Consider the following 72089-nt stretch of genomic DNA (forward strand, 5'->3'; position numbering starts at 1 on the left):
ATAGAAATAGGGCGAGTGTCAGGATCCAAGTCAACACAGAAATCAATATCGTGATCGGGTGGCATACCCGACAGATCTGACGGGAATACCTTTGTGAACTCGCTCAAAATAGGGATGGACTTGAAGGGTGGAGATGAAATAGTCATATCGCGAACAAGAGCCAAATAGGCAAAACACCCCTTGCTTACTAACTTCTTCGCTTGAAGAAAGGAAATGATCTTCTTTGAAGCGGGACTATGCGTACCCCTCTACTCGAGCCTAGGAATTCCCGGCATGGCTAAGGTAATTGTCTTGGCATGACAGTCCAAGCTCGCATGATAAGGAGAAAGCCAGGACATCCGCAATATAATATCAAAGTCCACCATATCGAGAATCATTAAATCTACCCAAGTGTCATACCCCATAAAAGTAACCAAAAAACACCGGTAAACCCGATAAACAATCACAGAATCTCCAACCTGAGTAGACACATGCATAGGTATATCTATGCTATAACATGGAAAATCCCAACCAACGGCATGATATGCAGATACATACGAATAGGTGGATCCTGAATCAAATAACACAGATGCTACTCTATGACGGACAAAAATGGTACCTGAAATCACAGCATCTGAGACCTCTACCTTGGGCTTACCCGGAAATGAGTAACAGTAGGACCTACCACATACATTCTGATATCCCCTTCTAGCACTCTGTGACCCACCTCTAACTGCCTGGGATCCACCTCTGGAACCTTGAAAACCACTGCGGCCTGACTTAGCACCTCCTCCACTAGATGGTGTCGGGGTCCTCTGTGGCTGATAATCCCATCCGGGTCGAGAGCACCTTCTGGCTATTTGACCAACCTCTCCACAAGAAAAATAAATCAGAAGGTATGAAGGCTAATAACTGAAGCTGAAGACCCGGGGGAAAGAACTATGTCTACTGGTCTGGAAAGGGAACTCTCAGAAGCTCTCTACCTGGGTGACTCACTGGGGGAAGCCTGTAAAGCTGAATGCACAGGACGATCGGAATATGGCTGGTGGAGCCTAGAAAACTAACTACCGCCCCTCGAAGTAGAACCACCATAACTTCCCGACTGACGAGGTCTCTTGTCAGCACCATCAAATGCACGAGCCTTAGCGCCCTCAACCATAGAAGTATGCTCGATAATAGACTGGAAGGAAGCCCCCATAGACTCCATCTGAAGCCAAGGAATCTGTAGAGAGTTCACTAGTCCCCCAACAAAACGCCTAATCCTGTCAACCTCAGTAGAGATCAAAGGAGTGGAATAACGGGCCAGATATAGAAAGAAGGTCATATAGGTCTCCAAAGACATGCCCCCCTGCTTAAGATATAGAAACTACTCTCTACGCGTCTTTCTCATGGATCGGGGCACATACTTTTCAAGAAAGACTCGATAGAACTGAGTCCAAGTCAGGGGAGGGGAACCCTCTAGTCTACAAGCCAGCAAAATACCTCCACTAAGTCTTCGCGTCACCGCGAAACTAGTAAGACACATAGTTAACCCCATGGTCTCTACGATCCCCATTCAGTGCAGCAACTCATGCATATCCCGAATAAACTCAAAAGAGTCCTCAGAAGAATTACCCGAAAACCTCGGCGGCTCTAACTTCCTGAACCCCCTAACAAGATCCTGATCCGATGCAGTTATAACAGCGGCCTCCATTGGCCTAAGATCCTCACCAGGAGCAGGTACCGCATCAATATGGGGAGCCATAGCTGCAGCTGGGTGCTACCCGAGTAGGTACCTGCTCAGGGTTCTGTGCCCCAACACTGGTATGTGAACCTCCACCAGGAATAGTAATGCCAGCGTCCATCTACTGGTCATAAAGATAAAGTAAAACCCTGGCCATAGTGTCATGTATAGCCTGCTCAAATGTAACCTCGCATAGTGTCCGTGCTGGGGCCACGCTATTCTGTGCGGCCTGGCCTCTACCCGGCTGATACTCAGGCTCGGGAGACGGAGATATCTCGTATCGCTATCCTATAGTTGGAGCCCTGCCCCTAGCTAGGGCATCCCCACAGCCTCCTGAGTAGCTCGAGTCCTCACCATCTCTGAGAGAAGAGATAAGAGTCATATACCAATTTGATCTTTCCAGAAACAAATTAGAATAAAGTAGCACGAAAGAACGAAAGAAGGTGAGATTTCCTAAATGTACTATATCCTCTCGCAGATAAATACGAAGCTCATTGTACCGATCTACGTGACTCTACTAGACACGTTCTTGCATTGTAAATTCGAAAACCTAGGGCTCTGATACCAACTTGCCACGAGCCATTTGGACTAAGCCGTGTGGGCACTTACCTTTCCCCTTCGGTAAGCGAACCCTCAACCCAACAATAAGTAAAGACACAATAATTAAATGATGCAAGCGGAAAAGAATAAATACATAAGTCTCATAATAATATATATAATAGAAAACGTGTGGAATAAGAAACACCCTAGGGTCTGATCTAAGTAATACAAGAGCATCTATGAAAATATACAAATCTGGAATAATAATACATAAATCTGTCTATGTCTCAGAATAGGAATAATAAGACATAAAGTAGGAAAAGTCTTCAAGGCAGCGAATGGATCGTGCTCACCCTGTAAACTGGTGCTAATGCTAAAGCGACTGTTAGCCACCGGAGACGGAGGATAACCGAACCTGATACTCTGCATTCATAAAGAATGCAGCAAGTGCTGATCAATACAAATCCACAGTACTGGTAGGTATCATAGGCCGACTAAATATAGCTAATATAATTCAGGAAATAAAGCAAGATAGGAAAATAATGCAACAAGTATAAGTCAAACATAATCAATCAAGTACACGTCATAGCCTAAGTAGAGCATCGAATCCCAAATTCGCTAAGTCTCAGTATAACCAATCTGAAACCAATGTCACTGGTAACAACATCAATCATATCATCCAATGCAATGCAATAATGTATGAATGCAATGTAATGCTATGTAAATGCTCTGTACACATGTACTCCGGATAGAAATATCAACATCTCGGTAGGATAACCCAAGGTGACTCGCTATGTCTAAGCGTCAGTTATCTCGGATCTTTGCCCAACAAACAGATGAGACATGAATCTTTGTGCACTGGGGTTCTCATCGACACCACCGTGGGGGACCCGCGAAGTCCATGCACTCACTCAATCCACGATTTCAGAATTAACATCGGACATCGGACTCTCACATCACTCTAATTTAAAAACCGAGCCAAGCTCATCATAATGTTTCTACAAGTGCTAATAGTGTCTCAACATTATATCATAAATAATGAGAATGAGTGAAATGCATGTACCAATATCAAGAATCAGCTCAATATTAGAAGTGCCAACGTGGGTACGCCAACAATATAATCAATGTCACAAGTACCAACACGGGTATCACAAGTACAAACATGGGTACGCTACAATATAATCAATATAACAAGTACCAGTCATGGGTACGCCACAATATCACGAAAAACTACACAAGTCATATAAATCTTTATCTTCGAATCCACGTCACCCGTAAGATACTACAACATCACAATCAAGAAGGAACAACAATTTCCAATATCTACTAACAACACGTGGCATCAAGCTAACACAATAGAACAATCAAGTCACAACACAACTGGGTGGCTAGCCCCAATCACGCAATCGGGCCTAACCTAAGACAGTATCTAACCCAACTTCATACCGCTGGTTTAAATGCTTTCTCCGGCAGTATAATCTAAATATATGTTTCACTGTGCGAAGTCTCACCAAGGGTTAGTCATAACCTACCTGGATGACCGAACAATAAACAACAACAAATCACTATTTTTGCCTCGCCCTTCCGCTGAGCCTCAGAACCAAAGTAGTCTTGGCATATTAAAAATCTAGATTAGAAATCATGAAGAAAGATACTAATATTTCTACAATTCAATTTAGGTCAAATCCAACCCTAGAATTTGGGGAAATGGGGCCCATAAGGTCAAAACGGGAAATTTGGGAGAAAAATATCAAATTAAGAGCTAGGTGATCATAACCCAACAACTAATTGCTGATTTAACTCACGAATTCACCTAATTTTGAAATTCAAGTAAAACCCCCAATTTTGGGTATAAACTCTAACTCTTTGATTCAAGAATTCAACTCTAATAATGGGAGATATACGATTCGCAACCTTAGATTCATCAAAATCTAGCATAAACTCCATCAATTTCATCATTAATAAGCTTAGATAGAACATTCATTAACTCCACTTTCATCATCCATTAATTTCTAAGGAAAAAGGAATCTATGATGATTAGGAACAAGGAATTAGTAAAGAGATTAGCAAGACTTACCACTAAGAGCTTTCTCGAATAATCTTCTAAAACAGTCCCCAAGAGCTCAATTTTTGAAATGGTATTAAATGATTGACTAAGGGCTTATTTAATGCACACTTAATAAAATAATAGGCCCGTTACCGCGGGGGGTTGCAACAGCGATGTCCCCAAGTGCCTCCACAGACGGCTAGGACGGTCTGGGCCAAATATCACTTGGCTGCCTCAACGGTCACCCCGCCACAATAGCGATGCCGCTGGGACAACATTGGTTCTTCCAATGTGGACACCAGGTGCCAGAACCCCACTTGATTTTATAAGTCTCATCCGAGATCCCGAACTACTCCCGAGGCCATCTACTAATAAACCACATACACAGACCAACAAAAGAATATGCTACGAACGGGCGCGTGGCCTCGAATTTTCCAACTGCGGTCTCGCAGGTCGAGTCAACCCCGAATATCTCATTTCCAATTTCCCAACCCAAGTCCCAAAATGCATCCGAGTGCATTGGGAACCGAACCGGCTATACACAAAAGTTCTAAATGACCATCCAGACCTCTCCAAATTGACGAATTTTCGAAAAAAGGTCCGTTTACCCAAAAGTCAACTTTAAGTAAACTCTTTTTACTTAAAGATCGTATTTCACAAAGAGTGGTCCGAATCAAGTGTAGACACCTCGGGAAGCGTGTCAACGGTCCGCTCTGATCAAAGTGAGCTAATCAATGCTCGGGAAGGAGTGGGCATTCCAAAAAGACTATGACAAACAAGAGGATCGTTACACTTACCTTTAACTGGTTCAAACCTTGGTTTTAAGTCACCCCTTAATTATCAGATCATGCTAGCAGATTTCATAATCCTTTAGGACCTAGATTTTGATAGTACTATGTTCATACTCTAGAAACAAGCCTCAACCAACCTTCATTCTTTGACTATTATGATCATAGAGGGTCCCATGATCTCATCATTGACTATAGAGGAACCCAACAACTTAAAGAAATCAGTAATAGGCTGAATGGGTACTCAAAGCCTTTCCTATGCCTTTAGCCCTAGGACATCCCTCACTATTTTTCACAGGCCAACCCCTTCGATACTTACGATGACTGGTTCATCTAACCTCTATTGTCTCACACTAGTTAACTATTGTCAAAGGACTAGCAGCATAATCTTTAAGTTTCTAACTTCTCCAAACATGAACTTCAATTAATCAGCTAAGTAGGAATGTAATAAACCATATCATTCAGATAACCCCCGACAAAGCTAAAGGTCACAATCATATAGGGTGAAAAAAAAATAGTCATTTGTCTGTGCTAAACACAAGTAAAGCATAAGCATATTTCCTTGAACATAGTTAAGCTAGTCACAGCCCTAACAGGTTGTCCCAACTAGTAACCAATCCTAACAGCATGTCCTCTTTGTGTTAACCATTACATAACAAAATACTAATCACTTTAGCTTATCTAATAATATAACCTTATTACTACATGCTAAAGCTATATTATATGCAAAGGAGTTTCCGTTACATAGAGCAACTAAACTAGATTTGATCAAGCAATTAGCTAAATATGTGACTGATTATACATAACTAGACATGCTTACATTAATTGAACTAAATTAGCACTAACATACAAACACACCCACTGTAATTAACTAATCTTCCTAACAGATAGCATAGATGAATCCATATGAACTAAATTAAACTAACCTAACTAGACACAAATACATGTAACACATACTAACTATGATTAAACAAACTTAAAAAGGAAATTAACTAATGGAAGAACACAAACATTAACACATAAATACCGAAAATTACTAAAATAAAAGAGAAGGAAAAGAAAATGGAATTACCATTTTCGAGTGTAGCCCTTAGTCACGATTGGAATTGGAGATCCTTTGCTCCTATAACTCCACTTAGCCACAAACAAAGAAAAATTAAAGAAAAACTTTTAGACGGATCCCAAAATTAAGTAAACTAAGCAAGGTTTACAATTCTAGTCGGATCCCTTCTTTTAAAATTGAAATTTTAAGGGTTTTGCTCGGTTGAGACTTGTTCAAAATGAGAAGGGTGGGGATCTATATATTGAACCCCAAAACCCCAAATTTCTAATTGTAAATCGTTGTGGAACTTTTGGTTTTGAAGGTATTTCTTTTGTATCCTTGTAATTTGCTGAAAACCAATGAAAATCCAGAGCAAATGGAAAAAAAAAAACAATAAGCTTTTGTCCTTCCAGAATGAAAAAAGTAAAACAGGAGTGAGGGGTGGGTTATCTTAACTTTTCGTGGTTGTTCAATGACGGAGAGAACGACATAAATTATTGTGTCACCCAAAATGACCAGACAGGGCATGTGTAAAGCGAAAAAGTGTGAAGGACTTGACATTTTTGGTGTTGATGACCGGTGAGAGAAAGAGAGAGGAATGAGGGGAGGCTAGGGTTTCTCTTTGAAACCCTTTCACTAAACAAATGAGAGATGTGTTTTGTATATTTGTGTTGATATAAGGGGTGTGGGGGGGGGGGGGGGGGTCGAGTTAATATGAAAACGAATTGGGCTTGTGGCCTAAGTTCTTATTTCAACGATTTTTAAAGAAAATGGGGTCAATTGTGCAAACATGGTTATATTGGAAACCCAAATTTAAACCAAGAACTTCAATTATGGCCATATTTAAACTGTACAAATTAATTGATCATTTCGACTGTGACCATAATCAACACATAAAGTAATTTGATAATTTTAATTTCAGTAGATTTTGAAAGTAATTGCCGTTAAAGTCAAACAAACTATAAATTTTAGATGTAATTGAACAATTATTTATTTAAACAAATTTCTTGGTTTTCACAAAGTAAAATACTTATCACTTATAGTTTAAAAGATTGATTATATAATTGTTTTCACTATTTTGAAAACTTAAATTTGAAAAATATGTTTGCAAATATTTAAAAATAAGAAAATATACAAGATGATATACAATAATATACCAGTGATATTTTGCTAAATTCAATGGCAAAATACCATTGAAACAAGTTTGTAAAATCATTTTCGGCTTGCAAAATGTGTATTTCACTCCGTTTATGACTCATGAACTTTGAATAATTAAATAAAATTAGTGGAGGGCAAAATTTAGGTGTCAACAGGGGACTCGTGAGGTCCAGATACCCTGTTGCAGGGTGAAACCTGATCCCATATTTCGGTGTGCAACCCGATACCATATATCATATGTATGTTGCGACATGCAACCGGTCCCATAGATGATCATATTTTGTAAGGACCCGATTGGTCATTATAGTGCTAATGACCCTTTTATCCCTGTTCCCTGTTGAACCTTCCTAGGTAATCGGGCTGGTTTTAGAGTGAGTTTTGGAGGTTTGAGCCTTAAAGCGAAATCCGTTTGACCCAAATTTGACTTTTGAGTAAACAAACTTTTTTTGAAATTTCGTCATTCCGAGAGGTCCGGACAGTCATTTATGACTTAGTAGTGTGTTCAGCTTAATTCCTGATGCAATTGGGAGCGTTTTGGGACTTAGATTGGGAACTTGACTTTTGTCCATTGGGGGTTGACTTGGTCAACTATACATTCGTTGGAAATTTGAGGCCACGAGTGAGTTCGTAGCACGTTTTTATGTGTGTTTGCATGTTTGCTTGGTATCTGTGGGGCCTTGGGTTATAGTCAATTTTCGGGATGAAATTGATCAAAACTAGAATCTTCTGGTTCTAGTGTAGGCACTGCAGCGGTACTATAACCGTCGTAGCTGACACACTATAGCGCGTGGGAGATGGCTATAGTGGACTGAGGAGTTTTGGTGACTAGCCACCGTAGCGCTTTTCTTGCTGCTATAGCGGCATGCTAATTTTGGTAAAGGCCGCCACAACAAGCCATCTATGTGCCATAGCGAGTGCGCTGCAGTGGCTCCATGACCACTACAATCATAATCGTGCAGAATTATTTCTCCTTTCTCTAGTTAATACGCTTAAACCCTACGCTTAAACCCTACGCTTAAACCCTATCACTTATTCTAATCACTTTTCTAAGCATTCTTTGGGGGAATAGAACAACTTGTGGACTGATTCTTCTTGGAGGTAGGATCTATGACCCTAGCCTTTATCATTTGCCTTCCTATATTACTATTTCATGCCTAGAATCACTAGAATCTCGATAAATAAGATGAGTCTTGTGTTAAAATTCTTGAAATTGGTTAGAATGCTAAAATAGAAATTGGTGGTGAAATTGACTAGAATAACCACAGAGTTTAATGGATTTCTTGTTGTGAAGCTTAATTCTTACCATATTAATGGTCAATTTGAGGATTGAAGAATTAGGGTTCATACCTAAATTTGGGGGTTTTTCTTTAAATCCAAATTAGGCTTCATCTTGAGTTGTTTTAGCAAATGATTAATGGGTTTGATCACCTAGATCTTGAATTGCATGGTCTATCTTTTGATTTTTCGTTTTACCCTTGTAGGCCTGCTTCCCCAATTTCCATGGGTTTGAATTTGACCTAGCTAGAAGTATAGCAATATAGGCATCTTTATTCATGGTTTTTAATATAGAATTCGATTATCAATAGCCTTTGAGTACTTGGATGCATTACAGAAAGGCAAGGCCAAGGTGTGATAATTCGAGGCTCCTATTCGGCTCTCCATGTACGTTATAACTTACCTTTCAGTTAGACTTCGATTAGCGGATTATATATATAGTTAGTGATTATTGGAAAAAGCATGTAAACCTTCGGGTATAAAGTTGGGATGGAAGACTTAGGTTGGTATTCTTGTGATTTATGGCTTGTCGCCTTTTCATGTTCCACTGGGTTGTTACTTATTGTGAGTTGTTGGTTCGCCGGCACGTGATCAATTTTATAGACTTGATGCTTAGTGATTACTTGTGTGTCAGGAAGCATATTTATTCGTGAATGAGGTTTTTGGAAAGGAAGTAAGGCTTATGATATTGTTATTGTGGGTGAGATTTGTGTCCATGTGTGGAATGGTTGATTATATATTCTTTCTAGCATTATTACCATGCATTCACTTATTCATATATATATATATATTAGGATTGGGTTGCGCGCCACAAAACTGACTGGGATCGGGTGGCACGTACCGCAACACTGACTATTGGATTGGGCAGTGCGTTCCGCAGTAGGTACATGGACTTAGCGGTCCCCCATGGGTCATTTCACATGCATTGTATTCGTCTAATATTTATTATTGGCATTGTTTAGGACTTGTTGTTGATTGATTCTTAGTGATACATGTACTTGATAGGAGTTCTTGAGATGTGGATCGGATTTATAATAGACTTGAGGTGATTTACTAGACTTGGTGGCTTGGTACTAGATTCGGCAACTTGTTTGACTTGAGTTTTATCTGATTGTGAGCATGCCTACTTTTTCAGTATCTTCCTTACATATATATAATTTTCTAACTGTTGTCGGCCTATGATGCCTACTCAATAAGTGTTTTTGTTCTGATTCTAGTTTGCTGCATTCTTTCTGAGTGCAGAATTTGTGACTAGATCGACTTTTGTGCCCTGTGACTGCATCCCGAGGCCTTCTGATGAATATTCTAGGGTGGGCATTAGATGGATTTGCTGCCCGGATGCCTCTTCTTAGTTACTTGTCTTGTTTTGATATTCTAAGACAGTATTCCATTACCAGACATGTATTCATATTCAGACTTATAGTATTTGTAGTAGTGACTCTTGTATGGCCTTAGACTAGATTCCTTGGGACTGTCGTATTATTTCTGCACTTATTCACTATCTTTATTATTATCTATGTTTGAGACTTATACTCAATTACCTTGATTAATTTATTATGGTTCAATGAATGATTTGGGAAAATGTTCGCCTACCGAGCTGGGAAATGGTAGGTGGCAGCACGATTTCCCTAGTTGCGGCTTGACAAGTTAGTATCAGAGCCCTAGGTTATCCGTCGATGAGTACAAGAGCATGTCTAGTAGTGTCTTAAGGACCGGTACGTGTAATGACCCGTTTCATTGTTACATCAAAATTTGAGAAAACTCGCAACTTCGACTCTTTAAAATGTCTTCGATTTTGTCATGCTTTTGGAAAATGCTAACTTGATTAAACCAGTTGTTATGTTCCGTGATATTCCCTATTTAAGAGTTCATTTCTGGATTTGACCCCATTTTCTCAAAACCCTAAAGTCCAGCCGCCCCTCAAGCCTTCTTGGGAGTTCAAATTCAGATTCTCTTTGGAATGGTAATCTTTGTAACCTCTTCGAATATCTTCTTTGACATAGCTAATTGTTCCTAAGGTCTTCACCGAGAAGCAATGAAAATGGTGATCACTAATTCCTAGACTTAGAAGGTCAAGTGGTTAGCATGTTCTAAGTATAAATTATATTGGCTCAATCTCTCATGTTCATCACCCTAGAATGGTTAGTAACTTAGATTTTAATCTTCTTCCTAAATTGTAAAAAGGGTTTCTTCCACGAATCTTGAAAATGGCTTTCTAAAGAATAGAGATAAAAATGGTGACTTTACCTAGCTAGTAGCTTAAGTGGCTGACTTTAATCATGAATGGAGGTTAATGAATCACCTAGCTTTGTTATGATGGGAAAAAAGTTCTTTAGTAAAGGAAGCCTAAAGAATCTAGAAATATCCAACTCCCTATTTTTGTTATCAATTTGAATCTCTTATAAATGCTCTAATGGCGATTCCTATTTTTGGGGTCTCGTGATTGTCTCAAGTTCCTTCATGCGGATCACGACGTGATGAACACATTGAAGATCTACAGATGTTCGTGGCACCCGCTCAACCTCGAGGTAGGTTGCGGCTTTCTTTTCGGTAGACTCCGGTTAGATTTACATATTCATATATTAGATGGAACGGAGAATGCATGTGTAGGATTTTGGAATTGGGATAGATTCTTAGGATTGTACTGTTGTGCAATTTGTGTGTTCAGACTTGTGGCTTGTACACTTCTTTGGTTCATGTGTTGATTTTCCTTAGGTATTGGTGGACCTTATTTGACTTGGAAGATTAGTTGTGCGGTACTTAATTTACTATGTCCCTTTGATTAGGAGTCCCCGTATGATATGCATAATTTGTTCTATGCTATAAATAGTGAATCCTAATAGGTATTGAAATGGATAAAATGTACCAAAGATCATGAATTGATTCTAGACTTGGTATTAGTGATATCTTATGAGTAGAAGGTAAAATTATCATGTATTAATGTTGATAGGCAGTAAAAGAAGTGAGGTAATATTGTTACGTGACTTGTTCGTGTTGATTATCGGAGACTATTGATAGATCTTATTCATGATATTGTGGTAACTTACTTGTTGGTACTTGATAAGTGAATAGTATTCCATATGGCTTATGTAGCCTTTCCAAGGTACTGTTGGCGTACCCAAGCGTGGTACTTGTGGTATCGATCCAATTATTGACATTGAACTCATACATTGCAAGCATTCTCATCCTTCATGATATACTATTAATATATTGATGATATTTGAGGAAACACTGTGATGAGCTGGGCTCAGTTTGGATGAGAGTGACGTGATGTCCGATATTCAATGGTTGTCTTGGAATAATGGTTGTGAGGTAGCGATTACTTAGGTTTTTGTCGCAGCCGTGAGGTACATAGACTCCACGGGTCCCCTATGGGTTGTGCTGCTGAAAATCCTCCGTTAGGAAGATCCAAAGTCTCGTTCGCCTGTTGGGAAAAGATCCGGAACAAGTGGTACATGGACTTCGCGAGTCCCCATGGGTTGTGCTACTGAGACGTCGATACTTCCATCCAGAGTACATGTGTATACAACATTGTGTTGCATTTCATATACAATTCATACATATTATTGCATTGCGTGGCACTTGGCTTCTAATGTGATATTCATGTGATGTACTTGTGTTATATGGATTTGGATTTAGTATACCGAGACTTGGCACAATTAGGCTTAGTTGCTATAACCATAGGCCAAGATGTTGGGTTACCTTGTTGACTGTTCGTTGGTCCATTTGTATTTGTTGGTTTACTAAAATTAGGGGAATAATGAATATCAGAATAACGAGTTGACTTCAATGCTAAGCCTGAATAGCGTAATGATACTTGATTTGTGATACTTGTGTGAATTCGCTTAGTGTATAGTAGGTGATGTGTGTTGTTGACCTAGTTTTATTTGCCATGCTTATTTGTGAATTCATTTACTAATATATTCTTCTAACTATTGTCGGCCTATGATGCTTACTCAGTACGTGTTGTTTGTACTGATACTACTCTTGCTACATCCCTTTTGGGGTGTAGAGTTTTTCAGGTTATTGATTGTCGAAAACATTCAAAAGATGCACGATGCTTATCTCGAAGTCCTCCATCCATTTCATTCCGGGATGGAGGTTGGGTCTTAGAGTTGTTAGTGTATTCCGGTTCCACATTAGCTGCTTTTGTACTAGTCTAGTCCAAGTCATGGGAATGAGTCATTATACTTATTTAATGGTTGTAAATACTTCTGCTATTTTGTTTAAATGTATGGGTTGACTTCTGTTATTCGATTATCATAATTCTTGAAGATTATTAAATCTCGTTCTTTTCTTGTTAATGATTTGTGTAGGGTTGAGCGTTCTCCTACCGAGGTGAAAATGGTTAGTGCCCGTGCGATCCTAAATTGGGTCGTTAAAAGTTGGTATCAGAGCCTATGTTACCGGTCTCACAAGTACAAGAGCAATTTCTAGTAGAGTCTCATGGAATGGTACGTACCATCCATGAGTGACTATGAGTCATTTTAGGAAAACTTTCTTCTTTCCTTATATTCGTACGACTTCAGTCAAATTGGTATCTCAGTGGATTCAATTGGTATCTGGACGATTCTAATTGGTATCTACGCGGGTACGTATGTTACGTCACTGTTTCGATTCGGTTCGTGTGAAAACTTTGTTCAGATGTTCCGTGAGTACAAGGTTGTTGGAATGTGTTTTAAGTGCTACTGTTTAGTGGTCAGTCAGTCGCTGTGATGGTACCGCTATAACGGGCCCTCCACCACTACAGCGGTACATTCAATTTCCTTATGACTGTTGTTGCGGTCCCTTTTCCGCCGAAAAGAGATCACTATAGAGGTCTGAGAGACCGCAGAAGCGGCGTGCCTGAATCAGAGACCTGCAATTTCCCCTATTTTTCAATACCCTCTCCTATTCTAAATTCAGTCAAAAACAGAATAAATAGCAAAAGTCTACAAATGGCAGTCACTTAAAACAAATCATGACAAGGGCGGAAAATCATCCAAAAACTTATTACAACCCAAATAATCCAAAAACCCAAATAAATTGTCTAGGATAGAAGACCAAACAACAAATCCAAGCACAAGAAAACCAACAGAAAAAATGTTTAAACATCCAAGCCAAACGAGGCAAACCCCACAAGAATTGTTTGAAAATAGAAAGCCCTACAAGGGCAACCAAAGCATAAATATGAAGGGAAAAGGTTTGTCTACGCCTCCAGCCTGCTGGTCGTGCCATCGACATCAGAGCTGCCACCACCAGCATCACCAAATCCACGCTGGCCACCATCACCCCGGGCCACACTCTCGAAGGAAAACGACTTCGAGTTGTCACCGTCCTCCACCGGAATCGGATCATTGGGGTGCATGCTACCCCAATATCCCTTGATACCTCTCCAGCCTCTAATGTGAAGCTTGTCACATGACTTATTCTTATTTTTCTCTCTATCAAAGTCATTGCGAAGCACACTATGATTTTTGGCCAGTGTAGTATATGCATCCTGTAGGTGGGGACTGACTCACCCATCTTTTTCTGAGTCTCGAAATACCCCTTCATCTCCTCCTGAGTGGGGTAACTTCCTCCCACACCAGCATTTCCCACCTTCCTCTTCTTTCGACTAGTGACCGCGGTTCCGTGACCCTTCACTTGTAGCGAAAGAAATAGAGCATCAGAACTGACCCAGTCATCATCACTCTCCTTGGGAACCTTAGCCCTCTGGCATAAGGAAGTAATCAGATATAGGAACATCAATCTCCCTCCACCAACCCTCAGAAAATCCTTCCACTCCACAATAATCTGCGACCCCACATTTAGCGGTATGTCAGGAAGGACACAAGATATAACAAGAGCATGAGCAAAGGTCACATCATGGGTGTTTGAAGAAGGACGGATCCTACGAGAAACAATGTTTAACCATCTCTTCGCATCAACAGTAAAATGGTCACAGTATATTGCCTTGCCTCCTACCATAAGCCTAAAGGGTCTTCCCTACGTCATCCTCGTGCACCAGTTTGGAAGCAAACCACATGAAATCCTTCTCAGCTACTTTCTCCTCTAAGGGCTCCTCCGGGTGATCATCTAGCCTATAGTTCCGATTAATAGCCCTCAACCCCACTTTCATTGGAGTACCTCTTATTATGATTTTTGGATCGGGAGAATCCCAAACAGCTCTAGGCAGCAGAGCGTAAAACTCTCTCACCCATGATTCATTGCAGTCACTCGGATCCATAACCAAACGGGTCCGGTGTGTCCTTATCATCCCATTATAGAAATTCGAAGCACGCGTTTCTATGTTGGACATGTCTAATCGAAACTCCAGCAGCAAAGGAATAGATCTCTGGCCCAGGTGTAAGCGTTTGCTATGACGCATAGGAAGTCTTTCATACGTGAGCACCTTCTCGTCTTGTGGTACCTCTTCTTTATTTTGAGTCGTCTTGCCTGTAGAATAATTAGAAATGTGTTAAATTCATGTCTTATCGGTTTCATATAATTCTAGTAAGAACTTCTTGAAAACTCGATCGAAATCTATCTTATCGCTTAATTGTTCAGTTGCAGAATTTGCAGGTGTCACTGTACCAGTCTGCAGACCGCTATAGCGGCACTGCTGTGACGGGCCACAGACTGCCACAACAGTCATGTACAAAATTCCTGAGGACCACCACAACGGTCGACCAAGTGCCACAGCGACACCGTTGCAGCAGTCAGCTAACCGTTGAAGCGGTATCATCGTCCCCAGAAAAACCCACGAATTTTCCAAATTTTCAACACCAATTTTCGATTCAAAAACTTTTTTTAATCACGGATTGAGCAGAAAACTAGTATGCATGAAGTTCTAACCCTATTGAAGGGCTATTCTAACAACAAACCAACCCGGATTTAGTGAAAATCCAAAAATCTTCTTCAAGGATTGTTTTTTGCTATGTTCAAGTTTTGTTGCCTAAATCAGTGCTATAGCCACTATGTTCGATGAGAAGGTTATTCTAACGATTAACTAGTTCTAATTCGTCTTAAATTTGCGTCCTAGTGGTTCATCAACCAAGACCCAAAAACCTCAACTTTGAACTACTAAACCCGGTCTTTCTAAGCTTGTTTACTTGTAAATTCGATTCTATTGTTTAACTATGGGATAAGGGGGAACAAATTCTTACCTTTGTCCTGAAGATTTGAGAGAGTGGATGGAAGTTGAGAATTTTTGCCTTAAACCTTTGTTTTCGTCTTGTGGCTGAGAGTAAATTTGTGAATGGCGAGTTTTGCTTGGTGTTGAGTAGGAAGGTTAAGGGTATGGGAGAATTTTAATTGCGGTAGATTAGGAGTGGGGGGTTGGAGTGTTTAAGGATGTGGAGAGAGTTTTCCGTTTATGTGAGTAGTGGGAAGTGAAGGGGAAGAGGTTACTGCCTCTTTATATTCTGCCCCAGCGATTGCCGCTGTAGCGACAACCTTACCACTATTGTGGCTCCTTTACAATTTGTTACTATCGCTGCAACGATTCCCCTTATCGCTATAACGGTGTCGTCCCGACGGTCTGATAGCCGTTGTAGCGGCCTGACCAAAGTTCTATCCATTAAATTCTTGATATGTTTTTGTATACTTTGAGCCTTACAACATATAGTGGACCTCTAGCTATTTACTCAATGTCCTTGAGTTATTCTTGTCATGTTATTTTGGAAAGCTTATGTAATCTAGCGACTCCTAACTATTCGTGGTTAGAGTTCGGTTTGCGAGAGTCGGATTGTAATTGTTACATCCCGTACTTTTGTACATTGGATTTGTCATAAGTTAATCAACGTAAGTTCAAGGACAAGGTTAAATTTTTGAAATTATAAGTATTTATGCGATGCTTAACAAGCAATAAGTAAGTGTCGTGAAGGTTAGAGGTTAAACAAATCGAATAGTATAAGTTTCATCAATATTATACCCGTACGTTCGGGCTATGGTTCGAACTACTCGCACAGGTGAATTTTGATCATATTCAAGTATGCAAATAAAGAGGTCGGTGTATAAAAGGAGAAGTCTTGAATGATTTAAGACGGAAAAAATGTGACGACAATGCTTGGAAATAATGTTTTATGTGTGGCAAAAGAGGCAATGGACTAGTGGTATATCACATGAGTATATTAATTATGTGTGCAATTGAGTAAGTGGGGAATTGTAGCGGAAGTAAATAAATTAAGTGGGGTTAGTGGATAACTTTTGGGGGACACTTCCACATGAATAGTGGAAGTGTGGTAGCAAGATGATATTTAGTATTATTTTTAGTGAGCAATACTAAGATATGTCAAAAGGGCCACTCGTGTACAGGGCCAAAGATTCCTTTTCATATATATTCATTTGTCACTACTCCCTTGAGAATGAAAAGGTTGCTGCAAATATTTCATGGAGGCAGCAACGAGAACTATTCACCATAGGTAGCGTGGGTTATAGTTTAATAGAACAAGGTAAAATTCTTCACAAGCACAATTTACGGGTTTTGCTCGCCGCTTTGGTTTCGTTGTTCTGTTTTCATCAAGTTGTGGAATCGGGCTTTATTCGAAGTGAACACTACTAGAAAATAGGCCTATAGCAACGGTTTTTTAGCAACAGTTACTAAACCGTCGCAGTTGAGTATATGTTGCATCGGTTTTAACCGTTGCAAATACACTTTGACCTAACAACACATTTTTAAAATTAAACCGTCGCGTTAGTCAGATAACCGATGCTATAGACGTACATTTAGTAACGGGTATTAGAATCGTTGCAATATAGTATTCTATTGCAACAGTCATATAAGAAAATTTAGCTATTGGGACAGTTTTCTTTCCCCCAATATTTTTCCCTCCACTTATTTTATTGGACCCGCCAAAACCCCCATTTTTTACTAAAAAATAATGACCCGAAAATAGACCGTATCTGAATAAACATATCAGTGTAAACATTTCATCAAATATTTCTTCTCAGTTGAAGCTTTTAACAATGGGTTTTCTTTAGCAATGTGACTAATTTATTCTGATTTGAAGTTTGTCAAGCAAAATTCATCGTTGTCTTCAGCTAATTTCGGCCTCGATTTTTGCATCAACAGGTTTGCATCATCGTTGTCTCTCTTAACATGTATTATTGTTGTAGTATTTTTAAAAATCAGAAATTCTATGAGTTTGTTTGTGGATTTTTAGTTTCTTGGTGTGATAAGAATGTTAACTTTATGTAGTCTAGCTATGGAATTGTTGATTTTCGTACAACATCTTGAATCTGTATGAACTGCGTTTTTTTTTTCTTTGTTTTTTTTTTTTGTGGAAACAAAATATCTACTACATTTGGTTGTGAATTAATTTCTGGGTGTGAAAAAAAATGGGATATCTAAGTAGTGTAGCTGTAGAATTTACCTTTTTCTTTCATTTTCTTGGATCATTGTTGAAATTTGTGAACTGGGTTTTTGTGGAAACAAAAAATCTTCTGCATTTGTTTGTGGATTTTAGTTTATGGGTGTGATAAAATGTGATCTTTATGTAGTCTAGTTGTGGAGTTGTTTTTACTTCCATTTTCTTGGGATCATCCTTCAAAGTTGAGAACTGGATTTTTAAGGAAAGAAAGGTTCTTCTGCATTTGCATGTTTTTGTTTGTGGATTTGATAAAAATGGGAACTTTATGTAGTCTAGCCATGGAATTGTTGTTTTTCTTCCATTTTATTGAATCATTCTTGAAAGTCTAGGTTTTTGTAGAAAGAAAATATCTTCACCATTTGTTTGTGGATTTTAGTTTCTGGATATGATAAATATCTGATAGGGAAATCTATTCGCCCGTGAAGTCTGAGTAACCGAGCAATATTAGGAGACATGTCGAAGTAAATGTGGGGTAATTCAAAGTGGATTTAAATTGTTTTGTTCAAATTGTTTGAGTTGTACATTGCAACAACTGAAGTACTAAATTTTTGTGCTCATGATATATCTGTTAATCAGTTTGATGTTTGAAACACTTTAGTTGTGTCACTTATATTGGACAGTATGTTTTTCTTGACTAGGTAGCTTCAGTTGTAAATAAAAGTGGCCCAATTTCCTTATTTTTAAGGCAAAAGTCATAAACTGCCCCCTAAACTTGTCCACAAATTCCTCATGGCCACCTAAACCTAAGCTTGTTTCAATTTGACACTCGAACTCTTCAAAACCTGTACCTATTGAATACTTTTTGCTGAGTTGGTATAATGTGTGTGTTGCACTTAGTTGAAGCGCGTGAGGAGGGCAACCTTTTTTTTTTTTTTGTGAGGAGGGTAATCTAATTAAGCATTTCCTTTTTAATTTTTATTTTATCTTCTTCTTCATCTTACTTTGCCATCATCGACCACCAAAAAATCACATATTTATCATATGGGAAAAAAATCATTTGCATTTGTTTGTGGATTTGATAAAAATGTGATCTCTATGTAGTCTAACCATGGAATTATTCTTTTTTCTTGGATCATTCTTCAAAGCAAAACATTGGGTTGATGGGGAAAAGTGATACTTTTCTCTTTTTGTATGCATTTCTGTTGAAATTTGCTATTTGAATTTTTATTTTGATGTTATGCTCGTGTCACGTAGGATATTCAATGGATACTATAGATAAAAGTTGGATGGATCTCCGAAGATCCACCAATGAGTATGATCGTGGAGTGAAGTATTTTCTTGATAAGGCATTTGAACGAGCTTCTCAAGGAAATTAAATACTATGCCCTTGTAAAAGGTGTTTTAATCGGTATTGGCATACTCGAACGGTGGTGGAGAATCACTTGTTTGGTTATGGATTTGTTAATGGATACACCAAATGGGTTTTCCATGGAGAAGGATTTTCTTCAACAAATATGCCGCATCCAACCAATGATGATGAAACTTCCGACATGCATGATGATATCGATGGACTACTTTATGATACTTTTAGGAATGTAGAAGGTGATCTGCTTCATGAAGGAGTGAGAGAGGGACCATCTGAAGATGCAAAGAGATTTTTCAAATTAGTTGACGAAGGGAAACAAGAGTTGTACCCAGGGTGTAAGAATTTTTCTAAGTTGAGTTTCACCATTCGGTTGTACTTGTTTAAATGCATTCATGGGTTGAGTAATGTAGCCTTTTCAGACTTATTAGACTTGATAAAAGAGGCATTTCCATTTGCTCAGCTACCCGAGTCTTTCAACAAGGCAAAAAAGGTGATAAAAGATTTGGGTCTTGGTTATGAGAAAATTCATGCATGCCCTAACGACTGTATGCTATTTTGGAATGACAATGCGAAGATAGATAATTGCTCTGTGTGTGGTTCTTCTAGATGGAAGAATGTTCGTGATGATGTGACTAATAAGAACACTAAAATCCCAGCAAAGGTTTTAAGGTACTTCCCTTTAAAGCCTAGGCTTCAGAGGATATTTATGTGTTCTGAAACATCAGTAGCCATGAGATGGCATGCTACTGAACGACCCAAAGATGGGAATTTAAGACATCCTGCTGATGGGGATGCTTGGAAGAATTTTGATTCATTGCACCCGGATTTCTCTAAAGATCCTCGTAATGTTCGATTGGGTCTTTCAAGTGATGGTTTCAATCCATTCCGAACCATGAGCATTTCCCATAGTACATGGCCAGTTATGTTAATGAACTATAATTTTCCACCATGGATTTGCATGAAGCCGGAGTATATAATGTTGTCAATGATCATTCCAGGTCCATCGTCTCCTGGAAACGATATAGATGTGTTCCTACAACCGCTAATTGCAGAGTTGAAGGAACTATGGGAAATGGGAGTGGAAACATATGATGCTGAAACTAACCAAACATTTCTAATGCGTGCAGCTTTATTGTGGACAGTTAGTGATTTTCCAGCACTAGCAATGCTTTCCGGATGGAGCACCAAGGGGAAATGGGCATGCCCCACCTGTAATTATGATACTTGCTCTCAATATCTCAAACATAGTTGTAAGATGTTTACTTGGGTCATCGAGCATTTTTTCCTCCTGATCATCCATTCCGAAGAGATAAGAAATCATTTGATGGTAAAGAGGAGCATAAAGCTGTACCTACTCCCTTATCACGCATAGAAGTGCTTGAAGAGCTACGTGAATTCAATAATGTCTTTGGGAAGGGCCGAAAGAAAAGGGCTCGGAAGAGTGATGGTCCATGGAAGAAAAGATCCATATTTTTTTAATTGCCATATTGGGCATATAACAAATTGAGGCACAATCTTGTCGTGATGCACATAGAGAAGAATATATGTGATAGTTTGCTTGGGACTTTGTTAGATGTACCTGGAAAGTCCAAAGATCATGTAAATTCTCGCTATGACTTGCACGAGATGGGGATACGCAAGGAGCTTCAACCATTTAAAGATGATAAGAATGGTAAAATTCATCTGGCTAAAGCTTGTTTCTCTATGAAACCAGAGGAGAAAAGGTTGTTTTGCACTGTTTTAAAAAATGTCAAATTACCAAAAGGGTGTGCCTCTAATATATCACGTCGTGTGCAAATGGAGGAGCTGAAAGTATCGGGATATAAGAGCCATGATGCTTATTTCATAATGCAGTACTTGCTTCAGGTTGCGGTTAGAAAAGTGTTACCCAAGAATGTGTCTTTGGCCTTGATTAGGTTGGGGAATTATTTTAGAACCATATGTAGTAAGGTTATAAGAAGAAGAGATCTTGATAAAATGAAGGCTGAAATCATAGATATAGTATGTGACCTTGAAAAGATTTTTCCTCCAACCTTTTTTGATATAATGACACATTTGCCTATCCATTTAGTAGATGAAATTAAGATTGGGGGTCCGGTTCATTTGCGTTGGATGTATCCTAATGAGAGAAACATGTGTAAGTACAAGGGGTTCGTTCGGAATCGATCCAATCCAGAAGGATCAATAGCGGAGAGTTTTCTGGCCGAAGAGTGTTTGACCTTTTGTTCAAGATACCTACATGATGGGGTGAAGACAAGATTTAGTAGGTATCAGACTGAGGATGAAGATGTTCAAACAAAGGGAAATGATTTTTCACATATATTTCCTAAGACAGGCCATCCAATTGGAAGTAAGAAGAAAAGGAAAGGCAAGACATTTGACATGGATAGTCATCAGTGGGTTGAAACACATCGGTATGCTTTGTTCAATACTGGAGATGAACAAGTAGAGACGTGTATCAAGTAAGAAAAAATAGTCATATGAATTTTGAACTTTATTTATTATGATAATGTGTTATAAATTTCATTTTTATATACCTAATGATTAATATAACATACATGCTTGCAGGGAACATAAGAGTATAATTGATAAACGTGGTAGACGAAATGCATCGGCAAAAGCACGAATTCATAGTCGAGAATTTGGTGATTGGTTAAAAGAGAAAGTTAAAACAGTTAAAGTGCCCAATCATATAATATGGCTATCTTATGGGCCTAATGTAGTGGCCAGAAGATATACTGGATATTTCATCAATGGATACCGATTTCATACGATGAAACGGGATGCCTCATGCAAGAGTCAAAATAGTGGAGTGAGTTTGTCAGCAACAACTGATAGCTTTGCTAGTGCCAGAGACCAAAATCCCGTTGATGGAATGGTTGCCTATTATGGAGTTATTCAAGATATCATTGAGATTGATTATTGGGGTTTTTTTAGTGTTGTACTATTTAGATGTGATTGGTTTCATAATGAAGTCGATGGCTATGGGTTGACTCGGGTATACTTCAATAAAAAATGCAGCACTGACGACCCTTTTGTACTAGCATCTCAAGTGCATCAAGTTTTTTATGTGGAGGATCCAATTGAGAAAGGGGTTTATTATGCAAGAAATAAAGTCCCGGTTGATTTGTATGAATTGGAGGAAGAGAATTGTCCTAATATTGAAGAAACATTTTGGTGGGAGCCTAATGATGACATTGGCTCATCAGAAAGATTACTCGATGTCGATGTCAGATGGTCGAGAGAAGATCTCCCTGTTGATATCATTGATATGTCTTCCCTTGCACAACATTCACAAGATGTATCTATGGAAACATCGGAAGAGGAGGCTGACTTCGATGATACCGATTGGGATTGGATGGAGCCTGATGATTGACAAAGGATCTTTTGAACTTGTACAAATATATACCCTTCATCAATTTTGGTAGTGAATAATAAATTCCCTTTTATAATGATGTGAATTGAAAAGTGGACTCCGTTTACTATCTGTTATTCTCTTTCTGTTAATGTGCTTACCTTCATGTTTGTCTCTAAATTAGTGCACACACTGTATGATACATTATGTTATCTTTCTTTCGTATATTCATTTTGAGATTTTTATTGATGAGAAACTTATTAAGTCTTTTTTTCTTATATTCATATGCAGTATCCATATTTCTGCAATATCTCTGAGGAATCTTTAACTTCACAGGAGACCAACAAAAATTCAGGTTCTGGTCTTTCACTCTATCTCTTAGGTATTTTCCTTCAAATCTAAGAACAAGAAGCAAAACTTTGTTATCATGTTATTGATAAACGATATCTCTTTTCTTCTGCGTAAATAGATGCGCAGAGATTTTTTCCTTTAATTTTCCTTTGTTATAATTATGTTGGACTTCAAAATATTTGGTCTATCTTTAATTTGACCTTTGAACTTTTTCATGTTTTTATCTTCTGTTGACTGAAACTTCATGCCAAGCTACTCTCGATTTATGTATTGAGCATATTCCTCATTCATAGAATCATCACAAAATCTTGGCATTTCTAGTTACAAGTTCTGTCCAACAAAACCAGTACATTGCCTTGCTATTTTCTGACTAATATACTTACTTATTCTTGGAAACTTGCATTGAAATCAACTATCAAGACAAAACTGTGTTCACCTAGGTGTTGTTTGAGGACTATTTTGATCCATTTTAGGTGATAATGGCCTCTTAATGTTATTATTTGCTTCAATTTATAATTTGACACTCCATAGAACTTGTTTTGTGTAGATTGAGACTGTAACTAGCCAATGCATGGCCTTGAGGATTAAAAGTTGCAAAATGAACCTGTTTTGACCCTAGGATACTCAATTGTGGCCATAAGACACTTTGGAACTTGTAGCTCTAATTGTTTCACCCTAAGTCTTAAAATCAGAGACAAAATAGAGCCTACTGATGCTAAGAATTTCTAAAATGTGCTTTAACTTCTTACCTTTGTCATTTGATTTCAAGGTTGTAAGGGAAGGGCTTATGTTCTTGACCAAAGGATTAGTGTTGTTGGTGATTTTATCCTGTTCCTTCCCTGCGTCCTGTTTGCAACCTGATTATAGTGTCCATATTAGCTGCCATTGTGTCTTACACTGATATTGCTTATAGTTTATAACTGGCACCATGCTTAGGTGATCATATTTTTACTTGATTTACTAATAATGTTTAGTTACCTAGTCTTATCTATTTGTCTAAATCAAGTCTTGTCCGCTGAACCATCTCCTGCACACAAAATAGTGCCATGAACCATTTTGTCTCAGTTTTCCCTTTTCGAATTCTTGAAACTTGTCATTCTTCCTACTTGAAGTTCATTTGCACCTCTGATTTGTTTGTGACTTACAGACCATCTGTCCTGTCTCATGTTGGTTATTTATTTGCAATATTCATGTTGTTTGGTCACCTGTATCTTGTATTTTGCACTTGTATTGTTTATGGACTACTTGGTTCTCTTTACCTAATATAATCACCTATTGAACTAGGTATAGGGAATCTAAACTAGGAACTAAGGCTTCTTAAAAGGTTAAGAGTGATACTTGCTTTTGTGATGCACCCCTCCCCCCCCCCCCCCCTTCTTTTGCTTAGGAAATTTGAATTGTCTCACATACATTTTTCCTCCTTGCAAACTGTTGAACCATGTTACACTTGGCATTTCATTCCTAGCTTAGGGTAGCATTCATGCACTCATTATGATCCCATAGGTTCCTACTTGTATATGTGTTTTTTTTTTTTTGTGCAAGTTCTGGAAATAGAACAAGTTTATGGTGTCCTAGAGACTCTACTGTTAGTCTGTCAAACTTGCTATATGCTGAGGTGATTTTGAAAAACTAAAAATGACTAAAGCTAATTACAGCAAACCTTGATTGAAACCTGGAATGCTTGTTAATCCTACTGACCTGTCTTTAAGTTGTGTTTGAAAAGTTTAGAACTTGTTTGAAATGGCTTAAAACTCTGTGGTTAAGTCTGTCTTGATTATTCTATATGTCTTCTTAGAACCATGCTTGATCCCACATCCGTGTTTGGGCTTCTTAGAACAGTGTAGGAGCAGACTTGAGGTAGATTCCAATATCCTGCAAAAATATAAGTTATCCATGTGAGTTCAGCTGCTGTAGCAGCTAAGGCTCTATATTCAGCCTCTGCACTTGTACATATCTTAGTATCCTCTTGACAGCCTAAAAGTGCACAGAGTTGGGATTCTGCATGAACTGCCAAACATCACTAGGGATATAGCATGGCATCTAGATGTTGGTGTTGTGATCACCTTAGACTGGAAACATTGGCTTATGTTTTTCATTTGATAATTAGATAGGACTAGGGGATCTATATTTTGTAACACCACCTGACTTTTGGTGTAATGAGGATATCAATAGCAGAATGTGGCATGGCAAATGGAAAAAACAGAAACTAAAGGGATGTTTATATGAAGATTTAGCTCAATACATATTGGATAATATCAAGCCTCATAAGCAGCAAATAGAGATAGATAAACAAATATGAAGACACGATACCAAGGGATAGATAAACAAATATGAATACTAAATTATGTTATTTGGAGAATGGGATATAGCATGGTATCTAGATGTTGGTGTTGTGATCACCTTAGACTGGAAACATTGGCTCATGGTTTCTTCTGATAGAGTACCAGAAATCCAACTTCTCAGCAACACATCAGGTAATGAGATGGTGCAAAGAAGAGGCTGAAAGAGTGTTAGGAGTTGATGCCATTTTTTTTGGGGACTGAGTTTTAATAACCAGAGATTTTCAGTAGCGGAAGAAGATGTTAAAGCTCTGATTCCATGAGAAATCTGAGGCTATGCAGAAATGCTTTGTATTCACTGATAATACTTACAGATGCAGTGGTAGTGTATTTATACACATGCACCACTCGTATAGCACACTTCTAATGCATGAAGGAAACTAGTCTATGATAAAGTTATACACTTAACTAAACTCTAATACTTAAGCTTATCACAACTACTTAACAATAATAATAATAATAAGATTCTACTTATCCTAAGTAACCTTATCATGATCAGTGATCTTATCATGATCTTCAACATCTTCATCATGTGTTATATCATATTTTTAATAATATGTATCATGCTTATTATTTTTGTCCACCAGATTTTCTCACTTGTTCAGTCTTAGATTTACACAGATCTGGATAGTCATGAATCAACAAGGGCCTTCAACAAGAAGCAAAAGAGCTCAAACCAGAGCATATGCTAAACCTGGTTCATTGTCATCCTAGGCAAATAAAAAACGGCAATTATTAACCACAAACGAAACTGTTCAAGCTATAAGGTCAGAGAGAGATCATCTGCTAGAATTAATTGGAGAACAGCAGCCAGTAGCACCACAAGCTAACCAAAATGAGCAACTTGTAGAAGAGCAACATGTAGAGGAGCAACAGCCCGTCGCGGAGCAACAACCCGTCGAGGAGCAACAGCCCGTCGAGAACGAAATGCAAATGGATTCTACAATTCCTCCCACAAATGAACAATGTGAAGAAGGTAACACATAGCTTATGAACTTATTAAATTCATACATGACTTCTAATTTCTTACATTTTCTTTTAACTTTAGGCCCTTCGACTCAGAAAAGAAAAAGAGGCAAAACGCAAATGCATAGTGTGCATAGCCGACATGAGCGTAAATTGATCCTACTGAATAGGCTCAATCAACCTATTGGTCCTACTGAAGATGTTGTAATAGAGTTTGGTATCTTCCTCGGTACATTAGCGAGGACTGTGACCCTTTGCCCATTTGATATACTTGATTGGAGGAAAATGGACACAAAAGATGATTTATTGATATATACCAAGGTTTGAAGTTTCCAATATTTAAGTATCTGTTAAAAGTATTGTTTATGCTAACAAAATGACACAAAATTGTAGGAGAAATATGATATTCCTGAAGCTGGCAAAAAGTGGACTTTGAATGCAATTCATGCTGCTTGGAGAAGGCATAAAAGTGACTTGAAGAAACTTTGCTACAAACCAAAAGTTACTGATGAAATAATAATGGAAAAAAGGCCAGGTCATATTCCAGAATGTCAATTTAAAGAGCTCCTAGAATATTGGAAGTCTGAGAAATTCCAGGTAAAATATATTTTTAGAATACATTTGTCTTCTCTGGTGCAAGTGTCCTCCTGTCTCTCTGTCTTCTCTTTCGTTGCTGCGATATGGCTGTCATTGTAGGTTTTTTTTTTCCTTTCTCTTCTCTGCTGCAGTATCGATACTGCTACCGCTTTCTTTTTTCTTGTAATTCCTCTTCTTATCTTCTTGTCTTTGTTGCAGAAAATGTCTAAAACAAATGCTGAAAATCGGAAGAAGTTGTTGAATCCGCACACAGTCGGCAAAAAAAGTTTTGCTTTAGTCCGCAATAATTGGTGTGTTCTCTTATTTTTTTAATTAAGTCTTAACCTGTCATTTTAAGCGATTTTTTATATCCATTTTGATGTGACTAGGAAAATACCAAGGGAAATGTATCACTTAAGGAGATCTTTGTGGAAACAAGAGCAAGGAAACCCGGGCGCTTGTACAAGGAGTCAAATGAAGACACAACTAGTAAAATTGTATGTATATTATGTATTGCAAGTTTTTATTGAAATCTATTATTTATTGTTAGTTTTGTTTGCTTGAGTGCGGTTGTTGGATTTTCTTTGTTAGGCTGAAATGGAGGAAATTGAAACACAACTAAGCGCAGATGGTAGTCAGCCTGTTGATGCATACTCAGCCGTTATGGGTCCAGAACATCCGGGACGTCTAAGACTATATGGACGGGGGGTTACAAAGACTTCTTTGAAAGGAAAAGCTGGAACTTTTGAACCAACTTCAAATGCCACAAATGATGTAGTGCAAGAAATGCAAGAAAGGATCCAAAAAATGGAGGAACAAAAGAGAACTATGCGAGCAGAAGTTACTGCAGACATTACTGCAAAAGTTATTGAAAAACTCCAACGTGAAGGATTAATTAGTCCAGACATGCTAGCAGCATTGTGTGCTCCTTCACCGGGAGAAGCTACGTCTGCCCCACAAGTAGATAGCAACAATTAAGGTTAGTCTCACTTCTTCTCTGTTGCGATATAGCTAACTTAAATTGGTTCTACAAATGGCTATACAATGAACATGGTAAAATTAAACTAAAACTTTGAAAAAAAAGTTGTTGATAAGTTGCATGCACATCTGTGTGTTGCTGTATATATATCCTGCAAACTAAAAAGGATAAATTATAGCATTTTCTTTATAATTCCAAAACTGTAGAAAAGGAAATATGAAGTGTATTTTATTAGAGATCCCTAGCCAATCGAATTAGGTTAGCAATTAATGGCCTGCTTAATTTGAATATAGAGTGAAGGATTAGAGCTGCAAGTTGCAAGTAGTAAAATTGAAGTAAAAACTTGTATTAACTAGGGGCATTTCGAGAATCGAACTCGGGACCTCTCGCACCCAAAGCGAGAATCATACCACTAGACCAAATGCCCTGCTTTCGTTGGTACCCCAATCTAAATAATAGTTGGAAGTTTCATCTCAGTTTTCTGGAGTTTGTACCATTTTATGAATTAATTTTCTAGGAGGAATGACTGATGAGCATTCTCTGGTGTCTTGGGGGTCCCCTTTTCTTTTCATTTTTTAAGGCTGAAAGGTTGAGATGAAGGTATTGACAAAAGGAAAGTGAAGGAAAGAAAAAGTTATGCCTTGCACTTAAATTCTGAGATACTGTTATCCAACTCGCCTCTCATTCGAATCATGTTTCAGTGTATATGTATGTTACGTGCCCTGTTTATAACTATGTGCATACCTATTTGTATATTCGAGTAAAATAGTACATGTTTAAAGGGGACCTCATATAAGATCTGCTATAAATGAATTTAACTGATTTTCTTGATAGTTCAGTGTTTTTAAGTATCTGAATAGTCATCATGTTTTTAATATTATGTTTAAGAAGAATGGCATGTATTATTTGGTCTAACCTGAATAGTGTAGTACTATTTGCGCATCTTAAAGTTTTCGATTCTATGTGTTGTTGTTAGAATAACTACTAACTATGATAATATGCCTATCACTCCCTCCTTTATTAGCTGGTGTTGCTGCTGCTGGCCACAAACAGCTTGTTTGGCTGGTGTTGCTGCTGCTGGCCAGCTGCTGATGGCTACAGCTGTTGCGGCTGCTGGCTGCTGCTGCTGCTGTGGCTGCTGGCTGCGGCTGCTGCGGCTGCTGGCTGAGCGGAGAAATATTCATATATCATCCATTCTGTAATTTTGCAATCTTTGATTATACCAGAGATATGGCTGTCCAGTACATTAGGGTGTGTGTTTGAATAAGGTTGTCGATCAAGTGAACACTAATACCTTTGAATATGACTAAGAGTATATTCATTTCTAGTCTTGTCATCATTAGTATGTATGCATTGTAGAGATTAAATTCTTTTATGAAAGCTTTTCTAAATCATTTTTCCTTATCATTTTTTTATAGGTGGTGAAATTGATGAACAAGGGCATGAAAGAAGTGAAGATACATGATTGACTAAGGAGGATTGGGTTAATTTTTGGGAAAATTGAAGACTTGTGTGTTCCACCTCTTGAATGGTCAAACATTATCTTGATATTTTGCTTTTATGTATATTACTTGACCTCTTGGATTATTATTTTGGTATGATCGATGTTGGATCTTCTATTAGTATTTTGGTATGATCGATGTTGGATCTTGTATTAGTATTTTGGTATGACGTCGGATCTTGAATTATTATTTTGGTATATATGATGTCGGATCTTAGATTATTATTTTGGTATGATGTTGGATCTTGAATTATTATTTCGTTGTGATGTCGGATCTTGAATTATTATTTTAGTGATATCGGATATATGTGTGGTCTATATTGTGTTAACCCTCTATAGTCTGTTGCAGTAGCACCATAATATCTGTTGCAGTAGCATCATAATACTCATTGCAGTAGCACCACAATAACTGTCACGGTAGCCCCATAATATGTGTTGCGGTAGACCTACAATAACCGTTGCAGTAGAATTATAATAATTGTTTCAATAATCCTAAAAATAATCGTTGCAATATTAAATAGCTGTTGCATTAGCTCTATAACGAACGTTGCAATAGGAAGAAGCAGTAGTTGAATAGTCAGAAATGAGCGTTGCAATAGCGTTGAATAACCGATGCAAAAATCTATATTGCAACAGTTCATATCTGTTCCCGTAGAGACATAACCGTTGCAATGATCGTGAAGAGCAAACCGTTGCAATAGGATAATCTATTGCAACAGTTTTGAAAACCGTCACAATTAACCGTCATAATAGACCAATTGTAACGCAAGTTGTTGTAACAGTACCTAAAACCGTTGCAGTATCAATATACCAACGGAAAAACAAGCTACTGCAACGGTAACGGCACCGTTACCATAGACCAAATTTCTAGTAGTGGAAGTAAGGTTGAAGAAGAGTAGTTCTTGGTATATAAGGTAATAAATCTCCTCTACTAAATATATTTATGTTCGTCCAGTTCATAGCTAATTTGTGGGAATTGATGAAACAAACACGAACTTGTGAATAGAATCGTCATTTGGAAAGAGTTGAGTTTGTGAGCTGTTTTCTTATTATAATCATATGATATAAGGTTAGAATTGGTAGTAAATGACTTCCTTATCATGTTGAGAATATTATTAAGTTAAGAAAGGAACATACAAAAGGTGATATGGGTTGTACAGTTCCTAATTCCAGCTTGTCGCTCGTTATAAAGTATTATGAAGTCATTATGGATATATATGCTGTGTTGTTGAGATTTATTTTGCTGTTTGGGCTATTGTTGTGATATATAGAATTGAGAGATGGAGATACTACATATATAGGGGAGATGCTGCCCGTTTCATTTTAGGATCAAGTTATCAATTGATATACACGATATACGAAAGCCATCTAAAGTCATATATGTATTCCATTGATTATAAGTTTGGCATATTAATTGTGGAAAGTTTGTGGTTGAGTTTCTTGGAAGACGTAAGGTATGTAAGGCAAACCTTTCTTTCTTTGGCATGATTCTTGTTGTTATTCATTCTATATGTACTCCATATGATTCCATTCTTAGATGAGTAAGGTCTAAATGTTTCTTGTGATGGCTTATTAATATTGTGCTCCTATTCTGTTCCAAAAGGAACACCCATAAGGTGCCAAGTTGAATTGTGTATATGGTTTTACTAATGATTTCGAGGAAATGCGTTTTATACCAAAGGAAACATAAAGTTTGATTTTCAAAACCACTCTGCAGGGGGAGCGAGATTTCACTACATCATTTCATTTACGATTTATGTTTACATTCCATAGTATCATACCTTTGTATTGATATGATCATTTATTCTTTGGGTAGGGCAATAAGATGAAATTGAGTAGCATACAAGTTGTAAGAATTTCATTACAATTCTACCCTCAAACGTGGAAGTATGTCCTCCTAAGTCTAGTGAGATATAAATTTGATAACTTCTTATGAAAGACTAAGGCTAATAACTGGATTGTGATGAATTGATTAATGACTTATGATTTGAATTGAAATTGATATTTATTGATTGAGTTTGCATTAATATGATGGTGATATTAAGCCGGAAACGGCTGCCCGAAGGGGCCACCCTAGCTAGTCGGAAGCGGCTGCCCGAAGGGGCCATTATTGTTATGCCGGAAGCGACCGTCCGAAGGGACTATTGTGATACTAGCCGGAAGCGGCTGTCCGAAGGGACCAGTCTGTTAACATGTCGGAAGCGGCATGTGTGTTGGATTGCATTATTTACTTAGAGATTGTTTTGAGACTTCGTGTGCATATTTATGTTACTTCCAGCGAAGGCTGCATGTATTGAGTTAGATTGTGATTTCATCTCTCCTAAGTCAAATTATGATTATGATTTGTTACCACCTTACATACTCAGTATATTGTCCGTACTGACGTCCTTTTTCCTGGGGACGCTGCGTTCATGCCCGTAGCCCCAGATTGTTTGGCAGGTTAAGTGCATAGCTAGGATGTTCGGACGTCAACTGGGATTGGCAAGTTCCACCTTATTCTGGAGCTGTGATGAGTCATGTATAGACATGTATGATTATGGGTATGTCAGGGCCCTTTCCTGACTCATAATGTTCAGTTTACTTCTTAGAGACTTCTGCAGACAGTGTCCTGTGGTATATTTGTCGAGATGTCGACAAAGTGACATCAGTTGACTCAATTGTGGATTTTAAAAGAGTATGTATTTTAGATGATTTCAATTGGTTTAAAGTAATTATTTGATTGATAGTTTTCATAATCGTTATAAATATAATGATTTTTATTTGGAAAAGTTTTATGTTCTTAAAAGTTTTTGAAATGACAGGTTTGATAGAGTGAATGTCTGAGGGTTCGCTCGACTCTGATGAGATTCAGGTGCCCGTCATGCCCTACTATTGTTAGGGTGTGACAGTAATCATGAGTATAGTGTTGGGTACACTACCGAAAATGATCTAGTATAAATTGGTTGATTTTCTGTTGAGTTATGTTTGATTACGCCAAGTCACAAGGCTACGTTATTCGTTCTATTTCTTTCCATTATGCTCTAGATACGAAGGTATGGGTGTACGACTTATGATCCTGGCTGCGAAATATGTTAGCAGTCCTTGCCTATTCGTTCCCATGCCGTTCGAGGGCGAATGGTTGTTCAATTGTTATCTAATGTAATGACCCATTTCATCGCTACTTTGTAATTCGAGAAAACTCGCAACGTCGACTCTCTAATATGTCTTCGACTCAGTCATGCTTTTGGAAATCGCTAACTTGATTAAACCCATCGTACGCATTGCGTGAGATTATTAAAATTTGGGCCACCAGCCAGTAGGACCGTCGCAACAGCTAGTATGCCGCTACAGCGTCAGCGTTGTAGCAGCATGCTTATCGCCGAAGCGGTAAAGTTGATTGACCAAGGTACCGCCAGAGCGGTTGATATACTACCCTTGCGGTGCCACCGATGCGGTTCTCAGACTGCTACAGCGGTTATGTTCAGTGATGTTCCCTATTTAAGAGTTCATTTCGGGATTTGACCCCATTTTCTCAAAACCCTAAAGTCCAGCCATGTAATGACCCGTTTAGTCCTTATAGTTCTTTTTGCACTTTCGCCCGCTCCCGTGCATTGATTAGCTCCCTTTTGACCCGAGGGGACTGTTGACACGATTCCCGAGGTGTCTAGACTGGATTCGGGTAACTTTAGGGAAAATATAGACTTGAAGTGAAAAAGGGTTTACCCGAGATTGACTTTTGGGTAAGCGGACCTTCTTCGGAATTCTATTACTTCTGAGAGGTCCGGATGGTCGTTTAGAACCTGTATGTATATTTGGTTCGATTCCCAATACATTCGGACACATTTCGGGACATGGATGGGAATTGGGAATTAAGGCATTGGTGGTTGACTCGGTCAATGAGACCTACGTTGGGAATTGGGAGGCCACAGTCGCGTTCGTAACGCGTTTTTATATGGGACTAGGTATCTGCTATATGAGCAGATGGCCTCGGAAGTTAGTCAAAAAATTGGATCAAAAAGAAAAACTTAGGCCAAGTTCTGGTGTCTGGTGCTCACTTTAGCGGTCACGGTACCGCTGTAGCGGGTGACGGGCAATTAAATCCATTAAATGAGTCTTGAATGAGTCTTAGGCCCTCATTATTTCATATCTCGATATTAGAGCTTGGGAAAGCTATTCTTGGAGAAAACTTGAAGGAACTCTTGGAGGTAAAACTCTAATCCTTTACTCCTCTTTTATCACAATAATCTTAGATTTTCCCCTTCTATTTTCAATCCCTTAGAAATGGAATTTAACGGAGGGTTTGAGGAGACTTTTCCCTAGGATTATGATCGATAAATTGATAATATTGATGTTAAAATGTGATGAATGCAAGCTTCGTAAGCCCATATCTTCCATTTTTAATGCTGAATTTCGGATTTGGCGAATTAGGGTTTATATCCAATCTGGTGGGTTTTTACTTGAAATCAGATTTGGGACGATTCTTGAGTTAAATCAACAATTAATGATTGGGTTATGATTACCTAGGATTAAATTTTGTATTTTACCCGCGAATTTTTCGTTTCACCCTTGTGGGCCCGTTTCCCCAATTTCTAGGGTTAAAATGGACCTAATTGATATCATAGCAGTATTAGTATCATTCTCCATGATTTCTAATTTAGAATTCGATTATTCTTAGACTACTTTGGTTCTGAGCTTCAAAGGAAGGGCATGGCAAAAGAGTGACTTGTTGGTGTTGAGGTTCGGCAGTCCAGGTAGGTTATCGTTTACCTTAATGAGACTTCGTATAGTGAATCACATATTTAGATTATAATGTCGGAGACAGCATGCGAACCTTCGGGTATGAAGTTGGGTAGGATATTGCCTTAGGTTGGGTCCTGATATGTGTTGGGTTTAGCCACCCCGTTATGTGTGTTTATTATTCCATTTTTATGGTTGATGCTACGAGGAGTGGTAAATATCAGAATCTGTGTTAGTATTATGACAGAGATATGGTTTACATACCGTTGTTGGTATTTGCATTGTGATATATTGTTGACGTACCCGTTGTTGGTACTAGTAATATTGATATATTGTTGGCATACCCTTGATGGTATTGTGATATGATACATTGATGACGTAGCCCTTCGTGGTACTTGTGATATTGAACTTGTTTGTTGATACTTGATGTACGCATTGCACTCATTCTCACACATTCATGATGCATGGCCAATACCCGGTGATGATCCGGTATCGTTGATTGAGTAAATTGATATTTGATAAACTCCTTATTTGTGTGATTGTAAAGGCCGATGTCTAAAGATCCATTCCGGAATCATTCAATGTATGAAGGTGATGTTTGATAAACTCTATTAGTTGAGTGATTGTGAGAAGGTCGATGTCCGATGTTCAATTCCAGAATAATTGATAAGTGCATTGCATACATTCCCTCATATTCATGATGCATGGCCGATAGCTGGTAATTATCCGGTATCGATGATTGATCGACTTTTTTACTTGAGTGATTGTGAGAGGCCGATGACCGATGATCTACTCCGGCATCGTTGTTACATGGATGATGTACGGGGCATTTATGGCACATTCGAGGCCTTTTTACGAGAATTTTTACTTGTTTTTAAGCAAGTCGGTGTCTATTTAATGTGTTTTTAGTGTTTCTCAGGTAACAAAACATATTTGGAATGAAAACAGTTGAAAGTGCAGAAGTGGTCGTAAACTCAGTTTACGGAACATATTCTTAAACACGCCCGTATTCCATGGGCATATTAAAGAATAAGAAGAACCAGAAAGGCAAGCTGAGAAAATGGTGATTTACGAATAACTTTTACGGACCGTATTCTACTTTACGGTCCGTATTTCAAAGCTTATTTAACCATTCGAGCATCTAGCAGAAAGTCAATGTTTTGGAAGTTGAAACACGACTGGGCAGTTTACGGACAATAAACTAATTTACGGTCCATATCTCAAGAGATTGAAGTTGCTCAAAACTGGAAGGAAGACCTGGTCGTAAACTGGTTTACGGTCCGTATTTCACTTTACGGACCGTATGTCGTATCGACGGGGACCAAAGTGCAAATCTGCAACTTTCACGTTTTTAGAACCTATAAATAGTCATTGTAGGGTTTTAATAGTGATCAGTTATTATATTTTGATTTTTGACTTAAAACATAAAATACTCTCTAGTTTTTGAAGGTTCGAACATCAAATCAAGTATTATCAATTCCTCTTTTCTTCCAAAGTAAGCAATTATGAATTCTTCAATTTCTTATTTCTTGTTCTTTGCCTTGTGTAGCTAAATTCCCTTACTAGGGTTGTGAAGCCAATGATGGGTGTTGTGTGATTGGGTTGTGATTGATATACACATAATGGATTATTAGGGTTATTTATTCTTCATTCTTCATTCTTCATTCATAATTAATGGTTGCAAACATTGATTAAAGCCATAAACCTTGATTTATTTGGGAAAATAATTAGGGTTGGTAAGAATAAATAACAAGGACTCAAAGCTTTGAACTTTGTTTAATAAATTCACTTAGGAATAAGAAGAATTTACTTGGCATGACTAATCGTTCTTCATAGTTACTTTCTTATATTTGGGAAAATCATAGAAAGAGATAATCTTTATTTATTGGGAAATAGTAGAGATTCATATAGAGATTAAGTGCATTCATATAATGATCCATTAGAAGTATATCGAGATCAATACCCATGATCATACACTCTATCTAACAGGGACACAACCTTACTTTCTTTTACCATATATCCACCTAAGCAAGTAGATAGCAATTGGTCATAGAAAACCCAACTATTACCAAAATCATTGGATTAAAAAATTAGACCTAGACTTAGCATCCTACGACTTTAGCAACCTTTTCGCACCATATTCCCTGTGGGATTCGACCCCAACATTTTTGGGTTACTATATTTGACAACGTCCGCGTTATACCATTAATAGGTGTAATTTGAGCGTATCAAATTTTGGCGCCGTTGCCGGGGAATACGGTTTTGAAATTACTAAATAGTGTTTGCTTTGATTGAAGTCTTTTGCTAATTCCATCACAGCTTGTTTGCTATTCTGTGTAAACCAGGTGAACATGAATCAGAATCAGCAAAATCAACGTGCTGGCAACTAGGGGAATCAGTTGAACAATCAGGCGAATGAATCAGATGATGTGAATATTTTCGCTGATCTTGTTCCGGAGGAGGACTATGCATCTGCTATTGTTCAGCCTCGAGTTGTAGCTGCTAGCGTGAAAATTGACTCCTCTCTATACCAGTTGTTGAAGCTTGAGGGATACTTTCGAAACTCGACTGAGAATGACCCTCAACGTCATTTGCAGATTTTTGTGGATGTGTGTGCTAATCACATCCAGAACAACGTTCCACAAGTTGCTATTCGGTTAAGGTTATTCAAATATTCCTTAACTGGGGAGGCAAGAACATGGTTTGAGAAGCTGCCCCGAAATTCAATTTCTTCATTGGCGGAGATGGTGACTGCTTTTCTCACAAAATGGTAACCCCCTAGTGAGAAGGCTGAAATTCGTGACAAGATCTATGAATTTAAGCGGCGACCGGGGGAACAACTATATGAAGCCTGGGAGAGATTCATAGAGTATTTGCAGAAGAGCCCGAATCATGGTTTTTCGGAACACATATTAATGGGGAAGTTCTACCGAGGGCTAGATCCAATGATGCAGTCAGTTGCTAATAATGCAGTTAATGGTTGTTTCATGAAAAAATCTTATCGATGAGTGACCAACATACTTAACAAGTTGACGACTCATAATCAGGCTTGGCACCCAAACAATGCTGATGTGGTACCATATGGTAGTGCTATGATCAGTAAAGAACAATCAAGACACCCAGCAAACATTGGCAAAACTTGCAACAAATATTTCCTTGCTAACGAAGAAGTTTGATGAATCCCAGATCAAGAAGGTAAATGTTTGTGAGGATGATACAGTTTTGCCAAAAGGAATGTACTATACTCAAGATGGTCCGTTCCATGATGGGCCACCTATGCAGGTTGAAGATGCTAATTATGTTAATAAATCTTAAAGGGGTTACCAAAGACAAAACTACCAAGATGGTTATCAGAACCAGAATCAATAGAGACCTCAGCAAGGTCAAGGTGCTTATAACAACTCTGGGAACTACAACAATAATTATGGTGGTGCGAACCAAGGGAGCTACAACAACAGTAGCAATTTAGGGAACAAGATTTCTAATCCTTATATACCACCGAAAGGATAGTCAACAGAGCAAGGTAGTTCGAAGGATGAATCAATGCTTGAGAAGATTCTGGCCAATCAATCTAAGTCTGAAAGGACTTTATCTGGGCTGACAGAAACAATAGGTTCCCATACAACAGCTATTCAGAAGCTTGAGTCACAGATGAGGGATATTTCTAGAGAGCAGCACCCTCCTAAAATTGGAGGACTTCCGAGTGACACTATTCCAAATCCAAAGAATAGGGGAGGCGGTGTAGACCGTGTGTTTTCCATCACTACCAGGAGTGGTAAAATACTCTAGGGGGCTGATAAGAAGGTGATTGATCTTGAGCCGATAGATAAAGAGGATGAGGTGCAGTCTGAAGCACCCATTATTATTGATGAGAATCCTACTGACAAGAAGGAAGATGATAACACAAGCAAGCAGACTGTAAAAGGGGCTCTCCGCCCTTTGATGCAGCTTTTCATATCTAAACCTCCCTTTCCTCAGAGGTTGGTAAAGAAGAAGGAAGATGCTAAGTTCGAGAAGTTTTATGATCAGTTGAAGTAGTTGTCTCTAAATTTTCCCTTCTTGGAAGCTGTCAAGGAGATACCCGATTTAGCTAAATATTTGAAGGATCTGCTGACCAAGAAGAAAATGGTTCAACATGAAACCATGAGTTTGACTCACACTGTGAGTTCCATCATTTCAATTACAACTGTTCAGAAAAAGGGAGATCCTGGGGCGTTCACCATTCCTTGTTCTCTTAGGCACCATGATTTTGCTCGTGCTTTGTGTGATAATGGGGCGAGTATTAAATTGATGCCCCTTTCTATATACAAACAATCAGGTTTCGGGATGCCAAGGCCGACTACTATGAGGTTACAAATGGCTGATAGGTCTATCAAAAGACCTGTTGGGGTGGTTGATGATGTACTTGTGCGGGTTGGTGATTTTATGTTGCCCGCTGATTTTGTGATTCTTGACAGTGATGTCGATCGGGACATTCCTATTATTCTGGGGAGACCTTACCTTGCTACAGGGAGAGCTCTGATGGATTCGGAGAAAAATGAAATCAAGTTCTGAGTCAACGATGAAGAAGTGACTTTTCAGGCTAGCAAAGGGATGAAATGACCAAGGGCTTACGAGAGTATTTCGGTAATTGATTCATTTGATGTTGTTGATGAAGCAGTGGAGTTCAAGATGGAAGAAGAAAGTTTGGGTGAAGCTCTAGCTGGTATTCTTGTGAATTTCGATGGTGAGGACATGGAAGGCTATGTGGAGACAGTTAATTCACTTGTTGGGTTGGGTTCATATTCATACCACCCAAAGAAGCTAAATCTTGATCTGGAAAATAGAACAACTCCTCCAGCAAAGCCTTCGATCATTGAGCTACCAAAGTTGGAACTTAAGCAGCTCCCATCACATCTGAAATATGAGTTCCTTGGTCCGAAAAATACATTATCGGTGATTGTTTCATCCCTATTGACTGAGGAACAGATTTTACAGCTTTTGGAGGTGTTGAGGGAGTATAGGCGTGCTATTGGTTGGACCATAGCAGACATTCGAGGTATTCCATCTGGGATCTGTGAGCACAAAATCCAATTGGAGGAGGATAGCAAACCGAGTGTAGAGCATCAGAGGCGACTGAACGAGAATATGTAAGAGGTCGTCAAGAAAGAGATCATAAAATGGTTGAATGCGGGCGTGGTTTACCCAATTGCTGATTGTAAATGGGTGAGCCTAGTCCAATGTGTTCCTAAGAAGGGCGGTATCACTGTGGTGCCGAATGCAAAGAATGAGTTTATCCCAACTAGTACCGTAACCGGATGGAGAGTTTGCATGGACTATCGCAAGCTCGAAACAGCCACATGCAAGGACCATTTCCCTATGCCTTTTATTAATCAAATGCTTGATAGGCTAGCGGGGAGTTCCTACTATTACTTCCTTGATGGTTATTCAGGCTACAATCAGATCAACATTACTTTGGAAGATCAAGAGAAGACCACTTTTACTTGTCCTTATGGGACGTTTGCATTTACTCGGATGCCTTTTGGTTTGTGTAATGCACCAGCCACTTTTTAGAGGTGCATGATGTTAATCTTCTCTGACATGGTAGAGGAATTCTTGGAAGTATTCATGGATGATTTCTCTGTTGTGGGGTATTCATTTGAAGATTTTCTTGGCCATCTGGGTCAAGTGCTGAAAAGATGTGAGGCGACAAATCTCATGCTAAATTGGGAGAAATGTTATTTTATGGTGAAGGAAGGGATCGTCCTTGGTCACAAAATCTCTGAAAAGGCAATTGAGGTCGATCAAGCGAAAATTGATGTGATTGCAAAACTTCCACCACCTATCTCAGTCAAAGGTGTCCAAAGTTTCTTGGGACATGCTGGGTTTTACAAGCGCTTCATCAAAGATTTCTCCAAGATTTCTAACCCAATGTGCAAGCTTCTTGAAAAAAAGGCTAAGTTTATGTTTGATGATAAGTGCCGGAAGGCGTTTGAGGAGTTAAAAGAGCGTCTCACTACGACTCCTATTATTGTTGCTCCTGACTGGTCCTTGCTATTTGAACTGATGTATGATGCTAGTGGTTTAGCAATAGGTGCTGGGCTTGGGCAGAAGCGCAATAAAATTATGCACCCGATCTATTATGCAAGCAAAACACTAAATGCTGCCCAGATGAATTACACAGTGACGGAGCAAGAGCTGCATGGCATTGTGTTTGCCTTTGAGAAATTTTTGGCCTACTTGTTGGGGTCCAAAGTAGCGGTTTACACTGATCATGCAGCCTTGACATACCTCATGGCAAAGAAGGAAGCAATTCCACGACTTATCATATAGGTGCTATTGCTGCAAGAGTTTGATTTTGAGGTGAAGGACCGCAAGGGCACTGAAAATCAGGTTGCTGACCATCTTTCTCGGCTTGAAGAAGCTGGGAGACCTTCTGATGAACTAGATATAGATGATGCTTTTCCAGATGAGAGGGTGTTGGCTATGTCAATGGAGGTAGCACCGTGGTATGCTGACATTGGCAATTATTTGGTAACAGGCATAGTTCCAGAAGATATCAAAGCTTACCAAAAGAAGAAGTTCTTGCAGGATGCTCGGCAGTACTATTGGGACGAGCCTTGTTTGTTCCGAACATGCGTTGACAATAACATTCGGCGCTGTGTTCCGGAAAGTGAAGTGATGGCGATTTTAAAGACGTGCCATGACTCTCCTGTTGGGGGTCATCATAGTGGTAATCGGACTGCAGCTAAGGTACTTGAATGCGGTTATTACTGGCCGACCATCTTTAATGATGCTAATTTATTGGTGCGGTCTTGTGATCAATGTCAGAGGCAAGGGAATATAGGCAGAAGGCAAAAGATGCCTATGAATTTTGTTATGGAGGTAGAAGTGTTCGATGTCTGGGGGATTGACTTTATGAGACCCTTTGTGAGTTCAGGTGGCATGAAATACATATTGGTTGCTGTGGATTATGTGTCAAAATGGGTAGAAGCTGTGGCTTTACCTAATAACGAAGCCAAGAGTGTCATGGGGTTCCTCAAGAAGAATATATTTACTCGCTTTGGTACTCCGAGGGCTATAATCAGCGATGGTGGATCCCACTTTTGTAATAGAGCTTTTGCAGGTCTGATGGAGAAATATAGGGTAAAACATAGGGTGGCAACACCTTCTCATCCTCAAAAAAGTGGGCTAGTTGAAGTGTCCAATAGGGAGATTAAGAGTATTCTAGCAAAGACAGTGAATGCAAATAGAACTGATTGGGCCCGCAAGCTTGATGATGCTCTATGGGCATACCAGACGGCTTTCAAGACTCGGATTGGAACTTCACCCTTAAAGCTTGTGTTCGAAAAAGCTTGTCACTTGCCGGTTGAACTTGAACACAAGGCCATGTGGGCTTTGAAGAAATTGAATATGAATTGGGAGGAAGCGACCAAACTCAGGTTGTTTCAACTAAATGAGATGGATGAATTCCGGTACCAAGCATATGAGTGTGCAACACTATATAAAGAAAGAATGAAGCAGTACCATGACAAGAAAATCCTTAAGCGAGAGTTCTACAAGGGTGATCCTGTCTTGTTGTTCAACTCTCGGTTGAAGTTGTTACCGGGTAAGCTAAAATCAAGTTGGTCTGGTCCGTTTGATGTGGTAGGCGTTTCACCCCATGGAGCGATTGAATTAAAGTCCGGAGATGGAACTCGAACATTTAAGGTGAATGGGAAGTGGTTGAAACACTACCACGGGATGGTTTCGGAAGATAGAATTGTTGACAGATACTGGCTGAAGCACCTCGGAACGAACAATGATCTGGTGTACGCAGATAAGGAGTAAATGGCCACCACCGTCGTGCCGCGATGCTAAATCAAGCGCTTCTTGGGAGGCAACCCAAGTGTAATGTTTATTTTTATTTTGTTTATTTTTTATTACATATAGGGTAATGGTTGTTTTGGAGCAGGAATATATTGCAGAAAATACTGCTGAATAGCAGGTAAGTTAAGTAGTAAGAGACTGTTTCACAACATTGCAAAATATGCCTGTAGTTTACGGACCGTATTTCATAATACGGCTCGTAAAATTTGGTGTATTTAACAATGTCACGAAACAGTAAGGACTGTAATGCAACATGAAAGTTTACGACCATGGAAGACAGACCGTATTGTGAAATACGGTCTATAAATCTGATCGTAATCTTTCATGAGACAATACAGTGTACTGCCCCCATTAAATACCTCAAAATACAGGCTGTAAATCACTTTACAGACTGTATTAAAAAAATAAAAATAAAATAAACAGCGCAACCATTTAAAACACGGGTAGAGAGACAGCAGTTATAACCTTTAAACTTCATACCACACGATCCAAACCACATAACTCCCTAACTTCATAACTCCTTTCTTCCGATCACAAACCCACGATTTCCCACCAAAAACCCATCATCTTCCTTTTTCTAGACTCCATAAATACACAACTCACTCCCACAAAACTCAAAATCTCTCTACCCTAGGTCGAAAATTGGTTGTTATTGAAGTTGTTCTCTCAAAGTCCTTCAAGTTATCATCTATTAGTTCGTCATTAAAAAGGTATGATTGATACTCGCCACTCTTATTTTATTCCATTGAGTATGCACTTGGTGGTAAGTGTTGATTAGGCTAGGGGTTTGTGCAAATTAAGTGTTTACTTATCTTGGTTAATGATCTTGTGTGGGGATGATAGTATTTAATTCATTGAATTATTTTGGGAAGTTGGTAATAAGACCCAAATGGGTTGGAGGGCATTCCATGCCTTGGAATTCAAAGAATTTGAGGTTTTTATCTGCCCACCAATAGGATGACTTGTGAGCGATTAATGAAAAATTGGTTGAAAATCGAGTGAAGTCTGAGTAACCTAATCTCCAAAACAATGTGAAACCGAGATGTGTAACGAAATCCAGAAATCAAAACATGTTCTATGTCTGTGATGCAAAAAACGATCACACTTTACGGACCGTATTTCAGTTTACGGTCCGTCTTTAAGCATTTCACTGAGGGACAGAAAGGTCTCTAAGAAATGAGCACTTTACGATCTCAGTTTACGGACCGTATTTCAATTCACGGTCAGACTTTTGAGTTTACAGTCACAGACAGAACACAGTTTTTATGCACAGTTAGTTTGTTCTTATTTTTGATCGGATGTTCCATGGTAGCTAATATGATGTGTCTTTTTCGGGAATGGGTCAGAAAAAGAGTGCAAGGAAAGCGGGGGCCAAAAGCACAGGCACAAGAAAGAAAGTGCACTCGGATTCGAAGTTGATAGATGAACCCTCCAATTCGGACGGGGAAAAATTTGGATCCGAGTGCACAGAAGTTATACCGCCACCAAAAGTCAGGGGGGCCCCCCACGCAAGGCACATCGGCAAGGCCATCACAACCCCCACCTATGACCCCGTCCATGTCTGTGTCGGAAGCCTCCAAGTCTAAAGAGGGGGATTCTGATGCGGAAGAATCAAGTAGGGGGCAGCCCACCAAACGGAATAGGAGAATGGCTCAGCGGGGCCAAGTGCTGGTAATGCTCAGGATGATGGCACGCCACCAGAGGGTCGTAAACTAGTCGTCCGGACCAAACGGCTGGAGGAAGAAAAACTTTGATTCTCGGTCAAAGGGTCAAGAACTTGTATGACCAATGGATGGCTGAGACAGAAACTGGGGGACAACAGTAGAGGAAAATATTTGAGGAGCGGCGACTGATTTTCGATGGTGTTGCGGCTCATCCACAGTTGGACGATACCATCAAATTGTACAAGCTGGATATTTTCACTCATGAACTAGGTGACTATGCTCCGCACGTTGTGAGGGAATTTTATACCTCATATGGGGTTGTGTTGATGTCTATGAAGAAGCCTAGTCGTGCTTGGCATCAAACACCTATTTTGGAGAATGTGACAGTCCAGAACTCACTTGTCGATATTTCCTCCAAAACCATCAACAAAGTTCTATTTGGAAATGATTTTGTGGCGCCTACCGATCTAAGCCTATTCCTAGACAAAAGAGAAAGGAAAGACAAGAAATCTGTGAGAGAATGGACTGCTGCTATTATCACATCTGAGCCACATAAGCAAAAATGGACAAATGATGGGCGAGTAAAGATTGCTAAAAGTTGCTTGTCCACGGAAGCTAAACTTTGGTGGATGTTGCTTAGGTACAGGATCACTCCAACCCATGCGGATAATACCCTCTCCACCAGTCAGGCAGTCACTATTGCCACGTTGATGTCAAAGTATCTGATGAATATTGGAGAGCTCATTGCTGAGGAACTGCATGTGCGGGCACACAAGCCCAACCAGAACATGGTATTTCCGTGTCTTATCACAGAATTGTGTAGACGGGCGAGGATATTTCACCTTTCGGAATAGGACGACACCATCACAGCTGCCCGTATGGGAGATTAGAGGAAGAATAATGTAAAGGGCAAGAAGGACCAAGAGGCAGATCAGTCCGGTGATGATGACGACACTCAGTTAGAGTTGAGTCCGAGCCATGCTTATGGGACTGACCCAGTAGAGTCCGAGATTGGTGCTGCTACTACGGAGATGGATGCTCCCACTACAGGTGTCCCAGATACCATAGATGCACTGGCTTTTGCTGCCGAGATAGGTGTTTCTGACGCGAGGCCTCCACTACCATCTCCAGCCACACAGGGCCCTCCTTCGGGGTCTACCACTGCCGCTGAGATAGCCGAGCCTGCCGATCCAGAGCTGGAGTTGCTTCACTTGAGCCATGCTAATTACAGCCAAATTGCAGTCAAGGCAGTGAGGGCTGAAAGGCAAGTAGGAAAAATCTTGCAACAATTTAAACTAAAAGTGATAAAAATAGTGCAGCAGTTGGTTACAGAGGCAACCACAGAGATCCGTGCGGAATTCGAGAAAAAGCACGAATTGTATCAGGCTAGACTGGATAGTTTTGAGTTGAAATTGTTGACTCGCGAGCAGACCACACCCGGTAGGGAGTCTGTCTCATTGAGGGGTGAGTTAGATAAGTTGAAGAAGGAGCTGGAGGCACTCAAAGCGCAAGGTATGGTGGCCACACCAGTGCCAGCACCACGTTCCATTTTGCCTCATACATTTAAAGTGCTGGATCTGATGGATTTTGAGGAGGAGGCGGAGGATGCTGAGCCCCGTGTGCGAGATACAGGCAAGAGGGTCCGTGAGGCATCGGAGGCCCCAGATTAGTTGGCCAAGAGATTAAAGAAAACAGAGGAAAAGGAAATGCAGCAGGCCATTTTTGAGTCATTGGTTGAGCCGCAGCGCCGACCAGGAGAGTCGACTAGTCAGCCGCCGGATGCAGCGGGCCATTCGTGAGTTTCGCCTAGCACATAGGGTGCCAAGGTACTAAATCTGTCCCTCATTCTTATAAGTGCTGCACTGAGACAATGCTTACTTTTTTGTTGGGGGTGGGAGTGTTGGCACTAATGTAGTGTAGATATATGTTTAGGAACCCCCTCGGCTTTTCTTTGCCAGAGTACTTTTCCTGAGGGGTGTTGTTTTTGTTGAAACTTGCATGTTTAAGTTGTTGCTTAGGTTGAATAGAGTAGTTTTGACTTAGTTGGTGTTGCTCTTTAACTAAAAGCAGGAGGTTATGGTTTGTGGAAATGTTGGATCCCCTAATAAAAATATTTTTTGGCGCATACTTAGAACAGTTATTGGTTGATATGATTGATTCTTTATATGACATTATGATTATTGGGGTATTGTGTGTGACAAATGACTACTTAGCAGGTCACAAGTGTAAAAATGATTGTCCTTATGCCAATGTGTGTGTGAGTTGTTAGTTTGATTCTGTTTATGCATGTATAATCTAGAACTTGCCCGGTTGGTCTTGTTTGAAATCCGAAAGTTAGTTTGGTTATGAAATGTTCTTAGGCTTTCTTCGTGTAAATAGTCACTTTGCCTAAATAAGCCTTACCAAAAGCTGAAAATATCCCTAGTTTCCCGTTTTGAGCCTTTTGACCTTTTTCTTGGCTAGCCAAATATGAAACCTCACCCATTGTGCAATTTATCCATCTTCGCACCCGTTCCCTCCTTGATGCTACTAGATAAGATGAGGCAAAAGACCTAAGTTGGGGTTGAATTCAATGTGGAGTAAATGGTAAAAACATAAGTTTGGGGGTCGTGTAGTTTACTAGTAGAGATTCGATGTGGTAGTTGATTATATAAAAATAAATTATCAGAAAATTGTAACACAAAAAGAATTGTAAGTTAGTTAGGAATAAAACCACACCGAGGTCGAAAACATGAAGGAAAATGAAGGGTTTGGAAAGAAACGAGGTGAATTAAGGTAAAGAAATGTTATTGTGTTCAAGGAGGGTGAGTCACTAATATCCAAAATATATCCTACCCGTCCTTAAGCCGAAACTACAAGCCAAAACAAGTCCTAATGTGATCACAACTGAACGAGGCTAGGATGAAAACATAGAAAATAAGGGCAAGCTTATGGTATTTGCATGTGTAGATATGAAATTCTTTGTGAGTGTGAGTGTTTTTCTCTTCTCTTTCGTCGTTGTCCCATCCTTGTTGTATATAGTTGCATTGGGACATTCTTTGGTTTATGTGAGGGCATAAGGATGAGAATTGAGCAAAATAAAGTGGCCGCCTAAAGTAGCGTTTGTGTGCATCATAATATGTTCGAAAATGTAGTGTCATGCATTGAAGCTTCATTGTTATTCATAGCATTCTTGAGTTGTGTATATTGTTTTGAAAAGAGAAAATGGGGATGGTCCTTTAAGAAAACGTGCATGCCGGTAGTTGAGAGTCAAAACCAATGTAGACATTATTACTCTGTGATATCTAGGTGTTAGATTGAGTCATTGTTTTGTATGGCTTGCTTGAGGACAAGCAAAGACTTTAAGTTGGGGGTGTTGATGTGTCAGGCATATATGACACATTCGAGGCCTTTTTAAGAGAAGTTTTACTTGTTTTTAAGCAAGTCGGTGTCTATTTAATGTGTTTTTAGTGTTTTTCAGGTAACAGAACAGATTCAGAATGAAAACAGTTGAAAGTACAAAAGTGATTGTAAACTCAGTTCACGGACCGTATTCTTAAACACGCCCATATTCCACGGGCATAGTAAAGAATAAGAAGAACTAGAAAGGCAGGCTGAGGAAATGCTGATTTACGAACAACTTTTACGGACCGTATTCCACTTTACGGTTCGTATTTCAAAGCATATTTAACCATTCCAGCATCTGGCAGAAAGTCGAAGTTTTGGAAGTTGAAAGACGACTGGGCAGTTTACGGACCGTAAACCATTTTACGGTCCGTATCTCAAGAGATTGAAGTTGGTCAAAACTGGAAGGAAGACCTGGTAGTAAACTGGTTTACGGTCCGTATTTCACTTTACGGACAGTATTTCGTATCGACGGGGACCAAAGTGCAAATCTGCAACTTTCATGTTTTCAGAACCTATAAATCGTCATTGTAGAGTTTTAATAGTGATCAGTTATTACATTTTGATTTTTGGCTTAGCACATAAAATACTCTCTAGTTTTTGAAGGTTCAAACATCAAATCAAGTATTATCAATTCCTCTTTACTTCCAAAGTAAGCAATTATGAATTCTTCAATTTCTTATTTCTTGTTCTTTGCCATGAGTAACTAAATTCCCTTACGAGGGTTGTGAACCCAATGATGGGTGTTGTGTGATTGGGTTGTGATTGATATACACATAATGGATTATTAGTGTTTATTTATTCTTCATTCTTCATTCATAATTAATGGTTGCAAACATTGATTAAAGACATAAACCTTGATTTATTTGGGAAAATAATTAGGGTTGGCAAGAATAAATAACAAGGACTCAAAGCTTTAAACTTTGTTTAAAATATTCACTTAGGAATAAGAAGAATTTACTTGGCATGATTAATCGTTCTTCATAGTTACTTTCTTATATTTGGGAAAATCATAGAAAGAGATAATCTTTATTTATAGGGAAATAGTAGAGATTCATGTAGAGATTAAGTGTATTCATATAATGATCCATTAGAAGTATATCAAGATCAATACCCATGATCATACACTCTATCTAATGGGGACACAACCTTAGTTTCTTTTACCATAAATATCCACCTAAACAAGTAGATAGCAATTAGTCATAGAAAACCCAACTTTTACCAAAATCATCAGATTAAGACATTAGACCTAAACTTAGCATCCTACGACTTTAGTAATCTTTTCGCACCATATTCCCTATGGGATTCGACCCCAACCTTGTTGGGTTACTATATTTGACAACGTCCGCGTTATACCATTAATAGGTGTAATTTGAGCGTATCAATGGCCGATTCCGATGTTATTCCGGAATCATTTTTAGTGCATGGGCTCTGCGGGTCCCCCAGGGTGGTGCCGGTGAGAGCCCCCCTGGGAGCAATTAGCCAGGGTCCCGTCTGTCTGTTGGGCAAAGACCGGGATGGGTGGAACTTAGACTTCGCGAGTCACACTGGGTTGTGATACCGAGACGTCGATATTTCCGTCCGGAGTACATATGTACACCTCATTTACAGGGCATTACATCTCTTGCATTAGCTTGATTTCGATTCGTGGTGATTGATTGTGATGATTGGGTTGGATATATATATTTCGGACTTGGTGTACTTGGGTTTAGAGGCTTTACGTAGGCGATGACGAATACTTGGTTGTGATCTTATTATCTTATACTTGTTGGATTCCTTGCTATCTACTTATTTTCTGAATTATGTTATCTATGCTTTGTCGGCCAATGATGCCTACCAGTACTGTTGTTTGTACTGACCTGGACTTGCTGCATTCTTTTATGAATGCAGAGTATCAAGTCGGATCTACTTCTCTGACTCGTGGTTGATCGACTCTTCAGCTTCCACTTGAGTTTTCCAGGGTGAGCATGGCATCCGCTGACCTCGAAGACTCTTCTGTTACTTATGTCTTGTTTTCCATTTAGAGACATGATTTGAGACGACTTATGTATTATTATTCAGACCTTCAGTATTCGGATTTAGATGTTCTTGTATGACCAGACCAGATACTGGGGTGGATTTCATTTACTTTCTCACTTGTTGTCATTATATTATATTGTGAGAGTTACGTTATTTTACTTTCTTCCGATATTTTCTATTATCGTGAATGTTGAGTTAAGGGTTCGCCTACCGAGGTGGGAAAGGTAGGTGCCCGCATGACCTAGCCTGAAATGGATCTTGACAAGTTGGTATCAGAGCCCTTGCTTACCCGATCTTTAATGCAAGAGCGTGTCAAGTAGAGTCTCGTGGATCAGTACGATTAGCTCCGTACTTATCTGCGGGAGGAGAGGGACATTTAGAAAATCTCACTTCTTTCTTTCCATCATGTTACGTCATTCAAATTGGTATCTGGAAAGACCAAATTGGTATCTGACTCTTATCCTTTCTCTCACAGATGGTGAGGACTCGAGCTACTATGGCCCGAGGTCAGGTACTAGAGCCTGCAGCTACGGCTGGTACCTAAAGGCGAGCGACAGCAATAGGGTACGGCAGAGCGAGAGGCTGTGGAGCTGCCCCAGCTAGGGGTAGAGCTCCAACGGCGGGCTAACGAAAAGATGTCTCCATCTCCCGAGCTCAAGTATTAGCCGGGCAGAGACCAGACCGTAGAGAATGGCGTGGCCCAGCACGGACACAGCCCGAGGTTACTTCTGACCTGGCCGTGCATGACACTATAACCAGGATCCTACTTCACCTTGATGCCCAGCAGGATGACGCCAGTGTTACTACTCCCGGCGGGGGTTCACAGACTAGGGTTGGGGCACAGTCCCCTGAGCAGGGACCCATGCGGGTAGCACATCCCGCTGCAGCTATGGCTCCTCGCATTGATACTATTCCCACCCCTGGGGAGGATATTAGGCCCATTGATGGCGCTGTTATGACTGCTGCAGATCAGGACCATGTGGGGATTTTCAAGAAGTTGGAGCCACCAAAGTTATCTGGTACTTTATCTGAGGATGCCTATGAGTTTATTCTTGATATGCATGAGTTGCTGCACCTTATGGGGGATAGTGGAGACCCACAGCGTTGATTATGTGTCCTACCAGTTTCACGGCGACACGAAGACCTGAGGGTTCTCTCCCTTTGACTTGGACTTAGTTCTACCCGGCCTTCCTTGAGAAGTATGTGCTTCCGTACTTAAGAGAGGCTCGTATGGAGCAGGTTTTACTCCTTAAGCAGAGGGGCATGTCCTTGGAGACTTATGTGACCCATTTCCTGTACTTGGCCCGATATTCTACTCTGTTGATCCCTACGGCAGCTGATAGGATCAGACTCTTTGTGGGAGGACTAGTGGGCTCTCTACAGATTCCTTGTCTATTGTTGGAGACTATAGGGGCTTCTTTCCAGTCCATTATTGAGCATGCTTCTATGGTTGAGGGAACCAAGGGCCGTACTTTTAGTGGTGGTGACAAGAGGCCACGTCAGACTGGCACTTTTAGGGGTTCTAGTACGAGGGGTGCTGGTTAGTTTTTTAGGCCACCTCAGCCCTATTCCGGTCATCCCTTGCATTCAGCATTACCGGCTTCCTCCAGTGAGCCGCCTTGATAGAGAGCTCCTGAGAGTTCGTTGTCTAAACCAGTGGACCGGGCTACTTCATCCGGGTCTTCAATTACCCCATTTCAGCATTCGACTCCTCTTACTTGTTTCTCTTGTGGAGAGGTTGGGCATATTGCCAGGACATATCCCCGGCCTAGGCGGGATTATCAGCCGCCGAGGACTCTTGTATCATCAGCGGCTAAAGACGGATTTCTTATAGAGGCGGTGCTCAGTCAGGCCGCGGTACCTCCAATGGTTCTAGAGGTAGGTCCCAGCCATCTAGAAGTGGTACTCAGAGCGCGAGAGGAGGATCCCAGACTAGGCGTGGTGGAGCCGTTGTTACTCATTTCCTAGTAGGCCCGAGGCAGAGGCCTCAGATGCTGTGATCTCCGGTACCATTTATGTCCGTCATAGTGTAGCATCTGTGTTATTTATCCTAGATCCACTTATTCATACATATCTTCATTTCATGTCGTTGGTTGGGATTTACTCTGTGATAGCATAGATAAACCTGTTTATGTGTCTACTCCAGTCGGAGATTTTATGGTTGTTGATCGAGTCTACCGGTCTTGTTTAGTCACTTTTATGGGGTATGACACCTGTGTAGATTTGATGATTCTGGATATGGTGGACTTTGATATTATATTGGTATGTCCTGGCTTTTTCCTTATCATGCGATCTTGGACTGTCATGCCAAGACAGTCACTTTAGCCATGCTGGGCATCCCTAAGCTTGAGTGGAGAGGTACTCCTAGTCCCTCTCCGAATAATATTATTTCCTTCCTTCGGGCGAAGAAGTTAGTAAGTAAGGGGTTTTTAACGTATTTGGCGTATGTTCATGATACGACTGTTGCATCTCTATCCCTTGAGTCTATTCCTATTGTGAGCGAGTTTGCAGAGTTATTTCCATCAGATTTGCTGGGTATGCCACCCGATCATGGCATTGATTTCTGTATCGACATGAACCCGGGTACTCATCCTATTTCCATTCCACCATATCGGATGGCACTTGTCGAGTTGAGAGAGTTTAAGGAACAATTATAGGATTTATTGAGCAAGGGGTTCATTCGACCGAGTGTCTCTCCTTGCGGTGCTCCAGTGTTATTTGTGAAGAAGAAAGATGGGACCATGCGAAGGTGCATTGATTACCGCTGGTTGAACAAGGTCTCTATCTGGAACATTGCCCTATGCCTCGTATTGATGATATATTTGATCAGCTTCAGGGTACTTTAGTGTTTTCTAAGACTTATTTGCATTCCGGCTATCACTAGTTGAAGATTAGGGCGGAGAATATTTCGAAAACAAAATTTCGGACGAGATATGGCCACTATGAGTTTCTAGTGATGTCTTTCGGGCTTACCAATGCCCCAGCTGCATTTATGACCTTGATGAATGGCATTTTTAAGTCGTTCCTTGATTCTTTTGTGTTTGTGTTTATTGATGACATCTTGGTGTATTCCAAGAGTAGAGTGGAGCATGAGATCCATCTCCGCACCGTCCTTGGGTTGTTGAAGAAACATAGCCTACTTGCGAAATTTTCTAAGTGTGAGTTCTGGTTGAAGTCTATGGCATTCTTGGGTTATGTGGTGTCCAAAGAGGGGATTGTTGTTGACCCACAGAAGATTGAGGCTGTGAGGGGTTGGGCGAGGCCCACTACTGTTATCGAGATTCATAGTTTTGTGGGTTTGGCCAGTTATTACAGTCGCTTTATGAAGGGTTTTGCTGCCATTGCTTCGTCCTTGACCAGATTGACTCAAAAGGATGTTCCTTACAATGGACAAATGATTGTGAGGAGAGATTTCAAAAGCTCAAGCTTCTTTTGACCACAGGCCAAATCTTAGCCTTACCTATGGAGGGCAAAGACTTCGCGGTCTATTGTGATACTTCCCGTATGGGTTTGGGTGCGGTGTTGATGCAGGAGGGTAGAGTGATAGCTTATGCTTCTCGTCAGTTGAAAGTTCACGAGAAGAATTACCCCACCCATGATTTGGAGTTGTTGGTCGTAGTCTTCGCCTTGAAGCTTTAGAGGCATTACTTGTACGGTGTCCATTGTGAGGTTTTTACCTATCACCGTAGCCTTCAGCATGTGTTTACCCAGAGAGATCTTAATTCCAGGCAGCGCCGATGGATGGAGCTCCTGAAAGACTATGACATCTCTATTCTGTATCATCCTGGTAAAGGCAATGTGGTGGCTGATGCCTTCCATAAGTAGCGCCGATGGATGGAGCTCCTGAAGGACTGTGATGAGTATAGGGAGTTTAGCTCGATTGATTGTTTCCGAGCGTCCGCTGGCCATGGAGGTTCAGACTCTGGCCAACAGTTTCGTCCATCTCGACATCTCAGCCCCGGGCAGGATTTTGGCTTGTATAGAGGTGAGATCATCGTTATTGGATCAGATCAAGGCTCATCAATTTGAGGATTCTCGGTTGAGCAAGATCCGAGATAGGGTGTCGAGAGGGGAGGTCAAGGAGGCCGTGATTGATTATGAGGGCATCCTCAGGATTAGAGGACGCGTATGCATTCCTCGTGTTGGTGATCTGATTCAGTTGATCTTATCTAAGGCCCATAGCTCTCGCTATTCCATTTATCCGGGAGCATCTAAGATGTAGCGTGACTTGAGGCAACACTATTTGTGGCATCGTATAAAGAGGGATATAGTTGATTTTGTGGCTAAGTATGGAAATTGTCAACTGGTAAAGTATGAGCAGCAACGACCCGGTGGGGTGTTTCAGAGGATGCCCATTTCCGAGTGGAAGTGGGAGAGAATTGCCATGGATTTTTCACGAGTCTTCCGAAGACCCTTGGAAAGTTTGATTCTATTTGGGTGATTGTGGATCAATTGACTAAGTCCGCTCACTTTGCTCCGGTTCAGGTTTCTTATACCGCAGAGAAGTTAGCCAAGATGTATATTCGGGATTTTGTGAAATTACATGGAATCCCTATTTCTGTTGTATCTGATCGGGGTACTATCTTCACTTCGTGATTCTGGAGAGCATTTCATGATGAGTTGGGTACCCAATTAGACTTTAGGGCAGCTTTCCATCCCCAGACCGATGGTCAGTCCGAGCGGACCATTCAGGTGCTCGAGGACATGTTGAGAGCGTGTGTTATTGACTTTGGTGGTCATTGGGATCAGCACTTGCCTTTAGTGGAGTTTGCATACAATAACAGTTATCATTCGAGTATTGGTATGGCGCCTTTTGAGGCCTTATATGGTAGGAGGTGTAGATCTCTGATTGGTTGGTTCGATGGGTTCGAGGCTCAACCTAGGAGCACAGATCTTTTGAGAGAGTCCCTTGATAGAGTGAGAGTTATTCAGGCCAGACTCGTGGCAGCTCAGAGCCAGCAGAAGATATATGCGGATCGGAAGGTTCGGGATTTGACGTTTGCTGTTGGTGATCAGGTTCTATTAAAGGTTTAACCCATGAAAGGTGTTATGAGGTTTGGTAAGAGGGGAAAGTTGAGCCCTAGATACATTAGCCCATTTGAGATCGTGGATTGTATAGGTGATATAGTATGAGTTAGCATTGCCGCCAAGCTTGGCGGGAGTTCACCCGATCATTCATGTTTCTATGCTAAAGAGATACCATGCCGACGGTACCTACATTGTCCGTTGGGATTCTATATTGCTTGATGAGAATTTGACTTACGAGGAGGATCCTATCGCGATCTTGGATAGGCATGTTCGAAAGTAGAGGTCCAAAGAGATTAGTTTTGTGAAAGTGCAATGGAAGCAACATCCTGTGGAAGTGGCTACTTCGGAGACTGAGTCTGATGTGCGTAGCCGATGTCCCCAGTTGTTCACTGATTCAGGTATTTTCCTACTTTCCTTCTTTTCTTTGCTCGAGGATGAGTAACGGTTCAATTGGTATCTGACGTAACGACCCGTTCGGTCGTTATAGTTCTTTTGGCACTTTCGCCCGCTCCCAAGCATTGATTAGCTCCCTTTTGACCCAAGGGGACCGTTGACACGCTTTTCGAGGTGTCTAGATTGGATTAAGGTAACTTTGGGAAAAATATAAACTTAAAGTGAAAAAGGGTTGACCCGAGGTTGACTTTTGGGTAAACGGACCTTTAATGAAATTTTGTTGATTCCGAGGGGTCCGGATGGTCGTTTAGAACCTGTATGTATATTTGATTCGGTTCCCAATGCTTTCAGACACATTCCAAGACTTAGATGGGAATTAAGGCATCGGTAGTTGACTCGGTCAACGAGACCTCCGTTAGGAAATCCAAGGCCGCAGGCGTGTTCGTAACGCGTTTTTATGTGGGACTAGGTATCTGGTATGTTAGCAGATGGCCTCGGGAGTTAGTCAAAAAATCGGATCGAAAAGGAAAACTTAGGCTAAGCGGCACAGCTGGAGTGGTAGCCCTGCCACTGCAGCAGTCCTAGCCATTTAGGCTTGACCGCTGATGCAGTCGGGTGGCCGCTGGGGCGGTCACGGTACCGCTATAGCGGGTGACGTGCAATTAAATCCATTAAATGAGTCTTAGACCCTCATTATTTCATATCTCGATATTGGAGCTTGGGAAAGCTGTTCTTGGAGATAAATTGAAGAAATTCTTGGTGGTAAAACTTTGTTTAATCCTTTACTCCTCTTTTATCACAATCATCTTAGATTTTTCCCTTCCTTTTTCAATTCCTTAGAAATGAAATTTCTAGGAGGGTTTTGGGAGACTTTTCCCTAAGATTATACTCGATAAATTGATAATGTTGATGTTAAAATGTGATGAATTTAAGCTTAGTAAGCCCATGTCTTCCACTTTTAACATTGAATTTCAAATTTGGAGAATTAGGTTCATATCCAATTTTGGGGTTTTTTACTTAAAATATGATTTGGGACAATTCTTGAGTTAAATCAACAATTAATGACTGGGTTATGATTACCTAAGATTCAATTTGGTATTTTACCCGCGAATTTTTCGTTTCACCTTTGTGGGCCCGTTTTCCCAATTTCTAGGGTTAAAATGGACTTAATTGATATCACAGTAATATTAGCATCATTCTCCATGATTTCTAATTTAGAATTCGATTATGCTTAGACTACTTTGGTTCTGAGCTTCAGAGGAAGGACAAGACAATAGAGTGACTTGTTGGCGTTGTGGTTCGACAGTCCAGGCAGGTTATTGCTTACCTCTAATGAGACTATGCATAGCGAATCACATGTTTAGAATATAATGTCAGAGACAACATGCGAACCTTCAGGTATGAAGTTGGGTTGGATATTGCCTTAGGTCGGGCCCTGATATGTGTTGGGAATAGCCACCCCGTTATGTGTGCTTATTGCTCTATTTTGGTGGTTGATGCTACGAGTAGTGGTAAATATCAGAATCTATATTACTATCTTTACTGAGATATGGTTGACATACCGTTGTTGGCATTTGTATTGTGATACATTGTTGACGTACCCGTTGCTAGTACTAGTACTATTGATATATTGTTGGCATACCCTTGATGGTATTGTGATATGATACATTGATGGTGTACCCCTTCGTGGTACTTGTGATATTGAACTTGATTGTTGATACTTGATGTACGCATTGCACTCATTCTCACACATGCATAATGCATGGCTGATACCCGGTGATGATCCGGTATCGTTGATTGAGTAAATTGATATTTGGTAAACTCCTTATTTAGTGATTGTAAAGGCCGATGTCCGAAGATCCATTCCGGAATCGTTCATTATATGAAACTGATGTTTGATAAACTTTTTTACTTGAGTGGTTATGAGAAGGCCGTTATTCGAGGTTCAATTCGAAAATCGTTGATAAGTGCATTGCATACATTCTCTCATATTCATGATGCATGGCCGATAGCCGGTAATTATCCGGTATCATTGATTGAGCGACTCTTTTACTTGAGTGATTGTGAGAGGCCGATGACCGACGATCTATTCCGGCATCGTTGTTGCATGGCCGATTCCGATGTTATTCCGAAATCGTTGTTAGTACATGGGCTCTGCGGGTCTCCCAGGGTGGTGTCGGTGAAACTCCCCCTGTGAGAAATTAGCTAGGGTCTCGTCTGTCTATTGGGTAAAGATACGGGACGGGTGGCACATAGACTTTGTGAGTCACACTGGGTTGTGCTACCGAGACGACGATATTTCCATCCGGAGTACATCTGTACACCTCATTTGGATGGTATTACATCTCATCCATTCTATTATTGCATTGCATTGCATTTGCTTGATTTCGATTCGTGGTGATTGATTGTGATGATTGGATTGGATATGTATATTTAGGACTTGGTGTACTTGGGTTTAGAGGCTTCACATAGGTGATGACATGGTTGTGATCTTATCATCTTATACTAGTTGGATTCCTTGCTATCTACTTATTTTATATATTGTGTTATCTATGCTTGGTCGGCCGATGATGCTTTCCAGTATTTTTGTTTGTACTGACCTGCACTTGCTGCATTCTTTTATGAATGCAGAATATCAGGTCGAATCTACTTCTCTGACTCATGGCTGATTGACCCTTCATATTCCACTTAAGTTTTCTAGGGTGAGCATGGAGTCCGCTGACCTTGAAGACTCTTCTGTTACTTATGCCTTGCTTTCCATTCAGAGCCATGATTCGAGATTACTTATGGATTATTATTCAGACCTTTAGTATTCGGATTTAGATTATCTTGTATGACTAGACTAGATACTAGGTTGGATTTCATTTACTTCCGGACTTTTTATCATTATATTATATTGTGAGACTTACGTTATTTTACTTTCTTCTGCTATTTTCTATTATCGTGAAAATAGCAAGTTAAGGGTTCTCCTATCGAGGTGGGAAAGGTAGGTGCCCGCATGACCTAGGCTGAAATGGGTCGTGACAAGCCACCCCTCAAGCCATTTTGGGAGTTCAAATTTGGATTTTCTTGGGAATGGTAATCTTCTTAACCTCTTCTAATCTCTTCTTTCACATAGCTAATTGTTCCTAAGGTCTTCAGCTAGAAGCAATGAAAATGGTTATCACTAATTCCTAAACTTAGAAGGTCAAATGGCTGGCATGTTCTTAATATGGATAATACTGGCTCAATCTCTCATGTTCATCACCCTAGAATGGTTACTAACTTAGATTCTCATCTTCTTCGTAAATTGTAAATGGGTTTCTTGCATGAATCTTGAAAATGGCTTTCTAAAGAATAAAGTTAAAAATGGTGACTTTACCTAGCTAGTAGCTTAAATGGTTGACTTTAATCATGAATGGAGGTTAATGAATCACCTAGATTTATTATGTTGGGAAAAGAGTTCTTTAGTAATGGAATCCTAAAGAATCTAGAAATATTCAACTCCCAATTTTCGCTATCAATCCGAATCTCTTATAAATGCACTAATATTGATTCCTATTTTTAGGGTCTCATGATTGTCTCAAGTTCCTTCGTGCGGATTACGACGTGATGAACAAGTTGAAGATCTACGGATGTTTGTGGCGCCGGCTCGGCCTCGAGGTAGGTTTTGACTCCGGTTATATTTACATATTCATGTATTAGATTGAACGGAGAATGCATGTGTAGGATTTTGGAGTTACGATGGATTCTTAGGATGGTACTGTTATGTGATTTGTGTGTTCGGGCTTGTGGCCTGTAGACTTCTTAGGTTCATGTGTTGATTTTCCTTGGTGGACCTTATGTGACTTAGAAGATTAGCTGTGCGATACTTAGTTTACTATGTCCCTTTGATGAGGAGTCCTTGTATGATGCACATAATTTATTCTATGCCATAAATAATGAATCTTAATTGGTATTGAAACAGATAAAATGTACCAAACATTTTGAATTGATTCTAGACTGGGTATTAGTGTTATCTGATAAATAGAAGGTGAAATTATCATGTATTAATGTTGATAGGCAGTAAAATAAGTGAGGTAATAATGTTACGTGACTTGTCCATGTTGATTATCGGAGACTATTGATAAATCTTGTCCATGATATTGTGCTAACTTACTTGTTGATGGTTGATACGAGGATAGTATTCTATATGGCTTATGTAGCCTTTCCATGATATTGTTGGTGTACCCATGCGTGGTACTTGTGGTATTGATCTAACTATTGACATTGAACTCATACAATGCATGCATTCTCATCCTTCATGATATATTGTTAATACATGATGATACTTGAGGAAACACTGTGATGAGTTTGGCTCGGTTTTGATGAGAGTGATGTGAGGTCCGATATTCGATGGTTGTCCCGAAATAGTGGTTTTGTGGCACCAATTTTTGAGGTTTATGCTGGAGCCGTGAGGTACATGGACTCTGCGGGTCCCCTCATGGGTTGTGCTGATGAAGATCCTCCGTGGACAAAGATTTGGAGTCTCGTTCGTCTGTTAGGAAAAGATCTGGAATCAGTGGTACATGGACTTCGCGAGTCCCCATGGGTTGTGCTACCGAGACACTGATACTTCCGTCCGGAGTACATGCGTATACAGCAATGCATTGCATTGCATATACATTTCATACATTACATTGCACTTAGATTCTGATATGATATTCTTGTATTATGTGGATTTGGATTAAGTATATCGAGACTTGGCATAATTGGGCTTAGATGCTATAACCATAGGCCATGATCTTGGGTTACCTTGTTAACTGTTCGTTGGTCCAGTTGTATGTGTTGGTTTCCTAAAATTATGGAAATAATGAATATCAGAATGACGAGTTGACTTCAAGGCTAAGATTGAATAGCGTAATGATACTTGATTTGTGATACTTGTGTGAAGTTGCTAAATGTATAGTAGGTTATGTGTGTTGTTGACCTAGTTTTACTTGTCATGCTTATTTGAGAATTCTTTTACTATATGTTCTTCTAACCATTATCAGCCTATGATTCTTACTCAGTACGTGTTGTTTGTACTAATACTACTCTTGCTACATCCTTTTTGGGGTGTAGAGTTTTTCAGGTTATTGATTGTCGAAAACATTCAGAAGATGCACGATGCTTATCTCAAAGGCCTCCATCCACTTCATTTCGGGATGGGGGTTGGGTCTTAGAGTTGTTAGCGTATTACAGTTCAACATTAGCTGCTCTTATACTAGTCTAGGCCAGGTCATGGGAATGAGTCATTATATTTATTTAATCATTGTAAATACTTCTGCTATTTTGTTTAAATGTGTAGGTTGACTTCTGTTATTCGATTATTATAATTCTTGACATTTATTTAATCTCATTCTTTACTTGTTAATGATTTGTGTTGGTTTGAGGGTTCGCCTACCGAGGTGGGAATGGTAGGTGCCCGCGCTATCCTAAATTGAGTTGTGACAGTATGATGAGCTTCGTACTTATCTGCGAGAGGCTATGGGACATTTAAAACATTTCACGTTCTTTCATTCATTCGTGCTACTTTATTCAAATTGGTATTTATCTTTCTCTAATTAGTATCTGATCCACTTCTATTCTCCTACAGATAGTGAGGACAGGACCGACCATCGCGAGAGACGAGGTTCCCGAGCTTGCTACAGGAGCAAGCACCAGAGGATTAGCACTGGTGAGAGGTCACGACTGAGCTAGAGGTTGTTGAGCTGCTCTAGCCATGGGTGGGCCCCCTGTGGTTGGACAGAGGCGAGCACATCCAGCTTCTCCAGAGCTTCAGCCCAATGGAGCACAAGCAGCCCTGGGAGGTGACGGGCCAGACCTGACTCGCCCCGGTGCTATGTCTAATTAGGCATTCCACGATATCATAGCTCGTGAGCTTCTTCATCTTAACGGCCCGCATGTCGTGGGGGTTGTCACTACTCCAGGTGGTTTTTGGACTCGAGTAGGGTACGGGCTCCCGAGCAGGGCTAGACTATAGGGATGCATCCTGCTGCTGCTATGGCCCCACGTCTAGGTGGTCTTTCATTCCCTAGAGGTACTCCCAGACCCATGGCAGTCCAAGTTTTGACCGTTGAGGATTAGGAGCTTGTTGGGAGGTACCTAACGATGGAGCCGCCCAAGTTCTTTGGCTTGTGTAGTGTGGACGGTTATGAGTTCATCATTGATATGCAGGAGAGGCTCTATAAGATGCGCATTATATAGTCTCATGGGATTGATTATGTGTCATTTCAGTTTCATGGCAACGTGAAGACTTGGTGGAGGACTTTTATTAAGAGAAGACCCATGGGTGCACCTCCATTTACTTGGACCCAGTTCCACTTGGCTTTCTTGGAGAAGTACGTGTCGCGTGCTTTGAGGGATGAGCATGGAGATGAGTTCCTTCATTTGCGATAGTGAGGTATGACCGTGTCAGAATATGAGGTCAGATTTCGATTTTTGGCTAGGTATGCCGCTCAGATGATTACCACGGAGGAGAAGAGGATTCGTAGGTTTGCGGGTGGACTTCTGTATTCGCTACATGTTGCTTGTCTCCAGTTAGTGGCCCTGGGATCTTTGTTCCAGGAATTTGTGGATCATGCTGTGAGTGCCGAATCTGCCAAGACTAGATCTTTGCAAGAGTCTAGTGAGAATAGGCCCCGTCATCTTGGTGGTTATAGTGGTTCTATCTAGAGAGGCGGGGAACAGTCATCCAGGTCTTATCATTCATTCAGCCCCTAGCCGGTCCATTCAGTTAGCATTATAGGCTTCGTCAGGTGGTCCTTCTAGACCCGACGGTTATGGAGCAGGACAGTCCCATAGGTGTTCGTACTCTCGTCCAGCTGACCATAGTGGTCCCTCTAGTTCGTCGGCTTTCGTGCATCGGCCTCCAGGCCCAAAGCTTGCTATGTTTGTGGTGATTCTAGCCACTTTATGAGAGATTGTCCTAGAGCCGGACAGAGTGGAGTCCAGCAGGATTCTCGATTCCAGATTTTTAGGGCTCTGACACCATCTAGTGGCCGAGGTAGTTCATCAGCCAGAGGCGATGCTCAGTAAGGTTGTGGTGGATCTCATTAGTCTCGGGGTGGATACCAGTCAGGTAGAGGCGGTTCTCAGGCCTCTAGCAGAGGAGCACAGTCGGGCCAGATTGGCCGTGGTGGTCTTTGCTATTCCTTTTCAGGTAGACCTGAGGGAGAGGTCTCTGATGTTGTGATCTCAGGTGTTGTTTCTGTTATTCATCGACCAGCTTCGGTCTTGTCTGATCCGGGGTCTACTTTCTCATATGTGTTTGCCAATCATTCTGTTTGTTGGGATTTGACTAGTGACTTTCTTGATGTGCCTGGTCATGTCTATTTCAGTTGGAGACTCGGTTGTTGTTGATCGAGTCTTTCAGTCTTGCTTGGTTACTTTTATGGGGTATGATAGATGGGTAGATTGGATGATAATGGATATGGTAAACTTTGATATTATCTTGAGTATGACTTAGTTGTCACCATACCATGTGATTTTGGACGGTCACGCCAAGACAGTAACATTAGTCATGCCTGGAATTCCTAGAATAGAGTGGAGGGGTACTCCGAGCCCCACCCTGAAGAATATCATTTCCTATCTCCGCGCGAAAAAGTTAGTTAGCAAGGGGTGTTTGGCTTACTTAGCCCATGCTCATGATACTAGCGTTGACTCTTCGCCCCTTGAGTCAGTGCCCATTGTATGTGAGTTAGCGGAGGTCTTTCCTGCTAATTTATCGGGTATGCCACCGGACCGCGACATTAATTTCTGTATTGATTTGGATCCGGGTACGCACCTCGTTGCTATTCCTCCCGATAGGATGGTACCCGCCTAGTGGAGGGAGCTTAAGGAGAAGCTACAGGATCTTTTTTCTAAGGAGTTTATTAGACCGAGTATCTCCTCTTGGGGTGCTCCTGTTTTATTTGTAAAGAAGAAGGACGGTACAATAAGGATGTGCGTAGATTATCGTCAGTTACACAAGGTCACCATTCATAATAAGTATCCCATTTCTCGCATTGATGACTTGTTCGACCAGCTTCTGGGTGCTTCAGCATTTTTGAAGATTGATTTGAGGTCAGGCTACCATCAGCCAAAGATTTAGGCTGAGGATGTCTCAACGATGTCCTTCAGGACTCGTTATGGTCATTAAGAGTTTCTTGTGATTTCATTTGGGCTTACGAAATGCCCCAGCTTCTTTTATGACTTTGATGAATGGCATTTTCAAGACATATCTTGATTCCATTGTTATTGTGTTCATCGGTGATATCTTGGTGTATTTGAAGAGCAGGGAGGGGCATGAACATAATTTGAGGATTGTCCTTGGGTTATTGAAGGGGGAGCTTTACGCTAAGTTTTTGAAGTGTGAGTTTTGGCTTGAGTATGCGGCATTCTTGGGCCACGTTGTGTCTGAGGAGGGGATCATGATTGATCCAAAGAAGATTAAGGCTGTTAGAGGTTGGGCGAGGCCTACTACTGTGAATGAGATTCGTAGCTTCGTGGGGTTAGCCAACTATTACCGCCGATTTGTGAAGGGCTTGCTTCTATTGCATCTTCGTTGACTATATTAACTCAGAAGGAGGTTCCTTTTCGGTGCTCTAATGCTTGGGAAGAGAGCTTTCAGCAGCTCAAGACTCTTCTGACTTCAACCCCAATTCTGGCATTACCCATGGAGGGTAAGGATTTCTTGGTATATTGTGATGCATCCCGTGTTGGTTTAGGTGCTGTGTTAATGCAGGAGGGTAGAGTCATTGCCTATGCTTCCCATCAGTTGAAGGTCCACGGTTATTGCCTATGCTTCCCGTCAGTTGAAGGTCCACGAGAAGAACTACCCTACCCATGATTTAGAGTTGCTAGCTGCGTTCTTCACTTTGAAGATCTAGAGGAAATACTTATACGGCGTCCTTTGTGAGGTTTTCACCCACCACCATAGCCTTCAGCATGTGTTTACCCAGAGAGATCTTAATTCTAGGCAGCGCCGATGAATGGAGCTCTTGAAGGACTATGACATCTCTATTCTTTATCATCTAGGGAAAGCTAATGTTGTTGTTGATGCCTTGAGTCGTAAGGTAGTGAGTATGGGTAGCATAACCTAACTGGTTGCTTCTGAGTGTCCATTGGCCATGGAGGTTTCGACTCTAGCTAACAGCTTTGTGCACCTTTGACATCTCAGTTCCAGGCAGAGTCCTAGCTTGTGTTGAGGCGAGGTCATCCCTTTTGGAGCAGATTAGGGCCCAGTAGTTTTAGGATGCCCAGTTGAATAAGATTCGTGATAAGGTTCTGAGAGGCGACGCCAAGGAGGCCATTCTTGATAGTGAGGGGATTCGGAGGATTAAAGGACACATTTGCATTCCTCATGTTATTAATGTTATTCGTTTGATTATGGAGGAGGCCCATAGCTCTAAATATTCCATTCATTGGGGTGTTAAGAAGATGTATCGAGATCTAAGGCAGCACTACTGGTGGGGGAGGATGATGAGGGATATTGCAAATTTTATGGCTATGTGTGGGAATTGTCAGCAGGTCAAGTATGAGCATCAGAGACCCGGTGGGGTGCTTTAGAGGATGCCCATTCCCGAGTGGAAGTGGAAGAGGATTGCCATAAATTTCTTGGGGGGCCTTCCAAAGACCCTGGGAAAGTTTGACTCAATTTGGGTTATTGTTGATCGGTTGACTAAGTACGCTCATTTCATACCAGTTCAGGTTACTTACACAATGGAGAAGTTAGCCAGGATTTACATTCGTGATATTGGGTAATTGCACGGGGTCCCTATTTTCATTGTTTCGAATCAAGGTCGTGAGTTTACTTCTAATTTTTGGAAGGCTTTTTAGACAGAGTTGGATACTCAGTTAGACCTCAGTACAACTTTTCATCCCCAAACTGATGATCAGTCAAAGAGGACTATTTAGGTGCTCGATGATATTTTTAGAGCATGTGTCATTGATTTTGGTGGTAATTGGGACAACTTCTTGCCCCTAGCGGTGTTTACGCACAACAATAGCTACCATTCAAGTATGGATATGGCGTCGTTCGAGGATTTGTATGGTAGGAGGTGTTGTTCTCCAATTGGGTTGTTTGATGCATTTGAGGTTTGCCCATGGGGCAAAAATTTATTGAGAGAGTCTGTGGTTAGGGTGAAGCTTATTTAGGAAAAGCTTCTAGCATCTCAGAGTCGACAGAAGATATATGCGGACCGGAAGGTTCAGGACTTAGAGTGGGCGAGTAGGTGCTTTTGAAGATCTCACCCATGAAGGTTGTTATGCGATTTGTGAAGAGGGGCAAGTTAAGCCCGAGCTACCTTGGCCCATTTGAGGTTCTATGTAGAGTTAGAGATGTTGCTTATGAGTTGGCATTGCCACCGGGACTGTTAGATGTTTATCCAAATTTCCATGTGTCCATGCTGAAGAAGTATCATTTTGATGGCTTCTATATATTACATTGGTGTTACACCTCGCACTTTCAGAGCATAAGCACGCCACATATTGCACCGTATTAATGGAATATGGTAGACGCCCCATGAAGTTTTGGAAGGTACAAGCCATGCGAAGTACATAACAATGAAGTAAAGGATGAATTACGATCTTGTAAGTCATAACCGGGAAGGAAAACCTTGGAAGCAAAGGAAATGACTGTTATCAAGTATAATTAATGATATATATCATGTATGGAGAGTTTCGGAAGATTCCGGGATTAAGCAAATCGAAGAAAATAAGTTTGTCGAAAATTTGGAAAAAGTTGGTAAAATTTTGGACAGAAATCTTGGGTCAAATATAGAGGTGTATATCTCCTAGTATATCAGGAGTTTTGAAGTCAAACAAAAGCATAAATTGAAGTTCAGGAAGTCTAGTTTCTAATGCAATAAACCGTTTGTCAAAACGACATCGGAGTAGGGAGTTATGGGCATTTCAAGATAAGCTGCCAAATGGCTCCCCGCGGGCCCCACTTGGGCAGTCGGTGGAACCGACTCTCAAGGGGTATAAATACCCTATTATTCCACTTTTTTTCATTATTGACACTTCTTGAGAGTTCTAGACACACCCATACACTTCTCTTAAACACCTATAACCTCTTAGATCAAGAATCCAACAAGATTACACCAAATTAGTTCAAGAAAAGTGATTGTTCTTATTTCTACTTGATGTTGTGGTGCGTTTGGTCTTGAAGAAAGTTGGTGTGGCTAAATTTCTTCAAGTATAAGGTATGTTCTTCATCCTATCTCTTATGTTGAGTTGATTTGAAGGTTTAGCAAGTCTTAATAGTGGAAATAGTTATGGAGGAAAGGTCATAAAGTGTTGTGTTGTAGTTATTGAGTTTATGGACTGGTTTGAACATGTCGTGGCTGTATTGTTGGGCTAATTTCCACGTATATGGATGGTGTCTAATGTTGTTGGTGTGTTGATGAGATTATGCTCCTTGATTGGGTAGAAAGGAAGTGTATATTGTTATTGTATGTTGATAAACATCGTGTGGGATGTTTTATGGAATATTTTGGTATTGATGATGATGTTGTTTGTGTTAGTGTTGTTGTTGTTGTGTTGGTTTTTAGTATTGTGATTTCGGGCTAGGGATATAAACAGGAGAGATGCTGCCCGAATTTCGGAAGATTCTAAAGGTGTTTAATTTGAAGGCTTAAGATAAGCATATGACGATAAGCCTAACAATAATAAAAATTCTCTTGAATGCAGATTTACTATTACACCTTGGAAATCTCACGTCGTCGCTTAGTGAATGAACCACTGCGAGCTTAAGGGTAACAGGAAGTTCTTAAGATTATAAGACGGATAATTAGTGGTCCTAGAATGCGTACGTTATGATCATGAAATTATATGAGTCGATGGGATAAGAATTGATAAGGATAAGTGGAGTATAAGTGAGGTTTAGGAAAGGTTTCATAAATTTTTACGTTAAGAATTGTTTGTCAAGGCCTTGAGGGCGAGTTATAGGGATGTTTAGATCATTAATGAAGTATTAAACAAGTGTTAAAAAGGTTGTATAAGGATTGGATATTAAACGAAACGACGAGAACAACTTCGGAAAAACTATGAGTTACACGACCATGTTATAGGGCCCGTGGAATGTTATACTGACCGTATAATGGTCCGTATAACCCAACAGCAACTATGTGTTCCATGGTGGTGAACCACGGACACTTATACGGCTCGTGAAATGTTATACGGACCGTATAAGTGGTCTGTATAAGTCCCGACGGGCTGAGTTATTCCATGTATTTAAATGTGAACCCACTTCATTTTATTCATTCTCCTCACTTCACCACTTCTCTCTCAATACCTATAGAAGGTTCCACATACTTCATATACAAGAATTCAAAGGAAGGCAAAGATCAATATCAAGAATTCAAGTGGATCAAGTGCAAGAAGCTCACTAGGGTTCCTCCAAGTCAAGAATTCTCTTGGGAGTAAAGTTAGGGTTTTCTCCAAGTAAAGTATTGCCAACAAAAACCCGTTCCTACGCATTCAAAGGTGAGTTTCGTGATTTCTCCATGTTGTTTAAAGTATGGAAAGGTTGAAACACTTGGATTTTGGAAGAAAATGGAAAATGGATTACAAAAGACAAGATTAGTGACAATTGTGAATAGTAGATTGATATGAATCATGAATCTTGATATGTTGAGATTGTAATCGCATTATGAATGATGTTAGGGGTATGAGAGAAACATTAGATGAGAATGAATGTAACGTTGTAGTATGATTATGACTATGGGTGACCATGAGAGTAAATTGCGAGAATTGAATAATGATGATGATATTATGAATGTTATTATTGACGTTCGGAGTTGAAATATGATATGGGGAAAGTAGTAGAAACAAAGGAAATGCTGCCCAATTTTCTTTAGCTTTAGTAAGCACGTTTAAGTAATCGATTGGCTAATGTTCATGCGACTTCTCTTGAAGGTAGAAACGTGAACATCAAAGGAGAACAAGCAAGCGATAGATTAGTTAAACGAAAAAGGTATGTGAGGCAAGTCCTTTCTTTCTATGGCATGAAACCGATGGCATAATTTTTCCTTCTTCCTCATGAATCCTATATATCTCGGAAAAACTAATAGCTCATGTTCATGAATAGCCATATGAGATGAGAGATATATTATGAGTTCAATAATGATGATGATGAGTTAAGTATAAAGATTCTGGAGTTCATGATATGATGTTCCTATAACGTTAATGATGGCATATATTGTATACACTCACCTTATATATTATTTCCTTCAAGGTGAGGCAGAGTACCATAAAGTGAATTATGTCGTACATTGTATACACTCACCTTACATATTATTTTCCTTCAAGGTGAGGCATAATAGCATTAAGTTAATGATGTCATTACACTCACCTTATATCCTATTTCCTTCAAGGTGAGGCAGAATACTTATAAATGTTCCATAATGGAATCGGGGGTTCTCGACCTTATGTCACCTCGATAAAGTATAGCTATCTTTGAGTTATTATACATGCATTATGATGAGTATATGTTGATGATATTACACCGTGCCTATATGGACGGGCAGACACACCACTGCAGTGGCCAGCTTATACCCCGGACGCGGGAGTCCTGGACGCAGGTTAATTATTATCACACCGTACCTATATGGACGGGCAGCTTATACACTTTTACATTTATGCATATATGACATGACGACGATTATGAAGTAAGCCAGTATGTATTATTTCTTTTGTAAGTGACAGTCAGATACAGTTGCCCTTTATTTGATGCCTCCTTTATCTCATTGATTTATTATTATTGTTTATGCCTATCATACTCAGTACAATGTTCGTACTGACGTCTGTTTTCTTTGGATGTTGTGTTCATGCCCACAGGTAGACAGGGAGGTGATCTTGATCCAGACTCGTAGGGGCTAGTAGCTGATTTGAGAGCACTCCATTGTTCCGGAGGTGCCTTGATTATTCTTTTGTGTACATGTGTATATTTTGGGCACGACGGGGTCCCGTCCCGTCCCTATATCTAGCACTCTAGTAGAGGCTCGTAGATACGCAGTGTGGGTTATATGGTCTCACAAGGTTACTGTTGTATATATATATATATATATGTATATGTATATATATATATATATATATATATATATATATATATATATTCATTTTGATAGCCGAAAGGATTATGTGTATAAAAGTATCTATATTCTCAAATGACAAATGATTTTTCTTATGATTTGAGTACGAATTTGATAAAAGAACGCTTAATGGGTAGGATGAGTAGTAGAATGTGTAGTGCTCGGTGGTTAGCCCCGGGTACCCGTCGCGGCCCCTAGTAAGGTCGTGACAAAAGTGATATCAGACTAGTTCAGTCCTAGGAAGTGTCTACGAGCCGTGTCTAGTAAAGTCTTGTTTATGGTGTGTTGCACGCCACGCTAATAAACAGGAGGCTACAGGGCATTTAGAAAAAATGACCATCTTTCATCTTAAGAGATCGTGCGATAGAGCTGTGTTATAAGATTTTTCCCTGTTAATAGTGTATTATGATTTCAGAAATGCCGCCAAAGGGAAAAGCTACAGCCGCTCAGACGGGCAAGACTACGACAAACAAGCGGGTGGAAAGAGAGCCGCCAATGAATGTAGAAGAAGGCGAGTCATGTAACGAGGCCCCATCTAATGCTTCCTCCACTCCGCCCAATGTCGAAGAACAAGGAGGAGCTTCAGCTCCAATTCCTCTACCGGTTGCTTCGGGTCAACAAGTGACCGAGGCCATTCATCTACTAACACAGTTAGTTGCTGCCCAGGCACAGCGGCATAATGTGAGTTCAAGTGATCGGGCAGCTAGTACTAGGGCCCGTGACTTTATGAGTTTGAATCCTCCGGAGTTTTTCGGGTCAAAGCCGGATGAAGACCTGCAAGGTTTTATGATGAGATGCTGAGAACATTGAGGATTATCTATGCCTCCGAGACTGAATTTGTGGAGTTGGCATCTTATAGACTTCAAGATATGGCAGTATTGTGGTATAATAATTGGCTAGCATCAAGAAAAGAAAATGTGCCTCCTCTCGTGTGGCAAGAAATTTTAGATGCTTTCATCCGTCACTATTTACCACCCGAGGTCCGCCGAGCTAGAGCAGATAGGTTCTTAAGTCTAAAGCAAGAAAATATGAGTGCCCGGGAATATATCCTTCAATTTAATTCCTTGGCTAGATATGCCCCGACTATGGTGGCCGAGATGGGAGATAGGGTACACAGGTTTGTGAGTGGCCTAGGGCCACATCTATTCAAGGATTTTTTTACGGCTTCATTGCAAGATGGGATGGATATTTTCCGAATACAAGCCCATGCCCAGAACTTAGAGGGACGACAGTAACCACAAAGAGGTGATCGTGATATTGATAGAAGGCAAAGCAAGAGGGCCAGATCTATGGGGGCAGGCAGTGATTATCGAGGGGGATCAAGGCAGACACATTCTAGATACTCAAGCCAGTCGGTGACTAGTGCACCTCCTCGATTTACGGGTAGGAGATTTGATCGCTCCTTTCGTTCAGGACCGGGTCAGAGTACGAGGGCCCTAGATTCTCAGTTAGGGGGAGATTATAGTTAGAGGAGACCCCCAGTACCGCGATGCAGCCAGTTCGGTAGATTATATTCGGGACAGTGTCTTCAGGGTTCGGATGCTTGCTATGACTGTGATCGGGTTGGGCATATGATGCGAGATCGCCCGTCGATGAATGGTAGAGTTGGGGTTCAGCCCACAAGATCAGCGGCTGGTTTATCTTCAGTGCGCCCGGTAGGTCAGACTCCCCAGATGTCAGTAGGTCGAGGTAGAGGCAGAGGGGGAACATCTACTTCAGGTACCACTCAGCCCCGTGTGTATGCTTTAGCCGGGCGACAGGATCTTGAGTCCTCTCCAGATGTGGTTACAGGTACATTATCCATATTTTCCCACGATGTATATGCATTGATAGATCCAAGTTCTACTTTCTCCTATATTACTCCATATGTTGATGGTCGTATTGGGGTGAAACCTGAGCCAATCAAACCTTTTGAGGTATCTACCCCGTGATAGCTAGAAAAGTGTATGAATACTGTGTACATGTGATATGCAATCGCCAGACCAAAGCCGATTTAATATAGCTGAAAATGCTAGATTTCGATGTGATTATGGGTATGGATTGGTTGGCTTCATGTTATGCTAACGTTGATTACCGAATGAAAGTGGTTTGATTTCAATTTCCGGGAGAGCCCGTACTTGAATGGAAGGGTAATACGGCCTCTCCAAAAGGTAGGTTTATTTCCTACCTTAAAGCAAGGAAGATGATAGCTAAAGGCTATATTTATCACCTAGTCCGAGTTCATGATACCGAAGCGATGTCGCCAACGTTCCAATCTGTTTCGGTAGTGAACGAATTTCCTGATGAACTTCCAAGCCTTCTTCCAGAAAGAGAGATTTATTTCGCTATTGATGTGTTGCCGGACACCAAGCCCATTACTATTCCTCCTTATCGAATGGCTCCGGTAGAATTGAAAGAGCTAAAGGCAAAGTTGAAAGATTTGCTTGAAAAAGTGTTTATTAGACCCAGTTCATCACCGTGGGGAGCACCAGTCTTGTTCGTGAGAAAGAAAGATGGTTCCCTATGAATGTGCATCGACTATAGGCAGTTAAATAAAGTGATAATAAAGAACAAATATCCTCTCCCAAGGATTGATGATTTGTTTAATCAACTACAGGGTGCAAAGTGGTTTTCTAAAATAGACTTGAGGTCGGGTTATCATCAAGTGAGAATTAAAGAAGAAGATATTCCCAAAACAGCATTCAGAACGATATATGGCCATTATGAATTCCGGGTGATGTCGTTTGGGTTGACTAATGCTCTGGCAGTGTTCATGAATTTAATGAATAATGTATACAGGCCACTCTTGGATTTATTCGTGATAGTATTCATTGATGATATTCTGGTATACTCTCGCACGGAATTAGAACATGTAGATCATTTACGTATCGTTCTTGGAATTCTTCGAACCTGAGAATTATATGCAAAATTTTCAAAGTCCGGGTTTTGGCTGAATTCTGTGACATTTCTGGGCCATGTTATTTCAGATGATGGTATTCGAGTTGATACTCAGAAAATTGAGGTTGTGAAGACTTGGCCAAGGCCTATGACGCCTACAGAAGTTCGTAGTTTTCTGGGATTGGCAGGTTACTATAGAAGATTCGTAGAGGGATTTTCCTCTATTTCAGCCCCATTGACAAAGCTAACCCAGAAGTCAGCTAAATTTCAGTGGAATGATGCTTGTGAACGCAACTTCCAAGAGTTGAAGGACAAATTGTAGTATCTTACTTATTATCATTTGAGGCGAGGATAGTGATTCTATTATGGCTTATTGTGTAGCTTTTTCATGATATTGTTGGTGTGCCCATGCGTGGTACCTTTGATATTGATTTGATTATTGAGGTTGAACTCATACACTAAACGTATTCTCATCCTTCATGATATACTGTTGATACATTGATGATACTTGAGGAAACACTGTTATCAGTTGAGCTCAGTTGGATGAGACTGACTTGAGGACCGATGTCCGATGTTTCTCTCAGAATCGAGGATGAGTGGTACCGCTTGATGAGGTTATTGCCAGTATCGTGAGGTAGCGATTACCGAGGTTGTTGCTAGAATCGTGAGGTACGTGGACTTCACGGGTCCCCCATGGGTTGTGCTACCGAGATGTCATGTTCCATCATCGGAGTACATGTGTACGGTGCATATGCATTGCATTCACATTACATACTTTATTGCATTGCATCGTACTATGGCTTGAATTATGATATTCTTGTGACGTAC

At 40.3% G+C, this 72089-nt stretch overlaps 2 protein-coding genes and 2 non-coding genes across 4 annotated transcripts; 2 read left to right on the forward strand and 2 right to left on the reverse strand.

The window, feature by feature from the left end:
- The first annotated feature begins 19338 nt into the window (after positions 1-19338).
- On the forward strand, positions 19339-20669 carry LOC132610567 (uncharacterized). The gene is made up of 2 exons (XM_060324890.1): positions 19339-20401; positions 20446-20669. Exons 1-2 carry the CDS (start codon positions 19339-19341, stop codon positions 20667-20669), a joined length of 1287 nt encoding a protein of 428 aa, XP_060180873.1.
- Positions 20670-25240: 4571 nt separating this feature from the next.
- LOC132610578 (uncharacterized) lies at positions 25241-27755 on the forward strand. The gene is made up of 7 exons (XM_060324902.1): positions 25241-25381; positions 25950-26211; positions 26284-26522; positions 26595-26798; positions 26997-27050; positions 27167-27274; positions 27369-27755. The coding sequence occupies exons 1-7, from the start codon at positions 25241-25243 to the stop codon at positions 27753-27755; spliced, it is 1395 nt and encodes a 464-aa protein (XP_060180885.1).
- Positions 27756-28111: 356 nt separating this feature from the next.
- TRNAP-UGG (transfer RNA proline (anticodon UGG)) lies at positions 28112-28183 on the reverse strand. Its single transcript has one exon. It is a non-coding gene; the product is annotated as a tRNA-Pro (tRNA).
- Positions 28184-36766: 8583 nt separating this feature from the next.
- On the reverse strand, positions 36767-36872 carry LOC132619259 (small nucleolar RNA R71). The gene has a single exon (XR_009574638.1). It is a non-coding gene; the product is annotated as a small nucleolar RNA R71 (small nucleolar RNA).
- Between the last annotated feature and the right edge of the window lie 35217 nt (positions 36873-72089).

The sequence above is a fragment of the Lycium barbarum genome, chromosome 1 (assembly GCF_019175385.1).
Source record: "Lycium barbarum isolate Lr01 chromosome 1, ASM1917538v2, whole genome shotgun sequence".
Lineage (NCBI taxonomy): Eukaryota > Viridiplantae > Streptophyta > Magnoliopsida > Solanales > Solanaceae > Lycium > Lycium barbarum.

Coding starts and splice junctions, on each gene's coding strand:
- LOC132610578 (XM_060324902.1), top strand. CDS start 25,241: ATGTTATTTGGAGAATGGGATATAGCATGGTATCTAGATGTTGGTGTT. Junction 27,051..27,166: donor AGTTGTTGAATCCGCACACA/GTCGGCAAAAAA, acceptor TGATGTGACTAG/GAAAATACCAAGGGAAATGT. Junction 27,275..27,368: donor AAGACACAACTAGTAAAATT/GTATGTATATTA, acceptor TTTCTTTGTTAG/GCTGAAATGGAGGAAATTGA.
- LOC132610567 (XM_060324890.1), top strand. CDS start 19,339: ATGCCGCATCCAACCAATGATGATGAAACTTCCGACATGCATGATGAT. Junction 20,402..20,445: donor GAAATGGGCATGCCCCACCT/GTAATTATGATA, acceptor CATAGTTGTAAG/ATGTTTACTTGGGTCATCGA.